Genomic DNA, 55128 nt, shown 5'->3' with positions numbered 1-55128 from the left:
TCAGCTACTCCCTCAGCTACTCCATCAGCTACTCCCTCAGCTACTCCCTCAGCTACTCCCTCAGCTACAGCTTCAGCTATGCCCTCAGCTACTCCCTCAGCTACTCCTTCAGCTACTCTCTCAGCTACACCCCCAGCCACACCCTCAGCCTTTCTTGGCTTCAGCTTCCTAATTCTCTGGCATTGGTCTCAAAACCCTTCTTAGGGCATCCATCTCAGAGTCGGTAGGTTTGTGTGTTTGCTCTCGGTTTTTTTGCCATGCCAGGAGGATGAACTAAATTGAGATCTCTTAGCAGAGAAGCAGGAACGAACAGGGAGTCTGTTTTACCCACTTCATAAAAGCTGTCATGAGGATTAGGCAAGGTGTCACCCTTGGAGCGCTGCCTGGCACTTACTAAGAAGTTAGTAAGTGTTAGATACTCTGTTTTATTTTTATCTTAATCATTTTTATTCTGTCTCATCACCCCTTGCTGTGGCGGCCTGGCCACTGTGTAACCCTTTATGTTCTCTCTGGGACAGGCCAACCATACTCCATGCAATTCCTGAGAATCTGCAAACAGACAAGGGCCCCATGGCCTGAAGAACCTAAGGATTTGCAATACCTTTAATGAAATAGGCGGGACAGATGGCCAGCGATGCCCTGGAGGGATGGTGGGCAGTCTCCGGGTCACAGTCTATAGACACTGAGGTGCAGAGCACCTGCTTGGGTCTTGACTTATTCCATAGAAGCTGGGAAGAGAAAAGGAGGCAGGAAGTAAAGGAAATTCTGCCAAAAGAATGCCACCAGGTACGGGACAAGCATTTACAACCTGCCCTGGAGGGGAAATTTCAGATCCACAACCTGACAGTGTGTCACTGTTCATCAGTCCTGGCCAATAGACTCACCATTCAGAGCCACCAGGAACCCCTCACACCCTGACCACGAAATCCACTTTATCACGAAGCCAGCCAGTTGTGTTTCCGGATGTATTTCTTTAGTGCATTCTTTCCGGACCTCAGGCGTGTGTACCGCTTCAGAGCAGATCTCGATTTCACCTCCTGCTTCCCTAGCTTCCTCCTACCTTCCTTCACTGCCATCAAGGAAATCTGGAAACTCTGGGAAAGAGAGGGGCAGAGGCCCTGAGTCACAGTAAGTCCCGCTGGCTCGGAAGACTCACTGGCCGACAAGGGTCTTGAAGGCAGGCAGGCAGGAAATGCCGTCCAGAGTTTGGTATGAAGAGAGGGGCTGCTTCCGATGACAGGCCCAGTTGATCAGTATGACCAGCTATGTAGGCATCTCCGGTCATTCCGGTTACCTTGGGCAATGAAGTTGATTGAGGGAAAGAGCGTGTGAAAGACTTGGCGATGCAATAGGACCATTGATAGGCAACACAAGAAACTAGGTGTGTGCTCGGGAAGACAGGCCTGGGTCTAGCATGTCGAGTGTTACACTGGGCAGGTGCAGAGGAGTATGTGCCTGAAGATTGGAGCTGGCCTGGGGTTCAGAGACTCTGTCCCTGTGGAAACAGAAAAGATTGTACAGGTCTAGAATTCCTACAATAGGGGAGGGGAAGAATCATGCCCCAGAGAGAGGATCAGGTGATTCAAGTCCCTCACTCACCCAATTTCAAAGTACACAGAACACTGGAAATAAGCAGGATTTTCCAACGAGACAACTTAAGCTAATACCGCCAACTTCTTTGAGGCCACGCACTAGCGCTGGCGCGATTATCCCAGATGCTCTCACTGACGTAATTCTAACAGTCGCAAAGTCTTTTGTAAAATAATTTATGAAGAAATATCATATTTTATTCTTTAATATTCATCCATTTATCCATTGGACAAAAGTTATTGGCTTCTACTGCACCAGGCACTGTGCTGGACATGCAGTGGTATATGAGTCCTCAGTATCAACCTTAGGGCGGATCTGAAGGTCTAAGTGAATACGCCAAGTCAGTCTTGTAACTGGCTTCCCAGAGAACACATGGGCTCTGACTCCAATAGTTTGTGCTTTGGCACACACTTCCATCGAGGATTAGCACCGTTAATCCTAACAATTGCCCGTGAGGCTGACACTTGGATTCCTTTGACAAGCAGAACGGCCAGGCCCCTTCGCTCATACCTCAGAGCGGGAGACAGGCCAGAGTGAGCCAAAGCAGTGTGGCCATCCGTATGTTTCCTGAAGCTTAGCGACTGGTGGGGACTCCTCCTCTTCACCCCTCCAGCAAGGTGAGCCTCATAAGGCTTTGAGCAAAATGCTGTCAGTTGCTGAAAGTTTCAAGAGTCCTAGGTTTGTAAAACTGTGGCCAGGAAACTCAAGGCCTTCTCCTCTCGTTTTCCTTCCCAGTCCCGTTTCTGGTTCTTCTAATTTTGCAACGTTTGTCCACATCAAATATATTTAGGGATACTAGCAACACCTAAACAGATAATCACACAGAGAAAACAGAAGAAACTCAAATGCACTCTACAGTGTGAGAAGTTGTCATTTTCCCAATCTTAATGGCAGTGGCTTCAGAAGTATGCAGTAATATAAACGTGTATCTGCGAGGTCACAGGGAAACACGATATCACCTTTGAAGGGTTTGTCCCATGGTGGATGGGGTGGGTGGGTGAATGCTACTGTTGAAGGAGACGGAGGAAATTGAAAACCAGACAACCCTAGGGCCCGTTCCTCACAGTGTCTTTGTCTATCTCAAATGCCAACCCTGTTCCTGTAGGCATATGTAGATTCAAGTTTAAAACTTCCACTGAAGGGCTGGAAACCAGACTACAGAAAGATGTTAGATCTCCGCAAACCGGCTTAGCTCATCGGTGTGCAGCCTGCAGCGCACCAAACTGTCTTTTTGTTGTACGGGAAGGTCCACAGAGTCTCGTTTCATTTCCTTTCAACGCTAGGACAATATTTGCTTCTACCACTGTCATTCTCCCACAGATGTCATATGACATGTGATGCCAACATCGTGAAACATTTAGACTGCCTATAAGCAGGCTGTTTTGCAAGTGTCAAATATTTGCTGTTTTGGAATCACACCTGAGTAAAATAGTGCGAGTGGATGGACGGGTTTCATTTTAACAAACGCCAAGAACGCACTCCTGTTTCAGGAGGCCGCCTTGCAGCTGGCATTTGAGGAGCTGCCCTTCCCTAAGCTTCATCCTACCATTGAAGAAGAACATATAACTAAGCAGGCCACTAAGATCATTCCCTTTGTCAGCTGAAAGTTTATATAATGCCAAATTTCCTTCACATACCGCATTCAAAATGACTGACTGCGGCGTTTGGGATGCCGCAACAGGGAGGATGCGGAGCTGCCTCCCAGCCAGACTTTTCTAGATTTACAAAATTGTGAAGCAAAGCCAATCTTGTCTTTAAAGCACCTTTGTTTTGCGTATTGTATGTTTCCAAACTGAATTATTTATTTCTATGTATGTGCAATTAATTTATTAATATGGATTAAGAAGTACTTTAAAATTTTTCAGCTCTTGGCAATAATAAATATCAAGGGAAATAATCCTCATAAATGTGAACTCTTTAAGATGAGTAATTGAATTTTTAAAGGGTTAAAAGAACCCTGTGAAGAAAGTGTTTAAGGACTTCCTGCCCTATATCTTATGTACTTGATTAAGAGTGATGTTCCTTGTGTGACCAGGAGTCTACTTTGAACATTGTCTCTCAGAGCAAAGCAGGAGAAGATAGAAGAGTGAGAGAGAGGAGGGAGGAGGGAAATGATGGAGTTGTATTTTAATTTTAAAAAATAAAAAAAATTAAAAAGAGAAGAAAATTCTTTTCCAGATAATTCCAACACACAAACTAGGTAAAACACACACACACACACACACACACACACACACACAACCATGGAAGTGGTGTGCCTGGCTAACGGAAACCCCACTCACGTTAATGGTAGGAGCAGTGCGGGAACCAAGGTTCTCGCAAGCTCAAGGATACTGGAGGTAGCGCACAGGGCGAAGCACAGATAAAATGACTAGAATGGGGTGGGGTGTCAGGAAAAATACAGTCAACGCCTATTGTCACCTAAGAGTCAAAGAGAGGAGGGAAGCACAGCAGTGGGAGGGTCTGTGCTGATATTTGATGCTCCTGTTACCATCCAAGGCTGTGCAGACACCCGAGGTCTAGGGCCATGGTGACGTCTTAGGGCCACATTGCTGCTGGGCAGCGGTGACATCCAGACCCAGCTCCTGCTGAGGTCCATGTCAAGGTCTATGGTTCTACGATGGCTGGGGTCTGTGCTGAAGTCCAGGTTATGCATCGCCACCAAAAGTCACATAGAGGTCCAGGGTTGGGGTCGCAACCTGAGGCCTTGGCGGTGTCCGGCAGCCACAGCTGCCAGAGTCATCCCCACCTGAGTGGCCATTCCTTCCGCCCAGAGCCAGGATATTGTCTGTGTTGCAGTGATCCAGTTGCAACTGGGGTCCGTGTTGATGTCTGTGGCCCAGGTCACCTCAGGAGGCTTTAGGAATCATGCCAGATGTGATTAGAGGGCCATGCTGAGTGGGCCCTGCCCTTTGCTGGCCCCGGGGGAGTTGTCCTCTCTGTGAACACTATAGTAAGAGAGCTGGCCCCAGCACTCTGGAGAGTTAGCCCTCATCCTCACCACAGGGAAGGGTGAATCTACCTACCCTGAGGGTGTGCATATAGGGGTGCTGACTTCACCCCCTCGCTTGAGGTGGGTGTCCCAGTGGCTCAGACTGATCAGCTTAGCTACCACCCAGGCACACAGCCAGGGCTTGGCTAGCATCTACCTCACCTAGGACTGGCTGGAGCTGGTGAAGGGACTGGTCCTGTAGAACTATTCCCACAAGATCTCCAAGACTAGGGGCAGCCACAGGATATCCCAGAGGACTTCTGGTGAGGACCTAGTGAGGATGGTGTGCCAGAAACCAGAGGTCTTGAACCAGACCAGTGATCACTGCAATGAACATTTGCCAGTAAAGCAGATGGGTTGAAGGGATATACAGTATGACACACTGAAGCCTCCATTGCCACCAGGATAAATAAAGAGGTGTTGGAGAGGCAGGAAAGAAGAAGCAAAGAGAGTTTTCTGTTGTGGATTCTGTTTTGTTTTGGAGTTTTGAGTTTGCTTTTGTTTGCTGTTTGCTTTGTTTTGTTTTGTTGTGGGGGGGGTGCAGAAGGGATGAGGGAAGGATATGGGGAGATTGGGAGGTGAGAACAGGAGGTGCATGATGTGAAACTCCCAAAGAATCAATAAAGAAGTTATATTTTAAAAAGAAAGAAAATGATCCAACTGAAGGCAGTTTCTTAATTAGTAATAGGTAGGGATGGGCCCAGGACATGGTAGGTGGTGCCATCCCTGGGCTGGTGGGCCTGGGTTCCATCAGAAAGCAGGCTGAACAAGCCATGAGGTACAAGCCAGTAAACAATATTCCTCCAAGGCCTCTGCATCAGCTCTTGCCTCCAGGTTCCTGCTCTGTTCGAGTTCCTGCCTTGACTTCCCTCAGTGATGGGTTATTGTTGGGAAATAAAAGTTGAAATAAATCCTCTCCTCCCCAGGGTGTCTTGTTTTCATCACACCAATAGTGACCCTAGCTAAGACCCTCAGCCTCAGAGAAGAATGAAGTTACACTGTTTGCAAGAAAGGGAGAGAAACTAGAAGAAATACATATCAAAACAGATTTTTCTTTATATTTACTAGGGTTATTATGATCTTAAAAATAAAATAAAATAACAAGTGTTGGCAGGAGTTTACAGAGAGAATCTTGTGCACTGTTGATAGAAATGAAAAAGGAGCAAATGCCATTGTAGCTTGCGGTGGTTTGAAAGAAAATGGTCCCATAGGCACATATGGAGTGGCGCTGTTAGGAGGTGTGGCCTCGTTGGAGGAAGTCTGTCGCTAGGGATGGGTGTTGAGGTTTCAGATGCTCAAGACAGGTCCAGTGTCTCTTTTTCTTCCTGTTACCTGCAACAGAATTCTCAGCTTCCACTCCAGCATTATGTTTGTCCATGTGCTGCCATGCTTGCCATCATGATGATAATGGACAAAGCCTCTGAATTGTGAGCCAGTCCTAGTGAAATGTTTTCCTTTGTAAGAGTTGTTGAGGTCATACCGTGGTCTCTTCACAGCAATAAAACCCTGACTAAGACACAGCTCTTCCAAACACTGAAAATAAAATTATCGTGTGATCCATCAATTCACCTCTGCATATACATTCAAAAGAATTGAAAGCAGGGTCTTAAAGAAATATTTATAAATTCATGTTTATAGCCCCATGACTTATAAGAACTAAAATTTGGAAGTAACCCAAGTGCCCATCAAGAGAAGAATGCTTAGTGAACAGTGGCGTATATACATGCTATTTAGCCTTGAGAAGGATTGGAATTCTGGCATGTGGAGAGCTACAAGGATGAATTTTGAAGAAATTACTAGAGATGAAAGCCTGAGTGATTACATTTATACGAAGTCTAAATAGGGTTGGAGAGATGGCCATATCAGTAAAGTCCCTGCTGTGCAAGCATGAGGATGTGAGTTCGGATCCCTACACCCCACGTCTGTCATCGCTGCACTCAGTGAGAAGGGAGGATGCATGCAGCTCCCAGAAGCCAGTTTATCCAAGTTAATAAGATTCTGGTTCTGTGAGCGACCTGTCTCAAGTAATAAGGTAGAGAGCAATCAAGGGGAGACAACCAGCCTCTATCTTTGGCCCCCACATGCAAGTGCACACATGGACACATACACACACACACAGAGCAGAATAATCAAACTTCAGTGTCAGGAAGCAGAATGGTGGGGTAAAACCAAAACTGAAGCACTATCACCCAATGGGTATATAATTTGCCTCACAAGATCAGCGAAGTTATTGAGGGCAGTGGTGATGGTTTCTTTCCATCTACGACTGTGTTTAGCATTATTGGCTGCACACCGACAAATGATTAGGACAGCAAATTCAATCAGGTGTGCTTTATCATAGTTTAAAAGCCGGGGAAAGAAGAAACCATGCAGCTTGATAGATGGCATTCAAACTAAGAGATTAGCGTGGACAGCTGTGGTAAGTCAGGAGGGCGCGGGCTCTCCCAGGGCTCACCCCAGGCAAGGAGGGAAATGAAGACTAGAAATTTGAACTGAGCTCTCGGATGTGTGCTCCTGTCCATTGTAGAATTGTACTTCCTGGAATCGGATTGAAAAATCTCAACTTTTAAACCCTCTATTTCTCCTTTAGATCTTGGCGTTTGGCTGAGTTTCACACCTGTGCTCTCCAGAGGCCCACCACCTCTGGAGAAGAGGCTTCCTCACAGCTTCTGGCTGCCTGGCTCCTGGGGTTGCCTCTTCTGACAACCCGCAGGTTCCTGGATCCTTTGATGGTCTAAGAAGGAGCAAAAGCTGGAAGGAAGACAGCCATGCAGTCTCAGAGCAGCTGAGACAAGTCCAGTTCAGCACGAGGACCTCATGTTGGTGGGAGTAAGCCACTGGGGAGCAGGAGTTAGCTAGTGGCATCGAGTTCCACCCTCCAACCTCTGATTTTAAGATTCTGTGTCATATTCAAAGTGAGAACTTTGATGCATTTGGCTGAGCTGCAGGTCACTGATTAACTACATACAACTGTAGGTGGCTGATTAATTGCCTCTAATTGGTAAAATTGGAAATTTGGAGTAATCAGACTTCCATCAATGCCTTATTTTGTTATCACGCGGATGGCCTTGGAAACTCTGGTTACAAAGCACATACGGTATCTACCCTACAGAATTCTGTTACTCCGCTGCTGACTTCTCATATCCAGTCTTCATTCGTCAAGCTAGTCAAGTAGAGCCACTTCCTCAAGTGTCAGCGCTGGATCCCAAAACATCTCTCAGAGATAAGAAGTTGTCATGGCGAACCACAACAAACCAAAGGTGACAGATCATGGGACTTGGTTACTGTACGTACCGGGGGACACACAGCCTCCAGTCTTTGCTTTCTCTGCACACAGATTTTCAACACCACGTCCTGGGCTGTCTCAAAAGCACTTTGCTTTTTGCTTTGCGTCTCCTCAAGCAAATGGCATTCAACCACACCGTGTGGCTCCTACTTAAAACACAACAATATTTGGCTGGGTTTATTTGTTAATACCTGGTACTTGTTGAAGCATGTTTGCAAAAGTTCTGGAGTTCTTTGTTTATGCCTCCTCAGAAAATAAGGCATCCTGTAGTTGTTTTCCCCCTCTTTGTTATTTGGTGCTCACCACCCAGCTTACAAATAATCACACAGATTCTGATTCTTGCTTATGAATACCTGGCCTTAGCTTGGTTTGTTTCTAGGGAGCTTTTTCTTAACTTAAATTAGCCCAGCTTCCCTTTGCTTCTGGGCTTTTACATTTCTGCATTCTGTATACGGTTCTTTACTTCTTCCTCTGTGGCTGGCTGCGTAGCTGGGTGACTGACCCCTAACGTCCTCCTCTCCTCTTTGCCCTCCTCCTCTTCTCTTTTTCTCCTTCTATTTATCCTCTCTGCCTGCCAACCCCACCTCTCCTTTCTCCTGCCTTGCTATTGACTGTTCGGCTCTTTATTAAACCAATAAGGTGTTTCAGCTAGGCCAATTAACACCGCTTCACAGAGTTAAACAAATGCCACATACAAGAATGCAGTACGCGTTGCATCACTAGACAGATGTTCACAGCATAAACACATCTTCAACTAATATTCCACAACAGGGGTCTGGCAGGTGTCTGGGTAAAGCTTCAATGAGACATTCTGTTTGCATGACACTGAGTCCTCAGCTGCTGGGAAATCTAGTGTTCGGATAAGACTTCTGCTGATTGCCAGGTTACCTCACAGAAGCTATGCTTATTATTGGTGTTGTTGGATAGTCCCCAAAGGAAGAATGATAAATATGGATTTAAAATACACAAAAAGTGGTGGTGGGGGGATCTGAAAGTCTCTGTATCTCTGGCTTGAATGTACTGTTAAGATGTTTTCAATTTCCAAGTATTTAAAAACCAGAAATTATTTGATTTCAGGAAAACTGTTATGCTATTAGAAAATATTCTCCATGCCTACAAATATTCTATAAAAGTTCACTTTGGTAACTGTTGATTTGCATCTAACGAATCTGAATTTACTTAGCTGACTACTAAAATGGGGCTGGGTAGGGGTAAATGTAATGAGAGTTGCTTTAAGGAGAGGTCCTGGGCTGTGCCCTTGTGTTTGAAAAGAGAAGAGACTTGGAGGATTTAAGTTGAAGACCGAACCAGGAGACCTGGAGTTAGATGGGGTTGGTGACCTGGACTGGTGGGAAAATGGAGGGACCTTAGGTCTCTCTTTAAACTCAGTCATAGCAAGGAACTCACAATGTGACCAGTGTGCCTGGTGCATTCCTTTGAGGATTTAGAACAAGCCTGCCAGAAGGGGGCAGAGCTGCCATCGCTCCCATGAGTCTGCATTGGCTTAAGGACTCACATTTGCCCCAAAGGACCTTGAAAAGGGGGCACTGCACTTTTGAGGCAGAACATGCACTCTGGGAGCTTTTCAGCTGCCCCAAGGTGACCTTGTGGGGAGGACATGGTGAGGGAAAATGGAGAACTACAGGCTCTATCCCAGGTGCCTTGATGGTATCTCTGCCACATCTTCGAGAAGTCCCCTCAAAACTGAATCAGTCCAAGATTTAAGAGCAGGAGTAACAGTCATCATCTAAAGAGCTTCCTGGGTGTGGTTTGTTACACTGCAATGGTAGCAATAATGAGGTAATCTTAGAGGCAAGATTTGGACATCAGTATGCAAGAATCAGGGCTGGTCCTTGCAGGCGTCAACAATAACATGCCTGCAAGTTTCCAAAGAATTCACTAAGGAGGCAGAGGTTTGGACCGACGACCCGAAAGACCCTGACAAGCTGTGAGGAACTCCCGTGGTTTGTGGTGTGGTGATCCAGCAGGATCTCTTCTTCAGCCACGAGCCCTGACTGCGGGTCCCCTGAAGAGCCCCTTCAGGAGTGAGCAGGCGAACCTCTTCCACCCCTGTAACCTTCTCAGCCATTACGTACGGGCTGCCAGATTCCACAAATAAAAACGTGCAATTAAATCTAAACTTGAGGTAAACTCTGAAGACTTTTAGAATAAGTACGCCTTGTACAATAGTTGAGAAATGTTTATAGTAAAATCGTATTATTTATCTTAGGTTGACGTTTTACTAACCAGCCTGAGGACTGATGACTGACCTCACACTGTGTCAAGAGGGAGCCCTTGGAGCTAGACCGCTAGGCTTTGAAGCCACGTCCCAACTGCACATGCTTTGTAATTGTATTTTTGCAAAAACTTAAAAAAAAAGAAGGAAAGAATAAAACATATGACGATTGCAGCAAAAAAAAAAAATAACAGAAGCTGGTCCCGCGTAAATATTATGTTAATTAAAACAGATGGCACATAAACAAAATAACTTCGGGGGCTGGTTTCTGTTCCGCCTGGATTTCTTAATATAGTAACTCAGTTCCCATCCTGTTAGCGCCCTTTCCTTATCAAACACTGAACCGGGTGTAAGGAAGTTTAAATTCCCAGGGATTGGAGCGTGTTCTCTAAACAATTGGAACAGATGGTCTCTTGCCTAAAAAGCATGCTTCCTTTCGGGGAATAGAGGGTTGAACTTGGCTGTATCAGGAAAATGTCTTCTGGCTTACTTTTAGACATCAGGTTTTCCACGCTTCCGCGGCCCATCCTTCCAGCGAGTTTGCCCACAGGGCAGAGATCCCATGTGCATACATTACATGTCACAGTAAACAAAGAGACCCTCGTCCCGCCTCCAGCACAGCTTCTCACCACTTCGGAGAAAGTGCAATCGCATTAGAGATTTGTAAAGATAAACGTCCACGTGAGAGGGTATAATTGATAAAGTCGGACATATCACCAAGTAGCAGAGAATTAACAACAACAAAATGTCCTTTCTGCCCCTTCAGAAAGTTCTGGGTTCCACTCCAGCAGCACATGTGGTGCTGCCAGAGCGCTTTAATCTCTTCTAACCCCTCTCAGTGCCTCAGTCCTGGTTTGCCTTTTCTTTTCTTTTTTTAAACTTTTATCTTTAAAAAGAATGTCTGTTTTGCATAATGTTCTTCACATGGCTCGTCTGATATTTCCTCATAATTAATCAGGTTGTTATACGTTTAGGCAAAGATTCTAATTAGAAGTTAGGCTTGCTGAAAACATCCCTGGCCATCAAGGAAACCAGCCAGCATCCTGCATGTGAAATGGCCCTGCCAAGTCTTTCTTGATGCGTGCGACAGCCCTGTTTATGCCTCCTCTCAGAAAACCTTCGCTTCAGCTAAGTGGTCTAAACTGTTGTCAGACTCGAAGAATCTCATTCCAAAGTCAAAGCGGACTGTGTGTCCATGCATTTCCCATCTTTCTCGGGGTGGAAGAGATACTGGAGGTCTGTGCGGACGGACTGAGGAAGGACAAGAGAAGCCGGAGCCATTTCTTTAAACTGACAGTTGGGGAGAGAGAGTCCAAGATAATCACATAATCCATTTATAACCGCCAAGTTAACAAGCTCTCACCTCCAAATATACCCCTCATTTACAAAGAGCCACTTCAGTGCAAAAGTAGGCCCTTGTCCACGTGACCAGAGTCACATGCCAGGGTCCCGCGCCTTAGTCTCTCGACATCGCCAAGATCAGTTCATACAAGCTCTTTCTTAGAATTGTAAAGTGTTAAATACACACACACACACACACACACACACACACACACACACACACACACACGTGCATATAGCCCCGAACATAACTGTCTTACACTTCATTATAAACTTCCTCCTAAAATTACTTGCCTCTTTGTTCAGCTCAGTGCATCCCAGTTGGCTCAGTAAAAGAAAAAGAAAAAGGCACCCAGAATGAAGTAGCCAATCACAGAGGCCTTGCCCAGGTCAGGTCACATGTGGAGAAAAGCTCCAGGCCTCGTGCCATGAGCGGCATCTATAAATGACATTATTTACCGAAGAATGGATAGGTTGCCAAAGGATTCAAAGCTGTGTCATGAGAATGGCTTCCCCAACCCCTTAGTCCAGGCCTGGCCAGTGTCCATGAGGAGGACTCTGCTCTCTCCTCTCCAGGACTGAACTCTGCCTCCCCTTGTCAGAGCTCATCCAAGGACAAGCAAGGGCTGTGCTCCCTGTCACTCATGCCAGCCAGCATTTTGAGCCCACTCGAGAGAGGCAGAAGGTCTTACGGGAGGAATTGTCTCCTCCAGTTCTCCCACAGGCTGTCTCCCTGCCCTTGCAGCCCTGCATGCCATGAGAATGAACTTCCTCCCAGAGCACGCCCCGTCCCTCCTCCTGCTCCCACGCATAGCAGGGAGCCACATGTCTCACATGTCCAGATGTTTGCTGTGCATCTCCTGGGGCTCTAAAGATCCTCTGTGCTTTCCTAGTGACTTTCCCACATAGTCACCCAAACTATCTGCAAAACCGAGCACAGGAGAGGTCCCTAAGAAGTCAGGATACCCTTGTCTTATAACTAATATTTGCAGAGAATTTGGGTGTCTTTCTAGAGAGTAGGACCCATTAGGCCGCTTTAAGCATCCCCCTTTAAACTTGGGGTCATGTGACATTCAGTAATAAAGAGCAATCAAATGTAGCCCGAATCCTTTCCAAAGTGATTGCTCTTTAATATAGTACACTCAGGATTCAAAGGAATGATTTCCAGTTATGAGCAAAGAGGAGCCAATTCATTTTCCATCCCTGTTGTTAGTGTTCCTGGGGTTTACAAAAATCATATAGGATGAGAAGAATATATAAAAGCAGAATCTCAGAGCAGCTTTTTTTACTGTCTCTTTAAACCATTTGCTGCTGATTAAGCAGGAAGTTTTATTCCACCTGATAGTATTGTGATGTGGAAATATGGAAAGAGGAGAGTAGAAGAGAGGGAGAGATTGCATCTTCAAAAAATAAACTGCCAAAGATTATTGTCAAAATAACTTTTCCATTTTATTTAACACAATGACTCTAATGTACACATTTGTTTAATGAACAGAGTGTAAGATATCTATTTCCATCTTCCTTTTGGTCTAACTTCTAGAAGATCTGACATGAATGATGAACTTGCTTTACTGAAGAACTTGGCTGTGCTTAGCTGATTTGGTGTGTCCAGGTATCAACTAATTTCCTGGATGCCTCTGAACCTGCAGGGTAAGAGCTAGCATCACTCCCCCCACCACACACCACAATTAGGCCAGTAGCTTACAAACACAGTGTGCATGTATGATAGAAATGAACAGATTACCACAAATGATCATCTCCATGCGGTATTTCCATGTAGCTATGTTCTTGTGTGTGGAAATGTTCTTTTAGTGTTGGTGTGGTACAGGGATTGCTCTCCCCTTTCACGAAATGTGTCAAATCAGATGTCCTTGGAAGCAAGAAAACACACACAGAAACCAGTGTTCCTTTTCCTCCACATATGAACTTGTGGAGGGATTAGTGGGACAGAGTGGGGTTCACTGAGGAGGAGCCACACTGCACTGCAAATATAAATGGCAAAAGATTTTGCCTGAACACTGCTACACTTTATGAACTTGGTAAAAATTTGAGATATAAATTCCTTCATATGAATATATCTTTCACTGGAAGAATATAAATTATAAAAAAGATGTTAAAAGTTCTAGCGATCATTTTTGAAGTATTTCTTCATTAAATTCTCAGACTCAAAGTCTCACACTGGAAAAGGGTAGCATGCCTGGAGGTGGACTCCAAGGAACTACGTTAGTACCCTGGACTTTCTTGGTACAACTGGGTGTCTGAGTTACCAGATCAGGAAGACAATGGACATTTTCAAAAAAAAAAGGCCCATTTTAGGGGGTTCAATCAAATGCCACTTCAATTAATGGAGCAGCAATCATTCGCTTACAGCTGACCATGTTTCTCTCTCAAGATGATGTGATCAGGTTGACTTAGGGGATGGACACACCATTTGTTGATGTTCGGAAACGTCTGTACTTCAGTATAAACACTGCTATATACAAGTTGGCAGATTCAGAGAGGGGCTCACAGTCTGCCCACAAGACACAAACATGCAAAGCTATGGCCGGATCCCTAAAAATACCAGCATTATGCCGAAAGCAGAGGCACACATACGTGTGTGTATTCTAGTCGAGCTACACCCCCAGCAAGAGTACACCGTGGACTGCAGAGGAGGCTATTCTGTCCAAGAGGGAGTCACACACATAAAAATAAAATATTTCATATTCTACACTATATTACAAAAATAAATATATTAATCAATAAATAGTATGAAGCCTAGAAACTTTGACACGGCCATGCTGGTGGCAGGCTGCTCGAGTGCCCTGCTAGCGTTTCCATCAGGAGTTGTTAGGTTTGTCAGCTTTTGCCATCAAAGCAAAAGTAATAAAAATAAGGCAAGTCTGGTTTGGGCTGGCCATGGTGGAAGATTCATCATCACAGAAATGTATCTCTAAGTTTTAATTTCCTGAGGACCCATCCATTCTGTGGCTTCAGGGTAAGGCAGTGAATGAGACGGGCTGCAGGCAGCTCCCAGGAGAAGGGAGAAGAACGCTTCTATTTATGGCTTTTGTCATTGCACTTTTGATAAGGCAGCAAAAATCATAACAATAATGCAAACAGCCACACTTGAATATCCGCCATGTGACTATCTGCACGCCTTGCTACAGGAGGACCACCATGCAAAGCCCCAGCTGTGTCTGCACTCCAGTCAGCAGGACAGCCTGTGGGATACGCAGACAGCCTCAACTGTCACCTCTCTTCAACAGCTCAGCTCAGTCTCTTCAGGAGCTGACTGGGCGAGCAGCCGTGGGCATGGCGGATACAAGAGCTGACACCTCTGATATCAGATGTTAATGTCAGTGGAGTTCTGTGGCCAGAAAGCCTGCGCTTCCACAGATCGGGCTGTCATGTTTTCCTGGAGTTTCCGAGTCATTCAGCATCACATGACACATCTAAACTATGGAAATTACAAGGCTGAGCTTCTGCCTGCCCTGGGCTGGTTGTGGAACCATGACTAGAACTTAGAAGAAACGATTCCTGCCAAGCTGAGATTTTATTATATGTCTATTACACTGTCCTTGAGAAAGAAGGACCGCAGTACCGTGGAGTTTGAGTATGTGTGGTGTACCATAGAGAATGAAGGCTGTACCATTTCCTCAAGGGATGCTGGCATGGCTAGCCAATCCAGCTGCCATGTATACAGACTTATGCGTGTGCTCAGACACACTCTGTGAGAAAGAGGCTAACACGTATACTTCTTAGTTGAACATCCATCTCAGCCACCACAATGTCCCTCACTGTGTTCCCACTCATGACCAAAATATTCCTCTTCCAGAGCAACAACCTCTCTGAGATTTGCTTTTTGACCGACTAGATATATGGGGTTGAAGTTCAAATTCACAAAATACCTGTCCTTGACAGAACAATCTGAATGTAGAACTCTAAGAAGCTTATGGAAAGGAAGCTGAGAATGGCCCAAAATTAATATCTATAACCCATAGGGTAAAGGTGGGCGATGTATTGGAAGCCATATTTCTGTTTCCCTTGTGGATCATTGTGTCACCTGTTTGCTGATGCTGGGGTGACTGCACCTGCCTGCTCTACCTCCTCCTGTACAGACTCTAGGACCCTAGCAGGAAGCTGTAGGACCAGAGCCAGAGTCTCGGTGTCCTTCCAACTCTCCGGATTATGGACAATGATTTCAAACCGGAAGGAGGGCAGAGTGGGAAGAATGGGAGGGCTACAGACTTCCTTCCAAGGTTTCAGAGTTTAAGCTCAACATTTGAGTCTCCTGCTTCATGGAAAACACAGCATAAAGGATATAGCTACAATCAAATCAAGTGAAATTTCCAGAAGTCTAGAACTCAGATCCCTAGCTGAGTGAAAATATTTTCAGATGCTTCTTCCCAACCCATGCCGTGGGTGGTGAAGAGAGAGAAACACAGGGAAACAAAGGACAGGGTGGGCGGGAAGTTAAACAAAGGGAAGAAGATGGAAGAGAAAGTAGAGGGGGCCAGCAAGAGAGGGACGTCACGAAATGAAGACGTTTTCAGTAGAGTTCACAAAATCGCTCCCTTCTGAGAGTTCTCTTAGTCTTGGGTCATTTTATTTTGTCCAAAAAAGATTTAGTTATCCCGTTAGAAATTTGGCTATTTTTACCATCACACCTGAGGACATCTGTGCCCTTCTCCTTTTGGCCCTCCTCCGCCTCCGTGGCCCTCTACAGCTGTAGAGGCTGGCACAGGTAGCCTTGCCTCCTGTTGACTGGAGGGGAGTCAGTCCTGAAGTCCCCCAACCCCAGCCTTCTTGCCTAGGCCCCGCCCTCTGGAGAGCACAGCCCAGGGGCCCATTCTATGCAAGAGCATTTCCCCGGACCACAGCCTGTCAAGGCCATTTGTTCTGTGTATCTGACAACCCCACCCACCTCTTGAGCTTGCAGAAGACTGCTTCTCAAGTCTGCTGCCCGGAGCCATGGCAGCTACAACAGAAAAGAACTGCATTCACACTCCCAGAACAGTTGGAAATTATGCTTCCCTAGATGGCTAATCTCCAGTCTAAGGAACTCTCTTACCCTAAATCCCATATCCAATAATACAGACACTCTGGAGGAAGCCCCTCGCATGTGTGAGCCTCGTCTGCCTCTGTTGGACAGAAAGGTTTTTATAAGTCCATGCGCACCTGCACAAACATGCACAAATATCTGTGTGCTGACACTGTTTCCCTTTAGGGGCTGTTCTTTCCAAACTGACACCGAGGATAAGTGGTACGGGCCTGCATTTGGTTGTTAGAGATGGTGTCACTGGGAATGAGAGTCCGGAGAAGATAAATGGAAGGGACTGGATTGTAGAGCAAAATACACATTTTCTATAGCACACTGACCTGTCCGCTTCCCTAAGGTGGCAACCTCTATTATCTGTACACCTTCATTAAATAGTTTCATTAAATAGAAAGCAAAATATACACATCTACAGTTATTAAATAAGCCACGAGACTCCTCTTCTATCTACAGCCGCATTCAGACACGGCCATTCCTTCATATTTAAATTTGTAGGTGACCACACCTTTATCTAAGTAGAGGATGGAGATGGGATCCAACTTCGTGGGCACGCAGCAGGCTTTGGACGCTTTCTGGGAATTCTTGAGGTGGACTAAGGCCTGGATAATCGCATGTTTTGTGGGTGTGAGGTGCTCGGCCAGAGGGTAGTTACAGACGCCGCGGCACTCATAGGCTTCGTACCCAGGCGGCGCGATGATCCAGGAGTCCCAGCCAATCTCCTTGAAGTCGATGTAGAGCGAGGTCTTCTTGCAGTAGTTGCCCTTGGCGTTCCTTCTGATGCGAGCAGTAGAGTCATCGATCATGTTTGACCTCATCTGCAGCAAGGCCGCTTCGTCAGGACCCCTGGAGAAGCCGTCCGTGTCCAGGTCCAGGTCCTGCTCGTGAGAGATCATCTCATTCAGCTCGTCTTTCTTCTCCCTGTCGTTGCTCTGGTCATCGGAAAACACAACGAGCAAAGGGTCGTGCTTATTCTGGGCACTGATGTCTATTTCCAGTTGTCCCCTCCCGGTGTCCTCGGCTTGGTTTTGTCTGCTCTCGATGTGGATCTCCAGCTGATGGGTAGACGGGCCCGACTTTTGCCAACGCCTGGTGGCATCCGTGACATCGAACACCTCCCACTCACTGTTGATCCCGTAGATCTCTGTTGACACTAAGACCAGCATGCTCCTTTCGTCTTCATTCCCCTCAACACTCTCGAGTACTTCAAAAATGGTGATCTTACGGTCCACGCCATCGTACATCATACGATCTCTTTGCACCAGCGTGTATAACCTGAGTTCAGCCATGATGACCTCTTCGTGGTGCGGGATGGACACGTTGAAGAGGAGAGGGTATTTCCGGAGCCCATTGAAGCTGACAGGCTGAGAAAACAGACCTAAAAAGAAAAAATATTTATGAGAAATCAGACGCGCCGGGTACGCTGCATAATAAAACAGGTGCCTAACTGGGTAGTGCCCAGACTGAGCTGCCTCACGGGGACAGAGCTGGAAAGAACCTTGGTGCTGCAGACAAGCCCTCGCTTTGTCCGACCAGTAATGAACCCTGCAAGATATCGTGGAGATTGTTCTGAACTAGCTCATAACTACAGACTTCAACGCTTCTGTTTGTAATGGGCAGTGGTCTCCATGTGGTTGGCTGGCCACGGGTCTTCGCGGAAGGTCTCCACAGATCAGGGTTTTTACACCCACAGACCAAACTGGGACTGTCACGTGCTTTTTGAAAACAAAGCTTCACCAAGAGCACAGCCCGTCTCGGGGATTGCTCTGCTGTCTCTGGCTAATTTTACCCTGCAGAGGCAAAATTAGATATGGACTATCTGGCCTTTGAGAGGAAGTTTGCTGACCCTGTCCCTACCCTACGTAACAAGGTTCAACAAGGTCAGCAGAACCTTGCTAAACTGGTCCTGGAGCCTGTGGTCCTCCCTGAGTGAGTGAGAGAGGATGCGCCTGGTGGGGCAGAGGTGGCGGGAGGGGGGGTGTGGGGGTGCTGTAGATGGCCTGCCTTAGTGCTATTCACTAGCAGTCAGCACAGAGTTGGACATGCACAAACCTCCTGAGATCTGTATGAAACAGTTTGTTAGAGGTCCTTTAGTGTCAGAAGCATGTCTCCAAACGCTTTCATACTGTTTGTGTGTTCGTTTGTTGACAAGGTCTTGTGTGGCCCTGGTTGGCTGTAACTCACTGTGTAGAGCAGGCTGGCCTGTAACTCGCTGTGTAGAACAGGCTGGCCTGTAGCTCGCTCTGTAGAGCAGGCTGGTCTGTAACTCGCAGAATTCCTCTCTCCTTTGTTTTCTGACACTGTAGGCATGTGTCACTATGCCATGCCTGATATTATCTTTCTGGGTGAGAATTTCGCAGAGATCCAAGAGCTCCTGTGTGCCTACCCCGGATAATTTATCTCTACAAGGACTGAGACATTTGACGTCAGATTATCTAAGAATTGTGATACCAAGATGCCAGGGACCTGCAACCGAGGGTCCTCTATTGTCCTTGGCAACCATTCCCCGACTCATGACCTCAGTGGATTCTCTGACCCACACTATGCTCAGCATCCTTCTTCAGCAGATGGCTTCATATTTATTCTCTAAAGGCTTGAAGGTTTGCCCTTAAGCTGATAATTGTATGGACTTTTTAAATTTACATAAATAAAGCACGTAGTTACTTCACACATTTCATGGGTGCTAACTAAAATTATCTTCACAGTGGCAGTGGGGACACTGACACAGTGGCACTGGGATGGCCCTGAAGTCCCTGGTGTGGCCAGAGCAACTGTAGCCGGGGCTTACATCCTGACCAAGCTTTGCTTACTGTTCATTCTCGCCAGCACACAGGAGGCTGCGGTTGCCCAGTGGGTGTTAACTGACCAGCTGGATGAATAACCTATTTGGATAGTAGCTTTCCTGCTTGAAGAAACAAAATCAAAAGCTACATGCTCTCCTCTGTATTCTGTACCGTGGAGGACGTTCTTCTGATTCCTGGAAAGAAAGATCTCTTGCCTCACTTCCACATCCCCATCTTTGGCCTCCGCCTTGAGACCTTGGCTCTCTTTCTCTGAGAGTTTATCCGACTAGGAGTCACCTGTGCACTTGCTGTCAGGGAAACCCAAAAATGGGAGCGCAGGTGCACTGCTCCTCCAGGAGAGAAGGGCAGAGAAAATGTTCTCTGGATGGAAGAGGCTTTGGGGGTTGGGCATGCTCACCGTCTTGACTGATGGGGGCTTCAGTGGATGTGTAACATGTAAACACTTAGATTATGTACATTAAATGCATGCAGATTTCTATATATCAACTTAGGTCAATAAAGACATGCTTTTAAACATTAAGCTTACATTCAAGAGGTTGAGACAGGGGGATTGTGAGTTCGAGCCCAACCTGGGCTACATAGTAAAACCTTGTCTCAAAAGAAACTAATAGTTCACAATTTTTTTTTAAATTTAAATGTGAGTATTACAACGCCAACCTGACCAGCTTAAAACAAAACAACAAAAACACAAAACCAAGCCTTAACTAAATGAAACCACCCACAATCCTTTGCATAGGTGACAAGAGATCCTTGGAGGAGTCACATTCCAGAGCAAGGGGATTGGGTCTCTGACAGATCTCACACACCACTCGCTCCAGAAATTGTGTGCCTGTCATGGTGATGCCCACAGTGCACACACGGATCTGATGCTGGTTTTGCACCAGAAGAAATCAAAGCACCACGTCTGGAAAGCTCTGACTTCCTAGGCAGTACAGAGGATGGAGTTAAGTTGAAACCTCAGCCTGCAGTTTCCACCAGAAATGTGTTAGTGAACAGAAATGGCGGTGATCAGTGGAATTGTAAAAGCAAACACTCTCTTGGTGTCTGAGGAATACCCGCTCAGTGTTTACTCCTGCACCTAGAATATTAATTAATGCATTAAAAGTCATCTTGGTTTGTCCAGCACTTCCTAACAATGAGCCCCCTCTTGCCTCTAGCCTCTTGTGAGTCACTCATTTGTGTCCCGAGGCTTCCATTTTACAGGAGGAAGTTGGGGGTCCCATCATTAGTTAGTCACAACTTCCCAAGGCAGCTAGCTCTCTGCATGCTGAGCTGCTTCGTGCCACTGTCTTCTGCTTTGAGAGCATCTGGCAAACACTGACCAAACCTCGTTTTCACTCAACTGATGTCTATAAAAGCACAATTGGTAAATAACACAGAGCCAGTTTCTCTATATCCACAGCTTCTACTATCAATATCATATTTTTTTCTACCAGTGCCATATAAACACAAGGTTAGCTCGCTGACTCCTTTAAAAACCCGAGGGGAAGGAACAACAATTTGAAATTTGTATATCACTCTTCATGAAGTTACGGTCACCATAAGCTGCACAGTGAGCTGGCCTCTTCACACTACCAGGGGTCTTATCACGGCTTATTAAATATGACGCAGCATTAGAAGAACCTCCCAAATACAGATCCATTCTATCAGAACACTGCTGAAATGGAGTCACAATTGGAAACTCACCCAGAATTTGAATGAACCACAATTCCCAAATTTCTAATTTATCTTTATCGTTTTCACCATTTTTGATCTAAGGAAAAGCTGACAGATTTTTATCAACCCCAGATAGAAATCAAATCCTGTCTAGAAAGCGGCAGACAAGATAGAAAAGCAGATCAACATTTATGGGCTTTTTTGATACTTGGTGTCCAGATTAAAACGCTGTCAAGAAACTGTTCTGATGCCAGAATGATGGGCATTTTGTGGTTTTTCCTTAATGGACATTCTATAGCATTTTTGGAATTCTAGAAGGACCAGGAGAACAGCTGCTACACTGTGCCTGAGCCATGCATTTCTCTGAATCCATCCTCTCCCCCATTATCCCCCACATAGACGTTTACTGATTTCTTCTTGAAATAAAGGAAAGCCAAAGCCTCCTAGGTGCAAACACAAGCCAGCCTACCTTCGTTCTTGAAACTCCGAATGATGTTAGCAGACGGCATGGAGGTCCGGTCCGTGGCGAACTTGTTGTAGAGTTCCAGCATGTACTCGGGTGGATCCACTTTGGCCGTGTCCTGCAGGGGAATGTCGGACAGGTTCAACGTCTTGAGAAACTCGTCCTTCATACTCTGCAGCAGTGTGTTGAAGTCAATACCATCTTGCTCTGTGAAGATATCGTCAAAGAAGGGCATGTCTTCTTCCAGGGGTGACTGCTCAAGGCCCATGATGGGGCTGCCAGAAACTGAGTGAGCCACCAGGCAGAAGACGGCGCTGAGCAGCAGGACCAGAGAAGCCATGGTTCTGCTCAGTTCCCCAGGACAACCTAGGAAGGCTGAACTCCCCCTGAGCTCTAAGTGGCAGTTTTATCTCTCCGAGCGAGTGTAAATGTCTTATGTCACTGGACACGACACTACACAAGTATGGAAACTCTTCCTCCCTCTTCCCCTCCCCCTGCGCTACTCCCCACCCCCGCCAAAAAGTCAGGTTGCAGTAATTGGAATGCAAAATCCCCTATAGGGCCTAGCCTCTGCTTATCTCCCCAGCGTAAACTTGTACACCAGATTTCATTTTTATCTTGCAACCCCTTCTTCTTTTAATGAGCATTTTGTAAACATTTCCACATTCTGACACTGGTGAGGGATAAGACAATTTTCTCTTCGCAAAGGCTCTGCTATCCTTTCTTTCATTTGACTTCCTTTTGGTAGGAATGCCTGGATTCTGGGCTTATGGGGTTCGGTTTTGTACGTGTGTAGGGCAGATATTAAAAATCAAGAAAATGCACACCAGAGGCGATGCATGTAGATTCCAATGACGGGGCTAACTTCAAGTCAAGTGGATATAAATGACTCAGAAACAAACTTTGAAGTATTTGCTTTTAGAAGCAGGGAAGACTGAGAGTCGCGGTCATTTTCCTACAGACTCGATCAGGCTGAAGTAAAGCCAGCGCCTGATTATAATGAGGTCTGGAGTGTGGCACGGTGAGGAGCTTTGCAGACATCATCTAATGCGCTTCCTCTAATAACCCCGTTTTCATTCCTGTTGTGTGCGTAGACTCCTGAAGTCCCACAACTGCCCAGAAGTCACTGAACTGCCCAGTCATGTAGCCCCCGGTTAAGCCCAGGCCATCTGATTACTGTGGGCAGGAAACTGCCCAACTTTGTAACCAAGATTTCACTAGACCAGGAATGGGTAGTAACAGCAACTAGACCCCAGCCCCGCCTTCTACCTGGTAGGCAACGAGAAGGCAGGTAGCTAGGTGTGGATTCAGGTCCTATGCTTGTGATACCTGATCTCAATACATACATGATACTGACCAAGATCTCTGCCAAGTTCACCTCCAAGACTAAGTCCAAAGCTCCAGCAGCTTGATATCAGCGTTACTAAACAGATAAAAAATGCCAAGCATCTTGGTAAGGGGGTGGTGGGGCTGGTATAATTGATTGTGTGTCCACTTTAGGAATAACAAGCCTGGCTAACCGTACGGCCCACGCTAATTGGTGGCAGCAGGAGGCACGGTGCTGTCCTGGTGGCTCTGTAGCCAGCTCCAAGAAGTGATTTCCCTCAGGGACAATTATAATGGAATCTCTTCTGCTTGCTCGGTATGTTCCTGTGCAACTCTGCAGGCAGCCTTCGGTGCATTCTCGGACACTAGAACACTGTCTTGGCTTCTTGGTTAAGTTTTTCTGCTCTCTTTCTAATAGGCTAGCTGCAGTACCCCCCTTTACCACTTTCTCCGGTTCCCCAAGGTTCTAATCACCTTTATCTCTTTCTCATCCTCCCTAGGTGTTTGCAGCATTCATTCTGAGCTGTCTTTGGAAGAGTCTTCTTTAATACGACTCACTGTCTGCTTCTCTGGTAGTTGATTTAAATTTGGTGGGTTTTTTTTTTTTTTTTTTTGGTTTTTCGAGACAGGGTTTCTCTGTAGCTTTGGTGCCTGTCCCAGAACTAGCTCTTGTAGACCAGGCTGGCCTTGCACTCCCAGAAATCTGCCTGCCTCTGCCTCCGAAGTGCTGGAATTAAAGGTGTGGGCCACCACCGCCCGGCTAAAATTTGGTGTTTTGACCAATTTTCTGCTCATGTAGCAAAATGGAGATTGCAGATCGGAAATAGATTGCACCTGAGCAGGCCCACCAACGAGCACATCCCAAAGCCGTGGCCTACTCTACTGTGGTGCATTCCAACACGGGGCTCCTGAACACATGACGGTAAGGCTCCTGTGCCATGCGCTGATCAGGACAAGCACCCGCTTATCTTCATACACACACACATGCCGACACACACCCCAAAATTCTGAATGGCAGGTGTGTACACGCAACTGCCACGGACATCAGAACAAATGGCTGCACTCCAGTCCCAGGGTGCACTAATATCAAAGTTCTGAGGACAGAGACCCACTCACACCCCCACTCAAAATTGAGCTCATCACACCCCAGGAAGAAAAATGTGCCATGGAGAATTCACTGGTTTCCGTGTATGTACTTGGTGAGAGAGAAGCTAACCATCAACGTGTCTTTAGCTGGTTAATAGTTGTGCCAGAAAAATGGGCACAGTTCCATCCCCCCCGCTATACTACTGGATTCTAGACCACAGCTAGAGTGATAGAATTGGGTTTCTAATTTTATCTCATTTTAGCCGTTGGCATTTTAATAGCTGCTCTACTTAGTAGTGACTGTCATGTTGGGCAGTGTGGCCCTAGATTATATTCCATAAAAACAAACATAGGTAGACATGGCGATGGAGCTGCCTGCCACCACACTTCCCGTCATGATGATAATGAACTGAACCTCAGAAACTATAAGCAAGTCACCCCAATTAAATATTTCCTTTATATAAAAAACAAACAAACACAGGAATAGAGTTACTGGCTAGTAGGTAAGACTTCCAATTTAATACAACACCAGATTGTTCTCCTGAATAGGTTTCCCATGCTTCTTCCTAGCTGTCCTTGCCAGCATGTGTCTGTTGACTTGGGGGGTTCGGGATGAATTGAGTGTCTGTGCGCACACCCACCAACCCGACCCTGAAACTCTTGAGAGATGGGAACTTGAAGAACGGAATTAAGAACAGCTGTGTAGATGCGGAAAAATTAGGTGGGGGACTCGTGCTAAACGTCTATCAAAACTCAATGACATTTGTAACAGTATCTTATTGTAGGGATAGATCAAAATATAGAAAGAGCCTGGGAAAGGGTTCACAAATAAGGAAAGTTGGTTAAAAAATCGCTGATTCCATGGCTCAATGAGGAAACAACAAACACTAAATAATAAGGGATCGCTTACTGAGATGTTGATTGTCCGTGCCATTCTTTACACAAAAATCAAGTTCAGATGGATGGAGAGTTCTTACGAAGGAGGAAATCTGAACGTTAGGGAGGGTCCAGTGAGAGTGTCCCTTTTGTCCTCACATCTGCGGCCACGGCAACCACAGAGGAAATCAAGGACAGGAATGCTTTTCTGGCCAGCTTAGAAAACGAAGGAAAGGAAGGTCACGTTTAGAGAAAAAGGTACGCGTGAATGCCAAGCATCTGACCATGAGAATGCCCCTTGGAACAGTGAGTGGGACACACTTTAAATCAAGCTGACTATGGTCATAGGCAGCCCAGAAAGGGGCAGCATTTAGATGTGACAAGAGATTACATCGCCTGCAGTTTAAGAAACATCTTTGTTGTTCTTAGAGCAAACACTCCATGTTTAAGTATGCTTTTTAAGTAAAAAATGCTAAAAATGCCCTCCGACCTAGGATATCCTGGGAGTGGACAGCCCGTCAGTGTGCCCCTCACACACTGGAGGTGTTTGACAGCTGCGCTAAGCAACAGTCCAGAGAGTAGTGGCGAGGATGCAAAGGCAGCCAGCGTGCTCTGCCACCACAGGAGATAAGTCAAGCCCTTTAACACCAGCGGCTGCTAAGGGCTTATTCCACACTCGGAGCGAGATAAGCTGCTCTTCATACCTCGCAGCACACCCCAGTCAGGAAAGCAGCTCAGAGAAAATCCAAGCGAGGCAACGGGCACAGACAATCATTTCAGGGATGAAAATGAGCAAACTTCAAGTTGTTTTGGTTTTAGTTTCTTGAGTATCTGTCGAGAGCCTGTACTTCAGAATGACTGGCTTTTCGAAGCATGTCATCACTGCAGGGTCCGCACGGAGCCACCTGCCAGGCACCTTGCACTCACAATCCAAGCCCCGATGTCTAAAGTACAGTTTGTTTTCTCATTTTTCTGAAGCCCCCGGAGTCCAAACAGTTAGATGAAGGGACTGGGTGACACGAGCTTAGAGAAGTTGGAGCCACACCCTTGCCACTAATTCCTCCTAATTCTCTCCACCACTTTTATTAGGCTGGTAGTTCATAGAGTTGTTGTAACTATACACCTGAGTTAGATACATTAGTGGTCTCCCTGTATTGTCTGCTAAGCTAATTTCCCTGAGACTTATGAACCCTCTGATGTTCTTGTATTTCCTCATTCAGATTCTATTTCAAGTGTACCATTTCCACTTAAGAGCAAGTCGGAATGAGTCCACTCCCCCGCCCCCTTTTCTTTTCTTCCTTTCTTACAAAATGCAATCATGTCGTCCATAGAATTAAGTGTAAACAAGTTTTGGAAGAACAGTTCGCGTCTTGACTTAGAGACATCATCAGCAGGTCCCTGCCTGCAGAGCTACCAGGTTAAGGTGAGCCACACTCATTATTCCGGAAGGATGGAGACCTGTAAGAAAAGACCAGTAGGCCAGTCAGTGGATGCCAACGCCACAGCCTGAGGCCATATCATCATTGAGGACATCACAAATTAATCCCGATTTCCCATTTCCACAATCTACATGGGCAACAGTGTTATTAAAAAGGGCGAGGCTCTGAGAGCCGAAAGGAAAACGAGAGGTCAACCTGGCGAGCTTCTAACCCTGCACAGGAAGAGAGATAGAAGCAAGAGGGGAAAGAATGGGACGCGTCTTGTCAGTGAGTGCCGAGCTCCTGTTGACCTGAACTGGACGAGGATCTGCAGGGAAGGTCTTAATTAAACCATGGCTGGTGCATAAAATCAAAGCTAAATGTGACTCATCTTCATTAACTACTGTGCATAAAGGAGAAAAATTTCCGGAAACTGTGGGCCACTTTTGAAAATTTTTATTTAAAGTGTCGTTATGATGACAAATGCTTTGGTAGAACCAACTTCCTGGGGAAGAGAAAGTCACACTACCTCCAAGCAATTTTTCCCCTTCCCTCAAAGTTGAGACATTGATAACAGTACCTAGGAGGAAGTCTAGCGATTGATAACAGCAGAATTCCTTAAACAGGCAGCCAGCCAGCTAAACCATGCCAGAGTCACTCAATCATGTGTGCATCCCTGAAGATTTCTGCAGTTGCCTTGATGCTTCTATCTTGCTACTCGGCGGCCATTGGTTTAGTAAGATGAAAGCTCCCAGTGCAGTGTATAATAGCGCCAAATGGTCAAGTCTGTGATAAAAAATGATTCCAAATTTTGCTCCCAATCAATTATTCTAGACACAAGAGTGACGTTTCTGTTGCATGGTTGACATAGTTCTGAGTTGTATCAGCTTCCACATGGTAAGGTTAGAATGTCCGTCTTCTCAAGTAACACAGACAACTGGGGGCAGAAGTGTTTTCCGTTCATGTGGTCCTGGAATATCCATAAGGAGCCTGGCACACACAGGATGCTCTCTGGTCAATAAACACAGGTTTTGTGATGTGATTTTGCTTTTTGTTCTGTAAATTACCTATCAAATTCCATTCCGGTAGTCTCCCTTTAGACGGTGTTTTAGGCCTATCTGCCAAGGCTTGTTTTATGGGAATCCTGGTCATTCGAATTACTGAGGTGACAAAGAGGGCTGGAAGGGCACTACCCCTTGACCCAAGGTTCCCTCTGAACCACTTAGTTTTCCTCTGGGCTTCCTTTAAGCTCTGTCTTCTTAAGCAGACAGAAGTATTAATCCAATAAAAGTCATGAACCGCTGAGGAGCTGCTGCCCTTGCTTCTGAGCCTTGAAGCTGCTTCCGGCCAGAGCAGGGTTGCCCCACTGTGTGGAACTGGTCCAGGTTATCAGGGGATCACATGTTTGGGGAAAGTTTCCATAGTAACAGAATGACTGCCCAGAGCACTCACTTCATAACATCGTTTCTCTGAAACCTCCATGAGGTGAAGCATCCCCAAGAAGGCCAGGAATCTTGAGCCTCGGCCAGAGGCGACCTTATCACAGGCAGCAGTTTGCCATTCACGGCCACCACTCGAATAGATGTTCGTTAAGCATCTGCACTATGTAGTGCACAGAGGCACGGGGCTGCCAGGAAGGATGCTCCAAGGCCAGCCAATGTAAAAATAGAAAGCTTCCATTGATTCGGGTTCTGCTTTGTGCCGGACGCCAGTGCCCAGGCTTTGTGTTGGTTGTCTCAGCTGTCTCAGCCATTTTTCTTCCAAACCTACGACTTTAGGATTAGCATCTGTATACAAGTCAGAAAGAGGAAGATTGATGCCAGCTCTACCAACCCTGAAGGTCAGACCCTTCATTACACCTGCTCTGTACCCCCCAAGGAAGTTTAGTCAATTGGAGGGGTAGCACAGAGGAGGGCACGGTTTGGGGGGGCAGTGAGACTAGGAGGGGACTCTCTGTTGCAGCTTTGAAGCAGCGAGAGAAGCAGAGAAACGTCATCTCTAGCACCCTGAGCTCCGTGTAGGAAGGAAGACAGCTGAGCTCATCTATTGAGAAAAGGAAGGGTAGAAGCCCTGGAGAAGGGACAGTGGAGACACATGGTAATGATGACAGAAAGTATCAAACACATGTGCCTGGCCGTGCACTGACCATGCCACTCATGACCTCTGAATCCTCATGGTTTCTTGATGTCAATACTATGCTGCCCCCAGGGAAAGTGAGGCTTAATGAAGGGCCATAAGATGCGTAAGATGCCCACTGGGGACCACATATTGTGACTACAATTTTGACTCAGAGACCAGGGCTTCCTGGGAGCAGGGAAGGTGCTCAGAGGTGTGAAATCATGGCCCCTAACTAACTTCTAAACTTAACAGATAAAAACTGGAAAGCCTATAGCCTCAGGAGTGGTTGGTGGGGAAGTCTTGAGCTTGAACCATGAGAGCAAAAATGAGACAGTGGGAACAATCAGTCAAGAGGTAGGAATGCAGAAAGTGGGGCTCAAAAAACCGGAGCAGAGATTTAACAGTGGGAATAATGACCAAACTAGTGAGAAATGGCTCATGATAGGTAGAAACCCCACCACTTACTGAAGTTATGTTTAGGAAATATAACTTCCCCTAGCAAATTCAATATCATATAGCAAAAAAAGGAAGGACCCTTTCAGAATCTTCACCATTCTATACACATAAGAGTAGAGCCGTTCCTGCAGCCACCGAAGTCAATTCTAACACTGAATTTCGGCAACCAGGAAGAGCAATAGCCAATGTCAGGAGCAGAGCTCACGGGGCCTGCAGAACGACGGCAATGGCGGCCAGTAATGTCTGCTCAGCATGGACGCTGGGTACTCCAGAAAAGGAGCAGAGACTCTGAGTGTGGGAAGCAATGACTGCCCGTGAGGAGGTCCCCTTGTGAGGGAGCAGTAGACTGTCTTCTCAGAAGGTACCTGCTCCCCTCAGAGCTGCTTGCCTCACTTTCCTCGCCTCACACCAGTGAGAAAAATCTCTCGGGAGAAGGGAACGTTTTCCCCTCACTGCTGGATTGCTGCTAACAATGCTTCTCAGGGAACTGTTTCAAGTTTGATGACTATCTCAGGAGCCCTGGCCAAAGTCTGAACCCCATCTCCACAGTCCTTCAGTGAGCATTGCCCAGACTTCTACCCGTTCCTCTCCAGGATGCCAATCAAACCCCATTCTCTAGCCCAGAATGCTATGCACTCACAGGACACACACTCACGTTCCACAGGAAGACACATCTACAAGGGCTCAACTCCAGGGCTCTCAATGAGAGGCTCGCGGTGGGGGCGAGGGTGGGTCTTCCAAAATAGTTTTAATGTTCACTGCTCAGGTGGCAATGTGGTATTTCCACCGCAGCTGGAAATTGAATCTGCAGATAAATTTCTATTCATTTGACACCCCCCCCCCCCAGTAAATAACATGAAACACATGTGAAATCAGTTTAACAGGATCACACAAGACCTCGTTCCAGAATCTGATGGCCCAGCTCATGGCTCCCCACTGCTCAGATTGTGACCACATGGTCAGAATACTGGATTCTTGCTCCAATTAAGTGATTACTTATAGCTTCAAAGCTTTCACTTTGTCACCTATAAAGAGGGCTAAAAATAAGGCTTGATTCTGGATACGTAATACAAAAGCAGAGATCTAGTCGGCTTTGGGCTTTGAAACTTCCTTTTCTCTTCAAGAGAAGTTTTGCTTGGCTTTAATGTCTTCTGTGTCTCTCGTCCATGCCTCTACCCACGACTTAGACACGTTTGACTGCCGCTTAGAACTTTGAGAAGAACAGCGGTCTCACTGAGCGGGAGGTCATTCCTTGGCACAACGGGTTCTCTCACACTTGCTGTGCGGTTGTGGGAGGCCAGGCCATAACTCCAGGAAATCCTCATTAGCTGTGTCCACAGCGGGGAAGACGTGAAAACTGAAGTTTGAAAAACTTGGAGAAACACAATATCCACCTGCCTGTCTTTCCGTGGGTGTGAAGACGTGGGTGGGTGAGACAACCAACGTAAACAGAGGAAAGCAGGGAAGGGCCCGGGAGATTCCCGACACTGATGAGATGGGTCTCTACCTGTCTGACCCCCAAGTCCCACAAGGTGACCCAGAGGAAGTTGGCCAGGCGCTTCTCACGGTGGTCGGGGAAACTGGTGGAAGCCTGCTAGTTAAACCAGATCTCAGAGAGTGAGGAAGCCTGGCAAGAGATTATTTTCCAATGGACGATGTCCTGCGTAGCACTGTAATGATGAAACCAGTGGTTAGATAATGATTTTAACAGTTTCTAATGCCTGGGGCAGGAGAGATGGCTCAGCAGTTGAAAGCATTGGCTGCTCTTGCAGAGGATCCCAGCTCCATTTCTAGCACCCACGTGGTGGTTCACAACCATCTGTACCACCAGTCTCAGAAGATCTGAGGCCCTCCTCTGACCTCTGAGGTTACTGCACCTACATGGTGTACTTTCATTCAGACAAAACTCAAACATATATAATAAAAATAATAAACAAAATCTTTAAAAATAATTTCAGATGTTCTATAGGCCACAGAGTATTTGCTGATAGTTGAGAAGTTGAAATCATTAGCTCAAGCAAAGCTAGGTATGGTGTCTCTTGCCTGGAATCCCAGAGAGAGAAGCTGGAGGATGACCATGAGTTCAAAGCTGCCTGGGCTACATAGTGGGCCCTTGTCTCAAAGAAGAAAGAAAGAAAGAAAGAAAGAAAGAAAGAAAGAAAGAAAGAAAGAAAGAAAGAAAGAAAGAAAGAAAGGAAGGAAGAGAGAGAAAAAAGTTAAAAAAATTAAAACCAAAAAAATGGGTGAAAGTGTTATACTTGTTACATTTGGTTCTTCTGTAATAATTCATAACTAGTAAGTTTCATGCATACCCAAATAGATTTATGATCTGCCTAAGATAATCAATCACCTAGGCCACTGATTTTTGCAGTGGTCCTCGGAAGGTTTTTGGAGTGAGAGGGGCAACATTGAACTGTTGGGACAGGGAAATGGTATCGTCAGTAATAGTTGTAAAATATGGTCTTAATTTGTGTCTTCTTTTTCCTTATCATAAACATTCAGGGAGATTATTGGCACTAAAAGGAGGGTCATCGGAACAGTGGCTGCACAGGGATCTTGTCAAGTCTCAGGCTCAGAGTTCTGACAAAACACCCTGTCTTCATGTGCACCTCTGAGCAGCGGCTTCAGGACAGCTCTGGGGCTGCGCGAGAGTTTTAAACTTTGCTTCTAAGACTAAACTCTGACCTTCCATGGGGCTGCTGACACGCAGTAACAGGAAGAGTGGCGGACTCCAAGTTGGGATGGAAATCAGCTTGCAGAGTGTGCCTGCATGCTCGCAACTTGGCTTTACAAGGCCAGACGGCAGGCTGTTCCTCAGGAGATGGCCATGGCGCTCTCTGGCTCCTTCCTGGTAGCGGTGACAAGACTGCAGTGTCTGTTTGGAGAGTTACACATTCATTCACCGTCAGAATGTCAGGGCGGTTGACACTTAGACCTCTGATGGGGGATTCCTTCCGAATGGACCATGTATGGGAAAAACTCTGTATGATTCCACAGAAGGAAGAAATGAGATGGCAGATTGGAAACTAATTTTAGTCTCTATGCACATACCGGTCCCTGTCACATTCCCACTATCTCCTCTCATGGGGCACATGGTGTCTGATAGCAGCAATGGGCGGCTTCATGATGCTCTTCCAGAATGCTTTGGAAGGACTTAGCATCACCCTCCAGTACCCATGACTTACAAGAATGACTTGTATCATTCCATTGCCCAAAGGACAATGACAGATATCAGGATTCCAAGATAGCTTCAGAAGCAGTTGCCAGCACACATTTTTCCATTCAAAAGTTACAGCATGGTGAGTTATAACGTCAGGGCTTTGGGAAAGAGTGTTCATCACGAGATGCGGTCAAGTAGTCTCGTGGTATTTTAGAATCTGGTGACCCTTGTTGGTAAACCCAAATGTCCTACCAGACAGAACCCCTTGCTGTCTGGATAGATGCAGGCTGAGAGTTCTAACGGAATGTGTTAGGGCAGGACCCATACAGATTTCATATCCCATTTTTTTCTCAAATTAATGCCGTCAGTAGCTGATGGTTGGACAGGGCACTCTGAGACCCTGTTGGAAAGAAAGGGATGCAACGAAGAATTGAGAGGTTTGTCCCGCAAGGTAAAGGTTCTGGGTGGAAATTAGGAGACAAGCTGAAGAGGAGGTAAGCAGAGGGGACAACTTCCTAGAACTTCTACATGCAAAAACAGCACTGGGCCCAGCGAGAGACGTCACAGCATGCAGGAGACAGGCCTGGATATAAAAGGAAGACGCGGCAAGGATTTCATGATGATGTACCTTGTCATTTACCATTTCTTCTGCCAAGGGGCTCGGTGATAAGATCATAACAATAAGATCATAGGTATATGATATTTGAACTTTACAGAAAAAGCACTATTTTAGTTTGTTTAAAATTGGTTTTAAAATTCCATTTCTGATCTTTACAAACAACTTGGCAAAATCATTTAAAAGACAATACACCACCCCAGCGTTCACAATTTGAGTCAGCTTGCTCGGGTTTGGAGAGGAAACTGAAATCTCCAAAGTGAAGCTTCTCTAGCCCACACCGCCATCCGGTCCTCATGCCACCTGTGCTGGTGTTACGTCAGCTTGACCGGAGTTAGGTTCATCTGAGAGGAGTGAACGTCAATGGAGAAAATGCCTGCGTAAGATAAGGCTGCAAGCAAGCCTGTAGGGTTGTTTTCTTAATTACTGATGATGGGGGAGGGCCCAGCCCATTGTGTGTGGTGCCATCCCTGAGCAGGTGGTCCTGGGTGCTCAGAAAGCAGTCTGAGCAAGCCCTGAGGAGCAAGCCAGTGAGCAGCTTCCTCCAGGGCCCTGTATCATCACCTGCCTCCAGGTTCCCTCTCGGTTTGAGTTCCTGTCCATTTCCCTCAATGGACTGTGACTCAGAATTTGTAAGCCAAATAAACCCTTCCTCAAGTTCCTTTCGGATATGGCGTTTTTAACTGCAACTGTAACGCCAGCTAAGACCGCCCCCCCCAGGTCATTATTGATGTGACACTGGTTCCTAGTTTGGGGTCACAGGAGAAAATGTTGAGGGGTGGGATGACTTAAAATGTGACCATCAGATGGGCTCTGTCACCCACGCAACTGGCACAATGAACACATTGGAAGCTCTCCTCATTGCTAACCCATAAGCTGCACTTACTTTAAAAAGCTAATCTATGTTCAATCTGCAGACTTCGGAACTGCTTTTCCAGCCTGCAGGAATGCCTTCAGCCTCCTCTCTTTCTCTTTCTGACCTTGCCCTTGCTTCAGGGGTGGGGTAAGAGGTACTGGTCAAGATAAGCAAGCCAATGCCCAGCTGCATCTTCCTTATATGGTAAAACTCTTGCCAAGAACCCGTGTTCTCTGTCCAGAACCTTCCTTTGCTCTAACTGGTTAGGGTGGTAATGTTATTTTAATGTGTTATCATTTTATTTTTATGCTGGAGTTAAGTATTAATATGTAAGTGAGTTGTATATGTCATAAGGCCTGTGGCAGCTGATTGAGATTCTAGGGAGTTATTAGATACCCGATTTTAAGATGGCATGTGTATGTGGATTATGTGAATGGGTAAATATAAGGATGTATGCCAACATTTGAAGGTGATTTAGTTTTTCAATATATTTGTTGACAGCCATGCTCTGTCTATAGTTATGACTGGTAAACATCTGGAGTACAGGATATCTGTTTTCTGTGTTTCAAATAATCTTTATTAAGTTTTAATTATAAAATATAATTGGTCTTTAAACAAGTGTGTTTTATATATAAAATTTATTATATAAAAAATTAAACCCTTAAAATTTAAAAAATATAAACCACAGAGTTGCTAAATGGTTAAAGAGAAGAAAAAAGTTTTTTTTTCCAGACATAGTTTCTCTGAGTGGCCCTGGATGTCCCTGAACTCACTCTGTAGACCAGGCTGGCCTTGAACTCAGAGATCTGTCTGCCTCTGCCTCCTAAATTACCAGAAACCCTGTCCTTTCCCTCCCTGCCCTGAAATAGCTTGAGTTCTGGGTCCTACTCACTGTTTACTGCGCTGCTCTCCGAGTCCACCCATTTTCAGAAAGTAAAGTAGGGCTCACAAAAGACATTTGTCTGATCTCTCTCTCTTTCCTAGACCTATTTAACTTACCAAATAAACACTCCGTCCCCAATGGGCACCACCCAGTCTTACCCATCCAAGGACCCTCCTTGGTGGTCTTGTTCTAGGGCCTCAATCGCTACTTAGCAAGGTCAATACTTTGCCTATATCAGGCTAAGGAGGCAATACCAAGACCTGCACGATTGATTCTTTAGCTCTACATAACGTGTCTACTGGATTCTAAAAGAAACCTAGAACTCACCCAGCCATATGCAGCCTACTCAGGTGGGACTCTGGAGACGGCAGCTCCACCAGGGCAAACGCCTGCTCTCTCTGCCCAGCATCTCCAGACCTGCCTCTTCTCTGGCAAACACAGAATATTCTCTCCCCCACCACCTTCCAGGGTGCTTTTTCTCCACACTTTTTGTCTGCTTCTGCTAAATATTCCAGGTCTCTCACTGGACTCAACAATATCTCTTTTCCAGCCCACACCACTGGATTCCTCCTCTTCTCTAATCTTTTAGGAGAAAAGTAAGCACCCACTCATCTTCTGTTATACGGGGAACTCGATGCCCTTTGCATAGACAGTATATTGGTAAGTTAGCATGTACCTTTTTGAAACTTTTTTCTTATTTATTCCATGTATTCTTCACATCATGTGTCTTGATCCTACTCATTTCCCTTTGAATCTGCCCTCCACTTCTGTAAAGCAAAATTTAAGGGAAAAAAGAAAAAAATTAAAATCTTGTCATGCAAGCTGCAGTGTTACACAACGAGCCACACAGTAAGCCCTTTGTCCGTATACCTTTACTTGCATGTGTTCATTGCAGAGTCACGGTTCAAGTCCTCTGGTTTCTGCTACACTATTGATGCTGGGCCCTCACTAGGACTCCCCTTGGCTATCCTGTGGTTGCCCTGTGTTGTGGACATCCTGTAGCTTTGGGTCTGCGGGTCAGGCACCTTCACACGCTCCAGCAGATGGTAGATGGAGTGGATGTTGGGGCTGACCAAGTCATAACCGCGGATCAGGGCCTGGGCAACTTCAGGGTTGGTCAGCCTGCCAGTTCTCCCCTGTCCTCACCACCAGGGTGAGCTCTTCAACATTGCCCTGGTAAATGACCCTTGCCCGTGAGCAAGGGGTGGGGCTGTTCTCCTGCTTTCCTGTCCTCAAGGTCAGGTCTCCCACACCTAAGCCATCAAAGCCAGCTCTACTGCAGTGCCCAGGCCAAGCGCTTGAGCCACTCTCCTGAGTGTTTCAGGTGATTGGGGCAGGGACAGCTCTCTCAATCTTACGACCCCACAGCCAGCTCCTACACCTGTCTCAGGGGTTGATGGGGTGCAGGGAAGGGGAGGAAGGGGAGCTGTTGAGGAAGATGGCAACGCTCCCCTGCCTATGCTGCCTCCAGACAGACTAGTAATGGAGAGAGCTCTCCCTTGCTCAGCACTTCGGGGCTGGCTCACCCACCCTTCAGGCAACAGGGTTGGCTCTGTTGTGTTGCCCAGGCGAGGTTGCAGCAAATGGGGGACATTTGAGCTCTTGTGACCTCAGGGAGAGCTTTTCCACCTACCTCAGGTGTTGATGGGTATTAGGGGGCATCTTTCCCCCACACGTGCTGCCACAAGACATTTGAGTAATGGGAACAACTTTCCCTTGCTTGCAGCAGCAGGGTTGGTCATCCACACACACCACTCCACAGCAGTGCCAGCTCAACCATGCTGTTGAGTCGAGAAGCAGGGCCATTTTCTTGAGTAGCACGCACCTTCTAAAACTCACAGAGAAGCTGGCTCAGGAACTAATATTTGACCCTCCCACGTCAGAACCAAGCCCATTTATTCCAAAGTGTTTCAGTCTCACCAGTCCTGCGTCTGGGAGATCCCTGAGTCTGTAACAGGAAGAAAAGAGAACAAGAAAATAGCACAAAGTAAAAGCCCCGTGCCTTTGAGAGCTACCAAAAGATAGAATATTTCATATTTCCAACAGAGGTTGCTTCTGATTAGCCTATGATACAAGGGGCTATAGTGGGGCTAATGGGAAGCCGCTGCAGAAGAGGACTCTGCCTAGACATCCCCAGTCATTACCCTAGTGTCACAATGATTAGGTCCCTGTCATAGGTTCTGCTGGATGTCGTAAGCATCAGTTGATGTTTTGCTACTCCCCAGCGGTTTTCTCTCTATCCGCTACATGTATTCATTCAAAACTCAAGTGATTATAGATGTGGAAAATCGTTCTATAGACCATACAGAGCACAAGAGTTCTTCCTGGTGTCTTATGTTTTCTATGGGTTTTTTTCTGGGGACCTACAAGGCCCAGAATTTAACAATATACAGGTAATATTAATTTATTACATTATGCTCTATTTGGATTCAGAACTCTTTTAATTAGATGATATGTTTATTTGTTGCTGTTACTATGTCTCTTGGTATCCAGGAAGGAAACAAAATGAACAGGAACCAGCCAACAGCAGGAAGTGCTTAAGGTGTGTAAGCAGGAAGGTATTTTTAGGAAAGGTCGTCTGTGTGATGGGACTTTGCCCAAAGATGGATGTGTGTTTTTCCAGAGTGAGAAAGAAAGCTGCAAACCCTAACTAAGCAAGCAACAGAAGCTTTCTTAAGGTTAAAGTTCAGCTCAGCCTCTATTTAAATTAATTGAGTTATCATAAGTTATTGATCTACTCTTGGAGGCACTTGCAAGAACAGAATCCCAGTTCTCACCAGGATTTATTCAGAAGTGCTTGACTTCTGTCCAGGCTGTATCTGGACATTACACAGGACTTCAGATGACCCAACCGGTGTCGCTGATGTCATAGGTACTGCACTGATGTGGAGAGAGGGGTTAAATGTCTTGCCCTTTGCCCTCCAAGGATAGCTGATTCCCATGGCCCTGATGTCATGGGCCTGTTCTGATGCAGCAAGAGGGGTTAAATGTTTTGCCCTTTGCCCTCCAAGGTTAAGTAATTCCCACGGACCTGTGGCGTGTAGCTATGTTAAGCCGATTGTCCCCTTGTTCAAAGAGGCCATGAAGACCCCACTGAATGGACATTAATCAGAGTCTGAATCCAAATAGATTCATGCAATGTTGTTGTTCATACTACACACGTGAATATTAACACAGAGGAAACAATCTTCCATTCTTTCAAGAGAAGCCAAACAAGGCTTTTGGCTTGTCCTCCTTTAAGCAGACTGAGAAAAAAGGAGGAGGAGGAGAAAGAAGAGGAAGAGCAGCACCCAAAGGAGCCAGAGGGTCCTTCTCTGAGGACCAGACCCTTGCCTGGCCTTAACTGTGTTTTGAAAAGTGATTAATTTTGGCCACCTACATGATCTTAAATACCCAGAAAGAATGTATAATCAAAGTTAAACTAATTTATAGTAATTGAAAACAGGCAGCGGATCAGATTTACAAGCCTATGAATGGGCTACTGACATGCTAGATGGTGTAAACACAGCCACCCCAGCTTTAATCAAATCAAGGAATTTCCAATTTCCATGCTTTTTGTAATAATAAACATACCACTATTTGTATATTTCTGACAATTCTGCCAGTGTCTTATTTGTTTTGCAGAGTCTCCAAAATCATACTAAACAGCATTATCGCATTGATGGACGGCTTTAAACTGGGGTCTCTGGACCTTCATTGTGAAGTGGGCCGGGTCTAGTATAATCTTAGTAGTGGGTCTATAGCTCACTGGCTCTTATACACTCAGCAGCTGTCTCAATTTTGTCTCCTCTTTTTACAGACGTCCACCCTAGGATGGGTCAGTAGCAATCTAACTCCGTCCATCTGGGTGAGTTTGATTGCTCTCCCATGCCTGGATGTCACAGGAGTAAATCCCTCTTCATCCCTACCATCCGCCAGAAGCGGTCAGATTGATTGAATGTTCATTTCCTAAACGGATTTTAGGGTCTCACCTCTTGAGTGGGAGAATGTTAGACATATAATGGCAGACTGGGGGGGGGGGCAAAGAGGAAGGGCCCCTTCAAAGCAGCCCCCTCTTCCAACATTTCAAATGCCAGCAACTGTCCCAAGACCAACTCCTCCATACAAGGGATGCCAGGCACCCTTGTTCCACAGAAATGAGCAGTTCCAACTTGCTTCTCTACTCCTGTAACAAATGTTACAAACAAATGCAACTTGAAGGAGGAAAGCGTTTATTCAGTTTAGATCTGCTAGTGGCAATCCACTGTTGCGGAAAGTCAGGACAGAAACTCAAAGAGAACAGAAAAGTCATGGAGGGACGCTGCTTACTGGCTCGCTCCCTAGGTCAAGTTAGTGACCGAGCAAAAGCCTCACAGGCTGCAGCAGACACTTCTGATTTGGAGAATTCTGCTTCCTTCTTCCCAAAGCCTCTGGGCTGTGTCCAGTTAGCATTAATCCCTATGGGCTCAAAAGTTGACCAGCCCGTTCCCTTTTCTTGTGTCAAAGTCAGGAATGTTAGCCATGGCCATCTTACTTTAGAAAGTGCCTCTTTGAAAAGTTCCAGCGGCTTCCCCAACATCACAGCAATTAGCATTCTGTGGTCATCACTAAGAATTAGCCTGGATTCCTGCCACACACCTGCTGTAGACCCCTGATAATGCCACACCCACCCCTGCAGGCTCCTGGAAATAGCCTGAATAAGAAAGGTTTGGATCACCTGACACATTCCTCCACTCAATGCGCTGTTTGTTCACCCCCAGCAAAGGCCAATCTCTGGCCCCCCCCTCCAAAAAAAAAAACAAAAAACTTTTCAACCTCCTTTCCCACCCTGACACTTCCGTCTGGTAACTGCCTCGGCGTGCAAGCTCCTGGCAGACTCCTATTCTAGCACCCACCCCTGCAGATGCTACCCCATCCCTGTAGATGCTACCCCCCCCCTGCAGATGCTACCCATCCCTGCAGATGCTACCTCACCCCTGCAGATAGTACCCCACCCCTGCAGATACTACCTCACCCCTGCAGATGCTACCCCACCCCTGAAGATACTACCTCACCCCCGCAGATGCTACCCATCCCTGCAGATGTTATGCCACATAAAATATGTCACTGACTTAAGACACTTGGTCTTTTTTTCCTTCTCACTGATCTTTCAGTTCATAGTGCTGGGGATACTGACCTCGCCCAGCAGGAAAGAGCTGCCCCCTCCCTGTGCCCAGTAACTAACCACCCCAGCATGTAATTCTGTAAGAGATGCCCTCTACAGCCTTCCCCACAGTTACAATTCAACACTATCTCAAAATAAGTAAATGACAAAATAAGTATGAATTCAAAACACAAATCAGGAAGGGGCTTAGAAACCTCAAGAGACAGAAGACATGTCACCAGGGGGTGGTCAGAAGGGAGGTATGGGCCAAGCTGAAGGCTCGTGGAATTTCTTCCCCGTGACTGGGAAGTCCTGTAAATGACTGTGGTGACAGCTGCCCAGTTCTGGAAAGCACACATTGAATGGCGAGTTTTTCATTTATTTTACATATTGACCACAGTTTCTCCTTCCTCCTCTCCTCCCATTTGCCCCCCACCTCCCACCTACACCCCAAACCAATCAGAAAGGGGCAGGCATTCCACAGGAGTCAGCAAAGCATGGCATCCCAAATTGAGTCAAGACCAAGTTCCTCTGCCTGCATCAAGGCTGACTTAAGCATCCCAGCATGGGGAGTAGGTTCCCGAAAGCCAGCTCAAGTGCCAGGGACAGGTCCTGATCCCACTGCTAGAAGCCCCACAAACAGGCCAAGCTACACAACTGTCACCCACATGCAGAGGGCTTAGGTTTGTCCCATGTAGACTCCCTAGCTGTCGGTTCAGAGTCTATGAGCTCCCTCGAGCTCAGGTCAGCTGTGTCTGTGGGTTCCCCTGTCATGACCCTGACCACCCTGGCTCACAGGATCTTCCTCGTTCTCTTCAACTGAACTTCCAGAGCCTGGCCTAGAGCTTGGCTACGGATCTCTGCATCTGCTTCCATCAGGTACTGGATGAATGCTCTCTGATGACAATTAGGGTAGTCACCAATCTGATTATAAGAGAAAGCCAGTTCAGGCACCCTCTCCACTATTGCTGGGAGTCTAAGGTAGGGTCAGCCTTGTGATTAATGGTGAGTTTTATTTGTCAGCTTACGCATCAATCCATCTTCTAAGATCAAAAGGAAAAGGCAATTTATTTCATAACCTTTAACCCCGGAGTGACAGTGCACAGCCTCTGTCAGGTGTTAGTGACTTCTGAATTCCCTGTGCTGTGGAAGCTGCTCAGTAGACTACTTTATCATGTGACCTGAATGTTCTTTACATCAGTGTACGTTTGTATAGTTTTGTTAAGTGACTGAAGATTCCTCCATATATGTACACACACATATAAGTATGTGTATATGCATATGTACATATTCACTTGGCCAAACTCTTATTAGGGAGGCAGTTGAGATAGTTAGCCCTGGCTGTCTTGGAACTCACTATGTAGAGCAGGCTGGCCTCAAACTCACAGAGATCCATCTGCCTTTGCCTCCCAAGTGCTAGGATCAAAGCCATAAGCCACACCTAGCCACTTAGCCAGACTTTTATTATTAAATATCTAAATTAGCAGTGAAACTCTCTGGAAAGCAGAATGACTAACATGACATATTGTTAGTGGTTCCAGTAAGAGTCAGCATCAGCACTGTTACCAGGAGGTTACATGCCTTTAATCCCAGCACTCCAGAGGCAGAGGCAGGATCTCTGAGTTCTAGACCAGCCTAGTCTACAGAGTGAGTTCTAGGGTGGCCAGGGCTACACATAGAAACCCTGTCTCGGGAACAAAACAAGAGTCAAAATTGTCTCACCTCTGCAGAACTAAAAGGTGAACCCAGCTCTGTGAGACTGGAGCATCTTTAACTGTCTTCCTGTCAACTAGCCAGTGTGAACCTGTCTTCCTCTAGCTTGTGTTTGAGGTTGTCCTAAAACTAGGTTTTGTTAGAAATAGGAGAAAAGTAGTGCAGTTAGCACTAGGGAGTGGATATTACTTTATTGTAGTGTTTTATGTGTCCGGGTGTTTTGTTTGCATGTGTATCTGAGCATGCCTGGTGCCCCAGAGGCCAGAAGAGGGTGTTGGGTCCCCTAGAACTGTTATGAGACACCATGTAAGTGCTGGGAATTGAACCCAGGCCCTCTGGAAGAACAACCAGTTATCTTAACCACTGAGCTCTAAACCTTAGGTTTTTAAACAAGTGACTGCTAATGACATCGCTTGTTTCCCACCTTTGTCTTTTGCACAGTATCTGACTTCTGCACAGACAGTGGCCTCCTGCTGGATGATTATTGTATGATAAAAAGTTGAACCTCAGGAAGATCCCTCTTTCTCTAGACAGGATCAGCAGGTGGAAAAGTTTAAGCAATGCCCCCAGACCTTCAGCCACTTGGTCTAGCCTGCTTTTACTAAGACATGATCCAAAAGGATGGACAGCATGCCTGCCAGGGTATATCCACATCTTAGTATAAGCTTTCCTTCTTCTCCAAGGATAGGACAGCCCCAGTTCTTAACTTCTGGGAATTTGCTTTTCCAGCCCATCTCTGCTAACACGGAGCACGTGAGCTCCATGCCTGGCTTCTGAAAGGTCTCGGTGTTTCCAAAGGAATGACACCCTATTGAAACTTTACTTACATTTGTCTTGCTTTTATGGGGGGTTGTGAAAGTTTAAGGGGAATCAGACAGAAAAAGTTAAGGAAAGTGTTATAATTTCTCGGAGAACCAAGAACCAGCGAAGCGCCCCGCCCCCGGCCCTCTCCACATTCTTGCCCTCGGCCATCCCTTGTAGTCTACGGAGGGACACAGACCCTTTCATCACCAAGATCAGCTGCCCTGACACTTCCTGGGTTCTGCTTCTCTTTCCAGCCTTTCAGCACTGACTGCTGGACGCGCATTCCTTAGAGCCCGCAGCAACCTCCGCCTCGCGGCTGCACATCACAAGTGCACACCAGGGTCCTCCCAGAGCAGGTCAGATTCCAGAGGCAAGTCACTTCCTCTGCTTATCACTGGCGCTTTTATGAGGGCTGAGATGGAAGCCCTTCCAGTGCCCAGGCTGCATGAATACACACGGCTCTGGGACGTGGCGCTCCCGGGGTTACTCCAAAGAGGAAGGTCCTAGGAGGGTCGGGCTATTCAGGACTGCATTTATTCATCCACAGAGAACCCTTGGGCAGCCCAAACTTGCCATACTGGACCAGTAACCAGCCCGTGTGTCCATACTGAACATGCTCTAAAGGGACACTGTCCTCCCCTCTCCGGTACCAGATTGTTTGAAAGAGGGGACCCCAAGAAACAGAATTAAAGGAGCCGAATGAGTAGTGGGAAGCAGGAAAAGGATGTTTCATGCACGCACACTGGGAAGGGAACAGAGAGCCAGCAGCCCACCTCCAGCCTGATTTCGTAAATCTTTCCCCAGAAGACAAATTCTATCTCGGGGTGCTCTACTTCCTCTCCCAGCATAAGATTCTACAGGGAATTGTGTTTCTTGATGTGGTACAAACTGTGAACCCCAAATCCTGTACCAGACCTGTACAGTGGGAACACAGACACGGCCGCCCTTGCCATCAAGAATGGTATGGTGGACAGTTAAGACATATGTGTAATGTTATGAGGAACTGAAGTTGTTAGAGGACCAATGACAATCGGGTCACACACTGGATTAAGAAATTGTCTCTTGGCTGGGGAGACAACTGCTGGGAAATTTAAAAAAAAAAACTTTCAAACAAGCATGAGGACCTGAGTTCCCATCCCTGGCACTTATCCAAGGGTCAGATTTATAATCCTAGAGATGGTGGGCCAGGGTGGAACTGAGGATCACTGCAGCTCGCTGGTCTGACAGCCTGGTCAGATTGATGAGTTCCAGTTTCAGTGATACATCTTATCTCTAAAAATAATGTGGAAAGTGATGGAGGAAGATGCCTGACATCCACAGCTGACCTCCAATGCATGCATGCACACCTGCAAGTACACACCAAGACACCTGCACACATATACACTGTACGCTACACACACACACAACATTTTCTCATGCCCCTCCAGATATGAGTTATACAGCCAAAATTAAAACCAAGAGCCGACAGGAGCCCTGGTGCCCCCAAATGTTCCTATGAGCTCATGGGATGGGGGACAGTCCACAGGGGTTTACACAGAGTCCATTCTGGGCCACAGCATTGTAGTTGTTGAAGTTTCGTTCTTGAACATAGAATATCTTCTTGGGATGGAAAACTTAATTTTTAGAGTTAGTTTCTTCAACTCCAAGCCAGTTGAAAGAGTTGTCATCGAGAATATTCTTGCAATACAATGCTGTGGTATGAGAGCTCACCTCCCATTTAGGGCTGGTGGGTTTGCAGGTCTCTTCCTGAGATACTTGGTAACAGTTTCCCCTATTATATGGGACACGGGAAGTTCTCATATGGGGGGGGGGTTGGGGGAATTAGAGTGAGAACAGCAGCCATGATGATCCAGAGCAGGGTGTCTGAGGACATCAGACAGTGGCGAGGAGACAATGGTCTGGAAAGTCTTGTTAGGACAAACAGTAAGTGGGGTACAAAGAATGATAGAGGTATGTTCAACACCAGAGTTCACTCCCCAGCACCTATGTTAAGCAACTCACAATCACCTGAAACTCCAGTTCCATGGGATCAACAACCCTCTGGTCTCCATGGACACAGAGAGAGAGAGAGAGAGAGAGAGAGAGAGAGAGAGAGAGAGAGAGAGAATAAACCATTGTTTCATTTCTTTTTAATTACAAGGATACTTTGCTCTGGAATGGTGCCAAGTTGTATGAGAAATGTCTTCTCAGGCATGCATCATAAGGCCAGGTCCTCAGATCCCCTGTGAGCTGTGAGGTGTGTCACAGGTATGTCAGGCACAACTCACTGGGTCCTGCTCCCTGGAGGATGGGTGTAAACCCCTCCCTGGCTCCCCACCACTATCATTCTAATAGAGAGGCCATACTCTGTGGCGTATTTGGCAGTGCTGGGGATTGAACCCAGACCTTCAAGCATACCAAACGAGTGCTCTGCCTCTGTGCTACTTCCTATCCCCTGTTTTGGCTAAGCGAAGAAAAGACAGCAGAAGGTATGTGTGAGAGATGACTGAAGAACTCCGTCCCTGCTCCTGAACACATGCGTGTATGCACAGTCACGTGTGTGTAGGCGTCTGGTCTACACCCTGGCATGTCTCTCTCCCCTCTGTGGACCTCCTGAGACAGCGCTTCCTCCCCAAGGAAAGCACTTGCCTCAGTTGGCCTTGGTTGTTCTTACCTGGCAACACTGGAGCTTCTAACACTAGGGGCTGAGAGGCATGCCTGAAGGTATAATTTCCTCAGCGACTTAGCAAGATTCATCAAGGCGTGTTCTTTAGCCACCTTCCTGTGATGGTGAGGGAGAGGCAGTGGTTGTCCTGAGCTGCTGCAAACACTTGGAAGCTGCCTGCAGACAATTGGAGCTGCCCGCGGATGCTTGGAGCTGCCCGCAGGTGCTCAGAGCTGGCCGCAGGTGCTCCGAGCTCGTTTCAATACTTGTTTCTGACATATGCCTTCTGTCCTCAGGGATGAACAGATCCTAATGTTCTGGTCCTTCGATGCCCTTCAGAGACCCCTTATGAGTAACCCAGCAGAAACCAAGATAAGTGCTAGGGTACATCCTTGATGTCCCAGTTTCTCACTTAGCTCCAGTGGTCCCATCTTGAAACACAAACTTTCTTTGTTCTCATTTCCCTCCTGAGTCATAGATACATGTGGCCTGGTTAAGGGATGACTTGTAAGGGAAGCTGAGACTCGAGCCAGCACCCAGAAGGGGGAAGAGGACGACACACAGGTGTGAGGTGCAGCCTGAAGGACTCAAGCCCAGCGCCCCCTACAGGGTGAGTGCAGATGAGAAGGGGCACTAACAGTGGTTTCCCTCTTGTTTGCTTTGAATTTTAGTTTCCAGTTAGCATGCTCCTCGTGGATACTAAAGCTGGCACAGGCTCTGCATCTTCTGCAGATCCCCAGAAAGGGTCTTGCCTGCCTGGGTTCACTTATTCATCTATAAAATGAAAGAAAATCACCTTTTCTCTACCCCAGGAAAGGCTGTATGAATGAAATGCTGTAAGTAAGCTACAAACAAGGGTAAGATGGAGTCTGCAGGTGCACAGTTCTTCCTCTTTACACCCTTTGCTGGGTTTCTCAAATGCACCTAAGGAGCGATTTGCTTCTACTCCACCTGGTGGCCATTTGGGGAATGGCATCCTGCTGTTACAGGATGGTGAACAGAACCAGAAAAGGACATCAAATTTACAAGTTGAATATGATTCGTTAATGTTCTTCCTCCAAGTTAATTAACAAATTCAATGTATTGCCAATCAAAGGTACTTGATCAGATTATCTGAAATTTATGTAGAAAAAAATGAGCAAGAAGAGATGAGAAAAATTTAAAAATAGGAAAATCAAGGAGAAAAAAATAGTATTTGAATACTATGGTTTCAAAAATACCATATTATCTTTTGTTGTATGATAGGGCCTCTCTTGGGTATATTCCCAAGAGTGGTATTGCTGGGTCCAGGGGTAGGTTGATCCTGAATTTCCTGAGAAACCGCCACACTGCTTTCCAGAGTGGTTGCACAAGTTTGCATTCCCACCAGCAATGGATGAGGGCTACTGAGAACTCAAGAACAATGGCAATGGGTTTTTTATCCTACTGCACGTACTGGCTTTGTGGGAGCCTAGGCAGTTTGGATGCTCACCTTACTAGACCTGGATGGAGGTGGGTGGTCCTTGGACTTCCCACAGGTCAAGGAACTCTGATTGCTCTTCGGGCTGATGAGGGAGGGGGAGTTGATCAGGGGAGGGGGATGGAAATGGGAGGCGGTGGAGGGGAGGAGGCAGAAATCTTTAATAAATAAATAAATTTAAAAAAATACCATATTATCATGAGAGTAGAAATATACGGAATTAACACAATGAAAAGTGTACAATTATTGTAAAAGTAGGAATTAAGCATCCAATCAAGACAACATTTAAATGAGCTGAAAAATAATTATATTAATAAATAGCATTGAAATAAGGCTGCCCATTAAAACCCAAGCCATGCATTTACCAAAGTAAACCCTAAATAAATTATACTTAAACTCTAAAATGCAGCCATATTGTATTAAGGAAAAATATTTCATAAATATAAAAGGCTTTCACAGGGTTGGAGAGATGGCTTAGTGGCTAAGATATCCTCTTGATTTTGCAGAGGACCTGAGTTCAGATCCCAGCACCCACAATGGGGGGCTCAGAACTGCCTATAACTCCAGCTTTAATGTTTTAATAGGGGGCATGCTCTGTACAATTAGATATTTGTTTAAAGACAATTGCTGTCATGAGTGGCATTTTTCAAAGACAGACAGAATAGCTCTAACGTCATCTGCTCTTGACAATAAGACCCTACAATATCCTATCGACTTTCAAATATCAGAGTCAACCTCCAAAGCCAGGGAGACGGTGCCCGAAGCAGGTCTGTGTTTGTGATGGACCCAACATGGCTCTTTCTAATCAATTCCTAAACAGTTCCACTCGGGTAGTACTGCAGAATCTCCGTTGTCCAGGGGACTCAGCTGCTAAGTATACAGGATAAATAAAAAGAAAGGAAGGAATGACAGGAGGGATGGAGGAAGGAAGGAGAGGAAGGAGGAAAAGGGGAGGGAGAGAAGATCGTTTTATAGAAATGTTTGATCTCGTCAGTAATTTTGTCAGTTTCTCTCCAGCTGTACCGTGACCTGAGGGAAAGCAGTGCTAGCGGAGGTGATTCCCTTGCACGGCTCCAGCACTCAGTTCCTTCCGGGCCTTGGCGAGAGAGCATCATGGCTGCCCTAGAAAGGGTTAACTTCACATCTCCTGGAAGCTGGTATGGAGAGAGGGGAAGTGAAGAAGAGGGGAGGAAGAGAGGGAGAAACGGGAGAGAGAAAGAGAAAGGGGGGAGAGAGAATGGGTAGGGGAAGGGGCAGAAGGAAGGGAAGCTGGAGTGAAAAAGAATCTGACCCAGGACAGACACAACTCCAAAGGAATGACAGGCTCCCCGGGGCCACTTCTTCCATTTGGGCCTCCACCTCCTAAGATTTCCAGCTGCTTCCACCAGATACAGAAGAAGACCCCTTGAGCCGCTAAGGGGACATTTCATACAAAACCATAACAATAATCAAAGAAGTAAAACTGAAACAGAGATGTGATGTCCTGCCTTCTAAACAAAAATGCATGAAAAATAAAGTGGTTCTTAGATACAGTTGTTACAGTAATATCCCTTGAGTGAAAGTGAAGATCACTACGTTAGAAACCAGCTGTCAATATATGGTACACACATGCCATCCTATCTCTCTTCTGACTTGGATCTACTTCTGGAAGTTCATCTTAACAAGGGCTGTGCCCATAGCTCTGTTTCACACGAAGATGTTCTTTATAATGTCACACTCGTAGTTCTGCTCACAGATGAAGCAAGTCAGGGAAACATGAAGGGAGATCACACAAGAATAACCACAGCATTGTGGTAGCCTCAAGACACTTAGCTATGTCATCGTTCTGTTTAAAACTTGACGTGTTTTTATTTATCTCTGTGTGTGCATGTGTGTGTGTGCATGCACGCACATGGCACTTGTGGAGATTAGGCGACAGCCCATGGGGTCAGTGCTCTCTCTCTGCCGTGTTGTTTCTGGGGACTGAACTCAGATCTTCAGGCTGGGTGGCAAACACCCTTCATCCCTGAGCCATCCCTCCAGCCTCAAGTTTTTATTTTTACTTTATTTTTGATTAGAGGGTTTTTTGGTTTTCAGACAGGGTCTTTCTACATAGCCCAGCTGACCTGGAATTCACTATGTAGACCAGGCTGGTCTTGAACTCACAGAGTTTTTATTTTTAAAAGGGGAAAATGTACTGAGGATGCCTATCTGCCCAGCTGTCTCTTTCCTTAGGTCACAGCACTGTTCTGATTTTTGTTTGTTTGTTTGTTGCCCTAACCTGTCAGAATCAGGAAAGCTCACCCTACGATCAGGAGTGACGTTGATTTCTTGCTATTCTCTGGGGATGTCATGGCAATAGAGAAAGAGGCATAATGTACTCAGAGCCCCCATGGTTCCTCCTACTCCTCCCACGGGGAGGAGCCAGACCTGGACTCTCTGGTCCCTCCTGCATGATTCTGCCATTCCTCAGCAGCAGGCCTGCCTATCAGAGGTGACTGCAGCAGAGTACAGTGCCAAGGACTGTTACCTAGATAGAGGATTAATGCCTCTATTGGTTTGACGGAGAAAATAGCTCAGAGATCCCCTCTGGCAAGCCCTTGCTTTATCAAAACCCACTTCAGTCAACCCGCTCTGCCGTCCACAGCATGGCCTGTGGAGTCATTTGAGAGAAGGAAGGATAGTTAATCTGCTCAGAGATGGGCAGACTGAGGGCAGCAAGTGTGTGTGTGTGTGTGTGTGTGTGTGTGTGTGTGTGTGTGTAAGAGAGAGAGATTCATTCAAATGTAACACACTTTAAAATAGTATTCCAAAGCAGTTGTTCGATGTGAAGGGTCCACAAAGAGCTACCTCATTGGAAGGTCTAGGTTCACACCTGACTGGGGTGGGCTCAAGGGAGAGGGAAGAAGCAGCATGGATGGTGACTCCCAGAGATTCTGCGGCAGTGAAAGGAGAGAAAGGGGCGGACATGCTGTTGCAGAACATTTGTGTACACTGTGAAGATTCGTCTTTGCCGAGACATCTTCTGATTGCTTTACTAAAGAGCGGAATGGCCAATAGGTAGGCAGGAAGTGGTTAGGTGAGACTTCTGGAGACAGAGAGAACTCTGGGAAGGAGAGAGGCGGGAGACACCAGTGACACTCAAAATAAGTCAGACATACAGGACGGAGGAGAGGTAATGAAGACACATGACAGAATACAGATGAATAGAAACAGATTGAGTTACAGGAGCTAGTCAGAAAGAAAGCCTAAACCAAAGCCAAGCTTTGAAGATTAATAAGAAGTCTGTATGTTATTATTTATGGGCTGGAAGTCCCGACAAGAAAGTACTCCTACAGCATTCTGTCAGGAGAGGGCTTTATTTATTTTCTATTTCTATTATGACTGCTAATTTTCTTTCTTTTTTTATTGAATGATTTAACACATTTTATTATAGAACATATAAAATACAGTTAACCAAGAAAACAATTTTACTATGAGCTCTGCTCTGCTTACCTAGGTTAATCTTGTCACAAGTTACTTACAATAAAGTGACATCATGTGGTGTCAGTCCTTTTTCTCTTGACCTGTGATGATGTTGTCTGTATGAATTATAATTACAGGCCATATTCAGATGTAGAGGCCGAGAGGTCCTTGTGTACAGATAGGCACTGGCGAAGCCAGGAAAGTTAAATACACAGCTTATCTCGTTAAAGGGAGGAGGGGTTTATCTGCTTCTCTCAGAATGCTGGAGAAAAATGTAGTTTATAATCTGGTGATCCTTCGCTTTCCGATGAGCCAGGCTTCACTCATATACCCTAGGAAAATTCAATGCAGAGAAGTGATTTCTTAACTAAAGTGTCCCTTGTTATTGAGTGGTTTCTGTTTGAAGCTGTAAAGGATTCTGTTTTGATGCCTTGTAAAGGATTTTCTTTTTTTTTCACTTTTTTTTATTTTATTGATAAAAGGAAATAAAAAAGTTTCAGCCTCCTCCCAGCCTCCCATTTCCCTCCCCCTCCTCCCACCCCTCTTTCCCTCCCCCCACTCCTCTCCCCCTCCCTCTCCAGTCCAAAGAGCAGTCAGGGTTCCCTGCCCTGTGGAAAGTCCAAGGTCCTCCCCCCTCCGTCCATGTCTAGGAAGGTGAACATCCAAACTGGCTAGGCTCCCACAAAGCCAGAACATGAAGTAGGATCACAACCCCGTGCCATTGTCCTTGGCTTCTCATCAGCCCTCATTGCTCGCCATGTTCAGAGAGTCCGGTTTTATCCCATGCTTTTTCAGTCACAGTCCAGCTGGCCTTGGTGAGCTCCCAATGGATCAGCCCCACTGTCTCAGTGGGTTAGTACACCCCTCGTGGTCCTGACTTCCTTGCTCATGTTCTCCCTCCTTCTGCTCCTCATTGGGACCTTGGGAGCTCAGTCCAATGCTCCAGTGTGGGTCTCTGTCTCTATCTCCATCCATCACCAGATGAAGGTTCTATGGTGATATGCAAGATATTCGTCAATATTGCTATAGGATAGGATCATTTCAGGTTCCCTATCCTCAGCTGCCCAAGGAACTAACTGGGGACATCGCCTTGGGCTCCTGGGAGCCACTCTAGGTTCAAGTCTCTTGCCAACCCTAAGGTGGCTCCCTTAACTAAGAATTGTGCTTCCGTGCTCCCCTATCCAACCTTCCTTTATCCCAATCATCCTGTTTCCCCAAGTTCCCCCCATCCTCCCCTTCTCACTTTTCTCTCCCCATCTCCCCTTACCTCCATCACACCCCACCCCCAAGATCCCAATTTTCTCCCCGGCAATTTTGTCTACTTCCCATAGCCAAGAGGATAACTATATGTTTTTCCTTGGGTTCACCTTCTTATTTAGCTTCTTTAGGTTCACCAATTGTAGACTCCGTGACCCTTATTTATTGCTAGAAACCAATTATGAGTGAGTAATCCCCTGTTCAACTTTTTGGGTCTGGGTTACCTCACTCAGGATAGTGTTTTCTATTTCCATCCATTTGCATTCAAAATTCGAGAAGTCATTGTTTTTTACCGCAGCGTAGTACTCTAATGTGTATATATTCCACACTTTCTTCATCCATTCTTCCATTGAAGAACATCTAGGTTGTTTCCAGGTTCTGGCTATTACAAATAATACTGCTATGAACATAGTTGAACAAATGCTTTTGTCATATGTAATTTTCTTTCTTTAAATGTAGGGAAGGTAACTGTGGTTTTGCTCATAGGAATAATCAAGAAAAGAAGTGAAAATGGACAACCCCATGGAGACAGAGCTGTGTGTGAGAGAAAGGGGAAGGATGGGATGAGAACCAGGCAGGCCCTCAGTTCATCCTCAGACATGGGCAAGAGGGTGGAGTCCACACACTGAGAGCTGGCTATGTGCGAACATGGGGGGGGGGGTTGGAAGTTCTCATCAGGTGGTCTCCACACTCTCAGTGAAGTGGGAGCAAGATCTGCCAGTGTTTGGGAAACAGGCAACATTTTCAGGCAAAGATTAATGGGAGGGATTACTTGCGGAGAAGCAGGTAAAAAGTGGGGTGTTACCTGGAAAAGGACCACAGGTTGCTGATGGTGCTTGTGCCCCTGTGAACACTGGGCGGGAGCCACCGCTCTGTGGGTGCCAGAGGTGTTGCTGGGGTTGGAGGCTGTGACTATCCAAAGACAGCTACCGTTACCAGCATCACAACTAGAGTGATGGCTCCTGCTTCTGCTTCTTATCTGTGTCTGTCCCCACTCCTAGCCTGAAAACATCCCAGGGGATGCAGGGATGGTTGTCTGAATACTGAAGCATTCTTCCGAAGCTTTCCCTACTAAAGGCTCTGTCCACAGTACAGGCCCTGGGTGGAAGAGGCGGTCATAGAGTGCACCTTAGAATGGGCATCTGGCATCTATCTCTGCTCCATGGTTACTGTGCAGTGAACATTTCTCCTTCGTAATTATCCTCCGTATTCTTTCATCAGTGTTCTGCCTCACACAGGCCCAGAAACGATGGAGCCATCTGACCATGAAAGAACCAAAGTAAATCTTTTCCTCCTTTGAAGTTGTTACATAATCTATGTTATCATATCTATGATTATCTAGCAGCCGGTGGTTTGGAAACTCCATATACACTGAAATACTAGCAAGCTCTTAGAAGGTCAGGAATAGTCAGACAACACAAGCCATGTGAGACAAGCTCATGCCTAGGCACTTGCTTCCCAGAGGGCAGGGCTATTGGGCAACTGTGGAACTTTTAGGAATAGGGTTTAGCTGACAGAAATAATGCCATCCGAGCCAGGCCTTTGAAGGGTATCCCCACACCTCGTTCTAGTTACCTTCTGCTCTGCTTCCTGGCCTACCATGACACAAACAGTTTCTACCATGTTCCGCTGCCATGGACCGAGCTGCTCCACCTACCTCCTCTTCCATAATGGATTGAACTCTCAAACCTTGAGTCCAAATAAACCTAGCCTCCCTCAAGCTGCTCCTGCCAGGTCTGTGGTGACAGCAATTCAAGGGTAGCTAATACAGGAAACTGGTTCCAAGTGTGGGTTATGTAGCAACTAAACCTGATCATGCGGTCTTGGTCCTCTCTAACTAACTGGTTTGTATTGGAAAAAATGTGGAAATGCAGAACATAAAAGCTATAGTGTTGGAACCAGAGCTTCATGTGTGCTCCTGGTGGAGTTTAGAAGATGCCGAAGCCACGAGAAATATCAACAGTGAAGGCCAGGCTCACGAGGCTTCAGATGGGAGCAAGGAATCTATCAAGAACTAAGCCAGTTGGGCCTTGGTGGCGCAAGCCTTTAATCCCAGCACTCAGAGGTAAAGGCACGTGGATCTCTGTGAGTTCAAGGCCAGCCTGGTCTACAGAGCTAGTTCCACGGTAGCTAGGACTGTTAAACCGAGAAACCCTATCTCAAAAAAACCAAAAACAAAAACCAACCCAAAACAAAAACAAACAAACAAGCAAAAAAGAACTAGGCCAGAATCCATGAGAGGTATTTTATGACAAAGATCTTGACTATATTTCTCCTGTGTCCTGAAGCTTTGAATGAAGTTGATTGATCTGGCTGGGGAGATTTTGAGGCAGCACAGAACTCAGGTGTGGTTACTGTCAATTGCTTTAACCAGGACTCCAGTGAGAATTGGGGCAAAAAGCAGCAGAAAGTTGTGGGAAATGTATAATTTTGTTCAGAAAAAGAATGTAAGCATGTTTAAAGGGGCGAAGGGGCTCTTGTTGCTAAGAAACTAAGCAGTTGTGACTGGGAGTAGAAAAGGTACCCTGAGGTCATTTCAGGAAATGATGAGATCTGATATAAAACTAGAAACTCACCAAAAGCCTTCTTTTAAACAATGAGTCCCAGGGGTTTTATCCACATGGGGCCATATAAGCTGTTCTGGGTTCAGTCACCACCTGGGCTGCAGCCACAGTCCCCAGGGGCCAGACAACTGCTTGAGCTGATGGCAGAACTTAGCAGCACACACGCCATACTGGTTTTGTGGGTGTGCAGGTGCCGGAGCTATGAAGTCATGTAAGTTTGCACCCAGGATGCTTGGTGTGAAAGGAAGCTTGGGAACCAGGCGATAACCAGATTGCCAAATCCCTGCAGGGGCCCTGGTTGGGTCATTCCTGAAGTCTTGAGGATAAATTCTAAACTGCAATGTAATCCCCAGGATGCTGGAGACGCCAGGAACATGGCATCTCCATGGAGGAAAACTACAGGCCCTAATTGACAAGTTCAATTAGAGCATCTGTTATAATCCCCAATTCTGCATCAAGGAATAAGCAGCCTGCTTAGCATAGACAGACAGGCAGGGGACCTTGGTGCAGGTAAGGAGGGTGCCAGTGCCAGTGCCTGTGCCAGTGGGGAAGTCTGGCGCAAGGTCCAGCTCAAGTTTTGACCTGAGAGGCGATGGGGAAAAGCTCCCCCAGCTCCAAACATACACCAAGCACCAAGTGACTGCCCTCCCAGATGTGGAAGGCAGACCGGGCCTCGGGGGAGCAGGGGCTGCGATGTGAAGGCAGCTAGGCAGCCCCCAGCAAGTTGAACTGAGAACTTACCCTGCACAAAATCGTGACGCTGAAAATGTCTGTTCATGAACTCTCCTGGATCCCACCCAAGTCCTCCATCTGCCTCGTGTGAGGCTGTGCCCTCTCCCACTTCTACACGCCTCACCCCCTGCAGTGCTGCTTATGATAGAGCAGACCTCGAATTCATGCCTAGTGAAACTTCTCATTGCTCCAGGCAGGCAAGAAGCTTTCAGTGAACAGCTTCATCTCACATCCCGTGTGGTACCCAGGGCCTACGCTGGAGAAGATGCTCAAAGAATGTTTGTTCAGTGAATGAGTGCATCCATGGCTGGACACACAACAGTGTTGAATCAGTCTATGAATCAGTGTTCATACATGACAAGCTAACACCTCAACAGACAATTTTTTAAATATATTCCTTCATTAATAAAATGCAAATCAAACATACCACCTTATCTCATGTATTCAAAAGGCTATAAGCTAAACCTAATAAGTGTTGGTGAGGATGTGGAGAAGCTGAAGCCCTATGTGTTACTGGTGGTAACTTAAAGGTGTTCAACATCATGGAAACGGGTTGGTGGTGTCTCAGGCAGTAAAACAGAAAATCACTACATGACCCAAAATTCCACTCCTGTGTACAAACCTAAGCTAATTAAAAGCAAGGACCCTAACACACCCACACATTCATGGCAGCTCCATTCGCAAAGGCAAAGGCAGAAGCAATCAAACACCCATCGTCAGATGAGCAACCTGTGATGTGTGCATACAGAGGAATATTAACTGCAGACTGAAAGGAAGTACTGGTGGATGTTATCCCGGATGAACTGAAAACATACGAGGTAGGAAATACTCTAGACACAAAAGGTACAGAGTCCAGGTCCAGGTTGCAGTAGTATGCAATGTCCTGAATAAGCAAGTCCTTAGAGACAGAAAGCAAACTTGTCGTTACTGGAGGCTTCAGGATGGAGGGAGGGGGAGCTTCATGGAAAATCTTTCTTTCTGAGGGCATAGAAATAGAAATACAAAACAATGGCATGTGTGGAAGCCAGAAACACTGTGTGTCACTCGGTGGGGGAAGAACTGATTCAAACGGAAGCAGCTAAGCAGGGTGATGGTGGCCATGTGACACGCCAAGGATGGAGATTTACATTCCACCCCGATGAGGAACAGCATGGGAAAGCCTCAGTGGTGATGACACCTTGGGTTTGCAAA

General features: G+C 46.3%; 1 protein-coding gene across 1 annotated transcript; it reads right to left on the bottom strand.

Annotated features, from left to right (window-relative positions):
• Positions 1 to 16926: 16926 nt before the first annotated feature.
• Positions 16927 to 21743, bottom strand: Bmp10 (bone morphogenetic protein 10). Its single transcript, XM_013352949.2, has 2 exons — positions 21410 to 21743; positions 16927 to 17858 (listed from the first exon to the last, which is right to left on the bottom strand). Exons 1-2 carry the CDS (start codon positions 21741 to 21743, stop codon positions 16927 to 16929), a joined length of 1266 nt encoding a protein of 421 aa, XP_013208403.1.
• Positions 21744 to 55128: the final 33385 nt, after the last annotated feature.

This window comes from Microtus ochrogaster, unplaced genomic scaffold (genome assembly GCF_000317375.1).
Source record: "Microtus ochrogaster isolate Prairie Vole_2 unplaced genomic scaffold, MicOch1.0 UNK1, whole genome shotgun sequence".
Lineage (NCBI taxonomy): Eukaryota > Metazoa > Chordata > Mammalia > Rodentia > Cricetidae > Microtus > Microtus ochrogaster.
Note: the sequence above shows the minus strand (reverse complement) of the source record. Positions and strands in the feature narration are given on the sequence as shown.

Coding starts and splice junctions, on each gene's coding strand:
- Bmp10 (XM_013352949.2), bottom strand. CDS start 21,743: ATGGCTTCTCTGGTCCTGCTGCTCAGCGCCGTCTTCTGCCTGGTGGCT. Junction 17,859..21,409: donor TCGGAGTTTCAAGAACGAAG/GTAGGCTGGCTT, acceptor TTTTCTTTTTAG/GTCTGTTTTCTCAGCCTGTC.